A 70,567-nucleotide genomic window follows, 5' to 3' on the forward strand; every position below is an offset into this window, starting at 1 on the left:
CGAGGAAGTGACGGTCCAGAGGCTGCATTGTCCTGGGCTGTGCCAGGTGATGTGGAGCCCACTGTAGTTCTTACTCAGTGCGTAAATGCCCCGTGGCTGGGTTTACATACCGGTCCCGGGAACCAAGCCCCAGTGACAAGCTGTGGCTCCTCCTCTCACCTTTTTAGGACCTGCATTGTCCCCTCCCTCCTGCATCCTCAGTCTCTCCCCATCACTGGCCACTTCCTTCTGTCCCTAGGCAGGCGCAGGCTGCCTGCTCTGGCTACCATTTTGTTTCTTTCCCGCCTTGCATTGGCTACTTCCCAAACAAAAGGTTTGTAATTCCTGCCTCTATTTCCCCACCACCTTCTCACCTGTAGTCTCTCTTCTGCCCTCTCCTCTCAACTGAACAGCTCTCTTGAAGGCCACCAGGGCTCCCTGCACTGCCAAGAACTGGTGCCATTTCCCTTTTCTTCTCCTGGGTGTCTCAGCAACCATGGCTGGGTTACCATTCCCGCACCCTGCAAACACGCTTAGCCTGTTTTCACACTGCTGTACCCTCCTACTTCTTGACTCTTCTCTCTCCATTCCCTTTTTGATGCTTCATTCTCTTTCTTATATCTTTAATAAAATCCCTTCTTGGGGCTATACTGTTCTCTCTACCCAAAGCACAGTGTATTGATGAGATGCGTGGAGGCCATTGCCAAACTGCCTAGACCCAAATTCTGGCTCTGCCACATACCAGCCAAATGACCCTGGGAAATTAGTTCTCATTTCCATGACTCAGTTTCCTCACATAGAAAGTGGTATAATAATACCTACCGCCTACAGTTTTTGAAACTCTAGACAGTGGCTGCTGTATGATAATTATGAAGCCTTTCTCCTCCAGAGCTCTCCTGTCTACCCCTCTCTATCTCCAGATAAGGCACATTTTAAGTCTTTGTCAGACCATCCCATGAAATTAGTTTCATTTGGAGTGAATTCATGTTCTCATTGCTGATTTTGTTGACTGTCTTTCTTTACATCACGTTTGTCATGTGATTTTAAATGTTGGTTTCAGGCTCACCTACAGTAGGGGGTTTGCTTTCGTTCTGTTTTCTCTCCCCCTCTGTCTGCTACCCTCCCTGGGTAGTAGTTTTGTGGCAAGCCCTCATGCAGTTCCCTAGTCAGAACCGAGTCTCCTAGTGACATTTTGGGAGTTCTTCTTCTGCAAATATATTGGGGGATATTCTAGATCCGGTCACCAGCCATGCGGCTGAATCTTTTTGATTCCTCTTACTTATAATACCAATGGCTTCTTAGAAACCAGGTAATTTTTATAAGTTAGAATAAAAGTTATCAAACCCAGTAGTTTTCAGCTGAAGTCCTGATTCTTCATGCAGAGCCCAGAATATGAGTAGCACAAATACATTTCAGATAGTTTATGTGTATTATACCAGTGGCTTCCTATAAACCAGGGTTTCTCAATCTCATCACTGCTGACATTTGGGGCTGGGTAATCCTTTGTTATACAGAGGGTTGTCCTGTGTGTTGCAGAGTGTTTAGCGGTGTCCCTGGCCTCTATCCACTGGATGTTCGTATCACTCCCCCTTCCAGCTGAAACAACCAAAAATGTCTTCAACCATTGCCACATGATCCGTGGGCAACCCCGATCCACCAGCAGACATCTAGTATCATAAAGCCATGCCCCACACAGGGGTCAGCATTCCCTTTTACAGCTTCTGTGTCTGAAAGGTATGCAGGAGCCCAACCAGCCTGTGGTCTCAGCCCTACTCACTGCTTTGTGCTTTTCTTCTAATTTTGGGCAATAGAGATGTTTGCCTTTTGGGGAGTGTAGGGGGAAACCCTAGTTATATCTTTTTGTTGTTCCTTTGTTTCATTTGGTCCCTCATGGCTATGAAATTGGAGCAGAGGGTGTAAATTCATGCACAGATACACTGCTTCATCTGGATCAGAATGCCCTCTCCTTATCATCCTTCAAGAATGGTGTCCTCCTTCCAATCATGACAGGCTTTCCAGCTTTGGAATATTTATAGCACTTACTGTCAATAATAGTCACTTTACATGTTCTGCTTTCAGCCACTCAGAAGGGTTGTCAAAGTCTAGGACTGGTATTTGACTTGCTGGCTTATCTCTTGCAGCTCCAATTTGATGTTGGCTTCTCTGAGGTTTCTTTGCCTATTCAGTAGTGGCTAAGAGGGCAGGTGGAACATAGTAGGTGTTTGGGAAACATAGAGCCATGAATCTCTTATTGGTTGGTACAAAGACCTCTGAGGCTCAGGTTCAAAAGTTCTAGCTACTGTCTTGCAGCTTTGAATCATTGAAGTAGGTTCTCTGTAGTACAAAGGCTATTTGACCATGCAACCCACAAAATCAGAGATATTACACTTGGTCATTCTTGGAGGTAAGGTAACCCTGGGTCCTGATTGCCTGGGGACAGTCGCAGTTTACTCCTGTCTTCCAGATGAAATTGATAATGTCCTGTTTCACTCCCCCAAAGTGCCTTGGTTTAGCTGATAAAATACGCTGTAACCCCACTTTGAGGCCACTAAGTATACTCTCCTTACTTTATAAGTGTGGACAGTGAACAAATTATATTTTCCCTTTACTTACAATGTTTCCCCACATTCCCTTGGGGAAAAGAAGCTAGTGAAATGTTTTATTGCCACTCTATGCTTGTTCATGGATTTGGATGAACTGGCATTTACTGAATAGCAATGACTGCTGTACACTTTGCAGGTAGGTGCTCAATACATGTGAACCAAACATACATCATCTGAAATGCCTTTACGCTGCTTGTATTCCGTGCTCTGCATGAAGCATCTGGACTTCAGCTGATCACTACTGTGTTTGACGATGCTTGTGCTAACTTATTACAATTACCTGGGCAAGCCTATCTTTCACCTACAGTGTGGTCTGCACCCCAGAGCCCTCATCCACGCACATCTGATCACTGGGACTGACTTGCTGTGTCTGTTGGCCAGAAGCCAGCCTTAAGTGATTTCATTTGTGGAACCGATCAGTTCAATGCGGACAACACATACACTAAATCTTTGCCTCTTGATGGCAACACATCCTGAGTCCCCACAACTTCCACAGGCTGCCCTTCCACCTAGTTAATTTGTAGGGAGGAAAGAGGAAACTGCCAGACTGGAAGTCACAGTTTGTCCCCTGCCTCCAGGCAGCCCTGCACCTAAACACGTGTATTCTAAACAAACAAAAAACAAATTTCCAGCCCTTCAAGAGAGTTGATTTGAAAATTCCAGGCTCCCGTGGTTCCCCAGAGGCGCTGCCAACCTAAAACCAAAATGATCCCTGTTGTCTGAAATGAAGAAGGAGGGCCCTCCGAGGGGAAGCTGCTGTTCGACTTTGGCGGAGAAAACAGCTGAGGATGGGTTGACTTCTCGGCTGCTTCTTTTGGGCCTTCATGTGCTGCCTCCTGTCTGACGCAATATCATCGTGTTTCCTTCTCTGCTTTCTTCTGGGAGACGGAAAACAGTTCCCCACCTTTTCCCTGGTGTCCCCCACTCAGGACCTGGAGTTCCTGCCCAGTACCATGGTGGCGGGGCACTCTCCCAGTCCTGCAGGCCTGTCATGGCCCACCCAGATGGCTGGAACACGGTGGGACTTGCTGGTGCTCAGAGGGCTCCTCTGCAAGCCCCCAGGCTGTGTTTAACAGTCTTGACAAGTGTACCCTTGGGCAGAGGGCCAGGAACAATCCGTGTAACCCCACTAAGCTAATTATCCTCTCTGCAGATGGCCTCCCGCACTAATCCTCTTGGGTTTGCCATAATCCAGCTCCCTCTGGGGAGAGTGGCCAGGGTGGCAGGTCTCTGTGCAAATGGACCATCTGTTGGAGCTCAGGAGGCTGGGCTCCTGCCCAAGGGACTGGGGCCTCAGGCTCTCAGGCCAAGGAGAGTGGCCCCGAGGACTGTCCGGAGGAGGGTGGCCAGCCCTGCAGCCCAGGGGGGCTGAGCCAGTGGCAGGGAAGGAGGCGGTGTCCACATTGGCCTGACTTTCCTCCGAAGGAGTCCCCCTGAGGCTTAGGGGCTCGGGGGAGCTGAGCCATGCCCTTGCTCTCCCTGGAGGACGGTGAGTCAGCAGCTGCCTGTGTCCCACGGGGTCAGCCAGCCACCCGAGGGGCAGAGCGCCTTGGCTCTGGGAAGTCGCAGCAAGTGGGGAGGCGTTTCAGCCTGAGAGCCTGGGAGGGATGTCTTGAACAGGATGCTTGTGGTGACGCAAGATCGGGTCTCTTCTGCAAGGCCTGCTGGGCTGTTTGGGAGCAGATCATGTTTAAACACGGCGCAGTGGAGTTTCAGGTTTCTGCTTGTTGATTTACAGGATGTTAGTATCACAGCCTGTCTGGTTCTCCCACCTGGACCTGGAGGGTGAGCAATGCAGTCGCCGGAGCCAGAGAGGGAGAAATCCCTCCCGAGGAGTTCTTGGGGCTCTTGGAGAGGAGGGAGAGGTGGGCCACTGCCCCTTGACTCCTGCAGGGTGGGGTCGGCTGGGGTGGGAGCAGATTCTGGGGAGAGGTCCAGTTTGCTTCTTAGAGGACCCAGACTTCAAGAATCTCTGAAGATCCAGGGCAAAAAAGAGAGAGTGGCAAGGAAGGGGCGTGGAAGGTTCCTATAAATGAGGTCACTGAATTTTCTCTACCCAGCGTCAAGGCTGGCATCCTGGGCCCATTTCTGCAGAAGAGACTGGACCCGGACAGATGAAGTCATGGAAGGGCCACAAAATCAAACCAGGGTCTGCTCTTTTTATGGTAATAACATACCCCCAGCGGCCGGGCAAGTGCCAGTCTCCTGTCCCAGTTTTCTGGTGGAGAAACTGAGGCTTAGGGGAGATCGGTGGTTCCAAGGGCAAGTGAACAGAGATCCATGGCCCAGACTGGGTTCCTCAGACCAGGTCCAGCGCGGCTGCGGCTAACTGTCCCTGTGCCTCAGCTCTGTACTTCCCCATGGGGCATGCCTCACAGCCAACTCATCCCCCTGCCCCAGGCTCCCTCCCCAGCTGCTACACAGTGAAAGCTTGGAGGAGGTCGCGGGAAGGCACCAGGACTCTTTCCCTGGGGGAGATGCACAGCCCAGAAACGCATCTCAGACGGTGAGAACACACCTTCGAGTTGGGCACTCCACACCATTCCTTATGTACCCTCTCGGTTATATAAACATCTTCCAGAAATCCTCTTACAAATTATAGTGACCTCAGACAGGCCTGTTGCTCTCTTCTAACAGGAGGGGACGAGAAGAGCTGGTTGCCATTTTTTGCACCTCTGTGCTTAATGTGTGTGTGTGGGTGGGTGGATGTGCACGTAAGTGTGCATGTGTGTACAGGTATGTGTATCCACATGTGATGCGGGTATGGGTGTGTGTACATGAATGTGCATGTGTATATGGGTGTGCGTGCATGTGATACGTGTGGGGGCTGTTTGTGTGTGTGTGTGTGCACATGAGTGTGCATGTGTGCACAGGTGTGTGTGTGCCCACGTGATGTGTGTGTGTGCATGTGATGCATGTGTGGGGGTGTGTGTGTGTGTGTGTGCACATGAGTGTGCATGTGTGCACAGGTGTGTGTGTGCCCATGTGATGTGTGTGTGTGCATGTGATGCATGTGTTGGTGTGTGTGTGTACGTGTGTGTGTGTGTGTTGGAGGGAGACACCTGGTGTTTTGGAGGGATGCCTGGACCTGCAGTCACAAAGCACAGACCCCCTGTGGCTGGCGATGGACTTCTCTGCTCCTTTGCTTCTGGGTTTTGGTCTCTTAGGTGGAAATCAAGGGGGTTGGACTAAACAAGCCTCCGGTTCTTTCCAGCTCAATGGCCTGTGCTTGCAGCGTTCAACAGCTTTCTCAGCTCCAAGTTAAATAACCCGTCCCTGTAACCTTTCCCTGTAAAACACATTTTCCAATCCTTTAATCATCTTGGTTACTTTCCTCTGAACTCCCTCCAAGAGACCTGTGTCACTGAATAAGTATGTCATATAAATTAGTCAGTAAATCAATCTGTCAACAATAGCTCTTGAGCAACCACTCTGTGGCTTGCTGAAGGTGCTGGGCTGATACAATCCAACCACACAGGAACAAAAAGAGTTTTCACCCTGCCTCAGACCAGGAGTTCATTTGTCCAACAGTGGCCTGAGGCACTGGGCACTCCCTGGGATGTCGTCGATCCCCAAAGACCGGAGCCCTCCTCCAACGTTAATGTGTGAAAATACTTTAGGTAACATTAGCTGGACACCTGCTCTATTCAGCGCTCTGCTAGGCACTGTGCTAGTTACAGAAGTGAGCATGATGACCTCCAGGAAGGGCAGGTATGCGTGGAGGATGGGAGGAGATAGGGAACCAGCGGGGGACGTGGGCTGAACGTGGAGAGCCGGCCACCCTCAGGCTGCAGATGCAATCTTGGTGTTCAGATGTGGGCTGCTTTGAAGGCTTTTGTTTTTTCTTTTTTTTCTTCAATACAGAAGGATTAATTCTAAAATGAGGTAGTCAGAAACATTTAGAATTTGGAGAAAATCAGACTTTCGTTCAAAGAGTGATTTCACCACTCACTGGCTACGTGAACCTTGGGCGACTCATTGAAGCTTTCCAAATCCCAGATTCTTTAAGATACTGTGGGGCTGGTTATACCCAGCAGGAAGGAATATTTGAGTTAGATGACATCTCATTCGTCAAGTGTGTGGTGCATAGCAGGAGATCTACATGTATAATCCGCTTTCTCTCCACCACTCATGATGGATCAGTTTCTGAAGAGGCCCCCAACCCTTGTGGATGGATATCTATATTGTCAGCCGGACTGTTAGTTGGGGCTCTAAGTTCTAAGTTCTATGAGTCCACTCTGTGACGTGTATCATATTACAGTCCCTGCTTTTTTTTTTTTTTTTTTTTTTTTTGAGACAGAGTCTTACTCTGTCGCCCAAGCTGGAGTGCAGTGGCGTGATCTCGGCTGACTGCAACTTCCGCCTCCCGGGTTCACGCCATTCTCCTGCCTCAGCCTCCCTAGTAGCTGGGACTACAGGTGCCTGCCACCCCGCCCCGCTAATTTTTTTGTATTTTTAGTAGAGACGGGGTTTCACCGTGTTAGCCAGGATGGTCTCCATCTTCTGACCTCGTGATCCGCCCGCCTCGGCCTCCCAAAGTGCTGGGATTACAGGCCTGAGCCACCACGCCAGGCCAGTCACTGCTTCTTGATCCTAAAATAATTTCCTTCAACCCTGAAGGATAGTCTTTTATTTATAGTGGAGTCATGTGTAGCTTCATGATGGGAACGCATTGTGAGAACTGTGTTGTTAGACACCTGTGTGATTGTGCAAACATCATAGAGTGTACTTGCACAGAACTAGATGGTGTTGTCTATTACACACTCAGGCCCTACACTGTAGCCTATTGCTCCAAGACTGCAAACCTGTACCGCATGGTACTATACTGAGTACGACAGGCAATTGCAGCACGATGTGAAATATTTGTGTTTCTAAACATGGAAAAGAGACAGTACAGATACAGTACAAAAGATTGAAAATATGGCACAGCTGTATAGGCAGCACCATGATTATCTCATGCGGCACTGTCATTGATGAGGTCTGTCATTGACAGAAATGACATTGTGTGGTGCGTGACTGTGTACTGTATGCCTCGAGATTTTACAGTAGTGGAACAATAGCTCTGAGCATAACTTTTTTTTTTTTTCTTTTTTTGAGACGGAGTCTCGCTTTGTTGCCAGGCTGGAGTGCAGAGGTGCGATCTTGGCTCACCAAAACCTCCGCTTCCCGCGTTTAAGGGATTCTCCTGCCTCAGCCTCCTGTAGCTGGGACTACAGGCACGTGTCACCATGCCCAGCTAATTTTTGTATTTTTAGTAGAGATGGGGTTTCACCGTGTTGGCCAGGATGGTCCCAATCTCTTGACCTTGTGATCTGCCCACCTCAGCCTCCCAAAGTGCTGGGATTACGGACGTTAGACACCACGCCCAGCCTGAGCATAGCTTTTATTTCTGTGGTTGGGTTCCACACTATTTTTTAGTTTAGCATAAATTTGCTGTGCTAGAAAGAGCACTTGGTCCTTGACCAAGGCCCCAGATTCACCTGGCAAGGTCATTTTAGACAAATCACAGAAAGCACTGCAGCGTTCCTCAAATGTGAGTGTGAGCAGAATCACCTGGAGATTTTGGTAAAACAGAGTGCTGGGCTCCACCCCCAGGTAATTTGCATTTCTAAGAAGTTCCCAGTCCAGGCTGAGGCTGACGGCCCAAGACCTACACTGTGAGAACCTCTAGTATGGAAAGAACAGCCCTGGAGTTTAGCGGAGCTTGGCAGAGTCAGTTGCCCCTTCTGAGCCTGCTTCCTGATTTATCAACCTTTACCTTACAGACTAGACCTCAAGGTGATAATTAGACAAATTATACCAGAGCACTTTGCAAACCATAAAACACTATAGCTATTAGTGGCTTAATGTTCCCCATTAGCTTTCACTTGCTCACCTATAAAATGGGGATAGTAATGGCAATTTTTATAAACATTAAGTAAGATGATCTACATAAAAGCACTTTGTAAAGTGTAAAGAACTACGGAGTCAGCCGGGCGTGGTGGCTCATGTCTGTAATCCCAGCACTTTGGGAGGCCGAGGCAGGTGGATCACCTGAGGTCAGGAGTTCGAGAACAGCCTGGCCAACATGGCGAAACCCTGTCTCCACTAAAAATACAAAAAAAATTAGCCAGTTCTGGTGGCACGCACCTGTAGTCCCAGCTACTTGAGAGGCTGAGGCAGGAGAAGAATCACTTGAACCCTGGGCAGCAGAGGTTGGCAGTGAGCTGAGATCATGCCACTACACTCCAGTCTGGATGACAGAGCGAGACACCCTCTCAATTTAAAAAAAAAAAAAAAAGAACCACAGGGGCTTGCTCTTATGACTGCTCTAAGCCTCAGTTTCTGCATCCCCAATGTGACAGAAGGGCCACTGGGTCCACTGGTGTGCCAGCCTTGGTCACGTGACAGCTCATTATCATAGATGTGGATAACGCAAGTTTGCATTTAACACCCTGGCTGACGCCGCTTTGTGTCTCTTTGGCCCCTTTGGTCAAAGCTGTATTTTGGGAGACTATTACCAGCTAGGATGCTTCTGCCTGTGGGAAACAAAATTCCCAGCTAAAAGTGGCTTGAAGAATGTGGGGTTTGTTGTCCTAACAAGAAGTCCAGAGGCAGGGAAATTTGGGGTTGATTAACTCTCTGGCTTCATGAGTAGAGACTCTGGGGTTCTCTTGGCCTGCTCCTCATGATCACGTGGGGGCTGCAGCAGCACCCAGCATTCCACACACACATGACAATCCCCAGAAGCAGGAAGAGATGAATTTCAAATTCATGTCTCTCTTGATGGATGAAAGCACTTTCTCAGAATCCTCTCATTGGCCAGGGTTGGATCACGTGCCCTACAATGAGGGGAATGGAACTGCTTGATTGACTTAGGCCAGCTCATGTTCAACCCCTGTGGCTGAGAGGGGCCCACCAACTGCAGGCCACCCAAACAGACTTGTGACAGCAAGAAAGAGGTGGTGTGGGAGTGGCTGAAGGGGAGGCAGCCAACAGTATCAGCCGCATCTACTATCTGTTTCTTCCAGGAGAATCACGGGCATCAGGAAATTGCTTGCACATCTGTAATCCCATGTGTTGTCCTGGAGCCCGAAGCACAGCCAGAAAGGGGTCCCAGCAGAATTTCCAGCTAATTTTTTAATATTTTTAGTAGAGATGGGGTTCGCCATGTTGGCCAGGCTGGTCTCAAACTCCTGCTTTCAAGTGATCCGCCTGCCTTGGCCTCCCAAAGTGCTGGAATTATAGGCATGAGCCACCGCACCTGGCCAGAAGCTTCTTAAATAGGTATTTGTGAGCCTTCCCAAGAGAACACTGAGCTCTCTGGGAGCCAGGGACAGCAACCCACCATCGAGCAGCCTCCTGTCCTGGCTGGGGCAGGCTGTGGTCTAGCAGGTCACAGTGAGACCACAGCCAGCGGGACTCAGCTGGCCACAGTATTTCTCAGGCAAAGTCCTTGATCCTGAGGATTCACAGATGAAGGTTGAAGCCTTGCTATCGTGTGCTGTGTTTCCTTCTAAACTGAACATAGTCCTAGTCCCTAGAGTAGGCTCCCGACACTTGCCCGAGTGCTTCAGAAAGAAACTCTGATGGCCGTGAGTACAAGCCTTTGGTCAGCAAGAGGAAGAGGAGAATGAAGAAGGACTTGAGAGTAGAATCGGTTTTGCTGGAAGAAAGTCATGTCTGTGGGTTGTTTGAATCTCACGCTTCCTCCTCTGTGAGAGCTTTGCGAATCCACTGGAGCGGTGAATCCAGGAATTTTCTAAGGAAGGGAAAACCCCTACAAGGTTTTTTATTAAACAGAGAAGGCTCCTGTCTGGGCTCAGGCGTGGCCCTGAAGCTCTGTATGAAAGTGGGGCTGGGCGGGGAGGGCCTACACCCTCACTGCGCTGGCCCCTCCTGCCTGAGCAGTGGATGTCTTTGGCCCTGAAGCTTCCTCGCAGCTCCTGTGAAGCATCATGGGAAACCGTGAGGATGAGACCATCAGGGGCTTCTCTAGTGATGGTATGCGCAGGATAGAGGAGGATAAATGCTGGGAATGGGGAACATTGTGTTAATTCCCCTGGGTGTGTGGTGTCTGCCAATCTAAGTGATTTCCCAGCCACAGTGATTATTCTAAGTTCCCTGTCAGGGTCTTAAGCCCATATAAGAGTCAGAGAATGGCAACGCCAAATGGATCTCATTGCCTCTCGGCTGGAAGCTCCCATTTTACTGGCAAAGACGTGGGGGCCACTTCGAAGGAGACAGAGAACCTAGGGCCTTGGATGGCATATTCCCAGACCTGCCCCACTGTTCCTCGTCATGTTTATTTTAAAAGCTTGGAAACGCATAGCGGATCTGTGCTGGAACGCACGCTGCAACTGCTGGGTTTCAGAGCTGTGGGTCTCAAGCCCACTTGTGTGTGAGACTTGCCTAGGACACTTTATAAACAGAGCAGCTCTAAGGGGGCACTGGGAATGTAAACTGAAAAACAATAGCAGCCATTAGAATAGGTACTATTAAAAAAAACAAAAACAAAAACAGAAAATTGGCCAGGCATGGTGGCTCACACCTGTAATCCCAGCACTTTGGGAGGCCAAGGCGGGTGGATCACCTGAGTTCAGGAGTTCGAGACCTGCCTGGCCAACATAGTGAAATCCCATCTCTACTAAAAATATAAAAATTAGCAGGGCATGGTGGCACATGCCTATAGTCCCAGCTACTCGGGAAGCTGAGGCAGGAGAATCGCTTGAACCCAGGAGGTGGAGGTTGCAGTGAGCCGAGATGGCACCACTGCACTCCAGCCGGGACAATGGAGGGAGACTCTGTCTAAAAAAAAAAAAAAAAGAAAGAAAGAAAAAAACCAGAAAATAACAAATGCTGGCGAGGATGTGGAGAATCTGGATTCCTTGTGCACCATGGTGGGAATATAAAATGATGCGGCTTCTGTGAATAGCAGAATGGAGGTTACTCCAAAAAATTAAACATACAATTGTCATAGGATCCAGCAATTGCTCTTCTAGGTATATGCCCAGAAGAATTGAAAACAGGGTCTTGAAAAGCTGTTTGTACATCTTGTTCATGGCAGCATTATTCACAGTAGCCAAAAGGTAGAGATAATGCATGGACCCACCAATAAGTGAACAGATAAACAAAACCACTGGCATATACATGAGGTCGAATATTATTCGCCCTAAAAAGGAAGGAAATGCTGACTCACGCTGCAACACGTTAAAACGTTGGAGACATGATGCTAAGTGAAATAAGCCAGTCACAAAAGGATAAATACCGCACGATTCTGCTTTTGTGAAGTTCCTAGAGGCGTCAGATTTACAGAGGCAGAAGGCAAAATGGTGGTTGCCAGGGGCTGGGGAGAGGAGAAATGAGGATCGAGTGTGCAAAGGATCCAGGGCTTCAGCCCGGGGTGATGGGAGGAGTTTTGGAGATGGATGGGGGTGATGGTTGCATAACAATAAATGTGCTTAATGCCACTGGCCTGTACACTTAAAAATGGCTGAGAGGGTCAATGTTGTTATGTGTACTTTACCACAATTAAAAAAGTAAAAACCCGAACAGTAGCAACGACAACCGTAGCAGGCTCAGCTGTCACAGATATGTTCCCTGGGAAGAAGGTTAGAGGGCAGACATTCATTAGGATTTGTACTTGGTTGCCTTGTAACCACTCTCCATTGTAGGGAGGCCCCGGAGCAGGCTGGATGGGGGAGAAGCTGGGCTGCCGTGGCGCCTCAGTGGAAATGCAGCCACTTTTACAGGGAGTTCTGAAGGCGGGACAGCTCTTTCCTGCTGCCCCAGCCTGGGGGCCGGATGAGGATGCATGGCCTTTACAGCCCCTCGTGGATCTCTGTTGGTCATGCACTGCCTTGCCAGGGGTTCGGCCTCGGGCGAGGCTTTCTTCCGCTGGAGTGACCCCCTAAGGAAGCTGACAACTGAAGGGGGGAGGTTGGCATTTGAGAAAAGGGACTGCAAGTACCTAAGAGCTGGGGACACACAATAGGCCTTTAATACCCATCTTTGTTTAATCTTCACTGTGATCTTCATGGCCTCTCCGCGGAAAGCAGTATTATCCTTGTTTTGTAAGGAGGGCGTGGAGAAGATAAGTCAGTGGCCTAAAGTCACGTAGCTAGTAGGTGGCTGAACTGGTTTACAGCTGTCCTCAGTGCTTGTGTGCCACCCGTGGGTGTGGGCAAGAGAGGCCCTGCCTAGGCCCTGGACCTCAGAGGGGCTGGCTGGGTCCCCTCCGTTCACACCACTTCCTAGGGGACAGGGAGTCCAGAGGGCCAAGTGGACGTGTTATCCTCTGCCCCATCTGGAGCCCACACTGGGGACCTGGAATTCCCTGGGTGTTTCTAGGGCCTGCGTCACCTCTTCTCTGGCTCCATCCTCTCATGGGCTTTGATAATGGGCAAAATCCTAAATGCCCATTAGCATTTAAGATGCCTAAATGGCTCCTAAATGAAAGTCGAGGTCTTAGGAGAGCATACAAGGCTTCCAGCAATTCAGAAAACCAGCCCTGGTGTCTGCTTCTGGGGTGAAACCCCAGCTCCCTCCCTAGTGCTGCATCAGTCTAGGTAGTTTAAACCTCTGAGCCTCCATGTCCTCCACCATAAAATGGAGATAGAATAGCATGTCCCTCAGGAGTGTGTGGTGACAAAGTTGGCATGGGAATGCAAGGTCCTCGGCACAGCGGGCTCTTTTGGCAGCCTCGTGGGCGATGCCCGCAGGACCCTGTTGCCCTTCCCATTGCAGCCTGGTTCTTGTGCGTTCCCAGCTTAGACTTTAAGCTTGGAAGTGCTGGGGCGGCGTCTATCCTTTTCTCTTGGTGACCAGCGGGAGGCTCAGTCTGCCCCTGCGGAGGGAAGGAATGGAGAGGGCAGGGCTGCTCGCAGGGGGTTGAAGGGATGAGGCGTTCTGTAGGGGGAGGGTGGCCCAGACAAAAGGGAGGAAGAGAAAGGTCAGGTGCCATGCTTGTCATGCCCCGTGGGGCCTGGTGCAGGGATCAGAGGTCCCTGGTGGCCGACAGGTGAGCGTGTCCTTCTGACTGGCCTAATTGACTCTGGAGGGCTGGACTCACTTGCACTGGTGCTGTCACTTGCAGGTGTCCGTGTGTTTGGTTGAGGACCTGGAGGCCCAGGGAAGCCCAATGCTTGCAGCCTCGTGACTCCTTCTCTTCCCAGAGGCCTTTGCTCCTGGCAGGACATGCCCATGGCAGCGATTCCGCAGCCTGACTGTGCTTCCGAGTCACCGGGGTGCTTGCTAACAGACTTCCCATCCTCCCTCCAAGGGCTGGACTCTGCTCTACAAAGTGATATTGGACATCTGTGATGTGGAAAACAGCCCCTGGTGATTAGGATCTATTTGGTGTTGAAGGCTGACGTTTGGAAACCACTAATTTAGAAGGGAGTCATAAAAATTAATTTAAATTTTTACCTTTTCCTTTTGTGTCCCTCATTCTTTCCAAAATTTGAGGCATTATAGACATTTTTGTGTGTTTGTTTGCTTGTTTTTGATACAGGGTCTCACTCTGTAGCCATGCTGTAGTGCAGTGGGGCGATCATAGTTCACTGAAGCCTCAACCTCCTGGGTTCAGGTGATCCTCCTACTTCAGCCTCCCCAGTAGCTGGGACTACAGGTGTGCACCAGCACGCCCAGCTAATGTTTTTATCTTTTGTAGAGATGGGATCTGGCTATGTTGCTTGGACTGGTCTTGGACTCCTGGCCTCAAGTGACCCTCCTGCCTTAGCCTCCCAAAGTGCTGAAATAACAGGCATGAGCCACCAGGCCCAGTCCTACATTACGGAAACTTAAGAGGTCAGTGAGTGGGGTCACTGAAGTGTCAAACAATGTTAAAATAAGTGATCATTAGTGCTAAAAATCGGTCAAACTGGTTGTTAGTGTTGTATAAAGTAAATTATGTGGCTGAATTCTTCACCATTATTGGTAATAACAGCCCTTGTACTTGTGCAGAGTTGTAAAATACGATTCTCATCCCTGGCTGTACATTAGAATCCCATAGGAAGCATCAGAAAGATATTAGAAAGGAGTTGAATAGGCCTCTCTGTGGGGTGAGCCCTGGCTTCATACCTGGGGTGGCTGGTGTGGGAGCTGTGGGTGTGGCTTCAGGGCTCCTCCTGGTGCCAGCTTCACAGCATCACCAGCCTGTGAGAGGGGTAGGGTTTTTGTTCTGGTTTTGTTGATGGAAAAGGATTAAAAAGCTGAGGTCCAGGGAGGTGAAATAATTAGCCAAAACTAGAGAGGGGAACGACTGGTGCCTGGGTCTCTGTCCAGCATCACCTTGACCCATCAATTCTCAGCCATCACAATTCTCTGCACAGCCAAGGGCTGGGGGATTTACACCCATGTGGCCTCGTGTGACCCTCCAATGGTCAGGGCCAGGCATGAATAGATGAGCCCAGCCCAGAAGCTCAGCTGGGGCTGCTGTGTCCTGGAAGGCTTCCTGTAGGGTCATAGAATTTCAGGATGGGCAGATTCTCTAGGGACTGCCTTGTCTAGCCTCCTCATTTTTTTTTTTTTTTGGAGAAGAAAGTCTGGAGGTGTGATGTGACATCCCTGAGTCCTTACTGCTCAATGAGACCAGCATGTTGGTCACTCAGTCCCAGTCCTGAGGGAGTAACCCTGTGATACCAGTTGCCCTGTCCCCGAACGGAGCTTGGGGCCTGGTTGGTTAAGATAGCAGGGAGCAGAGCGCAAGCTTATGAAAGAGGTAGAATTGAGCCGAATGCTCCTGGAACCCAACATAGCCTTCTTCACCTCCCAAACCACTCCCTGGCAATATAATCCTTGCTGACAGGCGCGGGAAGGTTCTATTTCTCCTCTGACCGCGTCCCAACCTCCTTCCACCAACCTGGCTGTGTCTGCCTGCTTGATAGAGACTGTAGCCAGTTTTGTTGCCCTGGTCTTGCAGATCAGTTTCTGGTAACACCCTGGTTGCTTCCATTCTCTGAATTTCCATGGTGCTATCAACATGTTCCTGGAACTGGATGCTCTGCCCTGCACCACCACCTGCCCAGGTGAGAGGCAGCCAGCGAGGCCCCAGGCAAGGCTGCAGTGTTTTTCCAGCGCCCACATTAGGTTGTTGGCGGCACCAGGATCTTCTCTTTCCTGGTGCAGGGATTGGCTTTCATCTCCCAGGCAGGAAAGACCACATTCCAGCTTTTCCCAGACTCTTTGCTACTTGGCAAAAGAGTCAGATGGAAAGACAGCTTTTTTTTTTTTTTTTTCTTTTCCAGTACATTACCTTAAATGCTTTTCTCTCGTTTCTGAGAAGCTGAGAGTGTATCTCTCATCCCTGATCCCTGAATCTTGAGGTAGTTTACAGCAGATTGGCCATCCCATGGCAGATGTTGGATTAGGAGAGGTCCCAGGAGGGGAAGAACTAACATTGAGACCGACGGTGTACCAGGCACATCTCAGCCTGCAGTCAGAATCAGAGAGACCCCATTCTGATACTAAAACAATCTTTTTTTTCTAGGCAAGGTCTCACTCTCTCACCCACGCTGGAGTGTGGTAGTGTGATCATGACTCACCACAGCCTTGACCTTCCTGGCTGAAACCATCCTCCCACCACAGCCTCCCGAGTAGCTGGGACTCCAGGTGCATGCCACCACACCCACCTAACTATTGTGTTTTTTGTAGAGGCAGGGTCTTGCCATGTTTGCCCAGGCTGGTCTCAAACTCCTGGAATCAAGCAGTCCTCCTGCCTTGGCCTCCCAATGTGCCGGGATTATAGGCGTGAGCCACCATGCCCTGCCTGAAAAAATTTTTTAACCCAAATCTTTACTGAAACCTTCCTAAGAGGCCCCAAGGAGATAATTCCATAGCAAAACATCCACAGCTAGTCTTCATCTATCTTCTCCCTCCAAAATTTTTCAAAACACTTAAAATCTTCTTATGATCTTAGCTGGTACTACTCATTGTTCTCTCCTCTCTTCCTTCACTTTCAACTTCCTAATCGTTATTATTTTTTAAGTTTCTCCAGAGCTTTCTAATGTGAAAAAGTCCACACACTCTCTACTCTTTTGATTCTGCAAACTTACTTATTACCCTTAACCACAACCAAAACCCAGGAAAACAAATTTCCTTTGCTCTGTGGGGAGTGGGAATGGTCAGGGGGAAATGAGGCAGAGAGCAATGTGATGAATTATATGGTGCACCAATTAGGATTAGATTTGATTGTATTTAATGGAAAATAAAATTTGAGTGACTTAAACGAGAAATTCAGAGGCAGTCCAGCGCTGCTGTGATGTCTCTGTGATCACTGGCATCTGAGTGCCTTTTGTCTTTTGTCTTTAGTGCTAGGTTTCACTGTGGTCACAAAATGGCATCTGTAGCCCCAGCCATTGCATACGTGTTCCAGGCATCCGGAAGAAGCAAGGAGAAAGGGGGGAAGGGTTTTAGCAACCTTTCAAGAGGTTTCCTAGAAGCTCTTCCAAATGACTTCCAGTTGAAAGTTATTGACCATCCTCACCTGGAAAGGAATTTGGGACAGTAGTTTTATTAACTGTATCTATTGCAGTCCCCCAAAATAGGAATTCAGTGAGTAAGAAAAAAAGGAGAGTAGATATTAACAGTCTTTACCATACTTCTCTGTCACTCTTTGGACTTTTTAAAAACTTCTCTGAAAAAAATTAAACCTTTCATTTTGAAATAATTAATTATAGATTTATATGCAGGTGTAGGAAATAATACAGAGGGATCACCTGTAGTCTTCACCCAGTTTCCCCCACTGGTAACATCTTGTAAAACTATAGTACAATATCACCACCAAGACATTGACATTGATCTGGTCAAGAGACAGGGCACGTCCATCAGTCACCACAGGGATGCCTCCTGCTGCCTGTTATAGCCATACCCACTTCCCTCCCAGCTCCATTCCTCCTTAACCCTGGCAACTGTTAATGTATTCTCCATTTCTACAATGTTGTCATTTTGAGAATGTTATGTAAATTCAATCACAGTGTAGGTAAACATTTGGGTCCAATTTTTTGTGTGTATCAATAGTTCATTCCTTTTCAATGCTGAATGGTAGCATTCCATGATATGAATGTATCAGTTTGATTAAGTCTTCATTCTTTGAAGTACATTGGAGTATTTCCAGTGTTTGGCATAAAAGCTGCTATGAATACTTTTGTACAAGTTTTTGTGTGAACTTAAGTTTTCATTTATCTAGGATAAATGTCCAAGAGTGCAAGTGCTCGATCATATGGTCCATTTTACATTATGATAACGTTGAAAATATGCAAAAAGGTTAAAAGCTATTTCTTTAACCTATAGGTGCCATCATCTAAAAATAGCACTGTAAAAATTCTGGAGTGTTTTCTCCTCACATCTTTTTAAAATGTGTATTTCGTTTTTGTTCTCATGTTTGTGTGTGCATTTGTGTGGATAGGCAAAGGTATGCTGCTGTGACAAATGACCCCCAAATCTCAGTGGCTTATTCCAACACATTTATGTCTCATTGATACAAGGTCATTGTCAGTCCAGACAACCCCCAGGGGTCGCTCTCTTGTAGATGGTGACTCCAGGATCCAAGCTCCTCTAGGATTTGGGCTCTGCTATTTTGACTGCAGCAACATGGTAGTGACACATGTCATGTCTGTTCATATTTCATTGGCAAGAACTTCTTGTATGACTCCATCTAACTGCGAGGGACAAGAAAACATGCAAAGAACGTGGAAGAACATGGCCCAGGGTGGGATGAGCCGTGGCACTGCATCTGCCATGCAATGTATGAAAAATGTATTTTATTTTATGGGTTAGTGTTATTTAGTCAGGCATGGTGACATATGCCTGTAGTCCCAGGTACTTGGGAGGCTGAGGCAAGAGGATTGCTTGAACCTAGGAGTTTGCAACCTGCCTAGGCAACACAGAAAAACCTCCTCTCTACAAAAAATACGAAAATTAGCCAGGCATGGTGGCGTGCAGCTATCGTCCCAGTTACTCAGCAGGCTGAGGTGAGAGGATCGCTTGAGCCTGGGAGGTCCAGGCTGCAGTGAGCTGTGTTTACACCATTGTACTCCAGCCTGGGTGACAGACCCTGTCTCAAAGACCCTGTCTCAAAAAAATATATAGCACAATCTTTGAATATTATAGCACAAACTATTATGACACAATCTCTTTCCTACATCTTATAGATAATTATTATTATTATTATTATTTTGAGATGGAGTCTCGCTCATGTCACTGCTGGAGTGCAGTGGCATGATCTTGGCTCACAGCAATCTCCACCTCCTGGATTCAAGTGATTCTCCTGCTTCAGCCTCCCGAGTAACTGAGATTACAGGCACCTACCACCATGCCCAGCTAATTTTTGTATTTTTAGTAGAGACCACCATGTTGGCCAGGCTAGTCTTAAACTCTTGGCCTCAAGTGATCCACCTGCCTCGGCCTCCCAAAGTGCTGGGATTATAAGCATGAGCCATCATGCCTGGCCACAAAGTATTAAGAAACAAAATTAGAATGATTTTCAGCATATAAAATAATCTTGATCTTTTCTTTGAAAATTTCTGTTACCTGCCTGGGAAATTCACTTATGTAAAATGGTTCATTCACCAACTATGTGAGGTAGACAAGAACTCACTGTCAGAATAGCATCATTGCTAAGACAAAGAAACAAACGAAGTCATTTGGATCATGCAGCTTTACCCCTTGGGCCAGTGTAAGGCCATTATCAGTCTCACCCTTAAATCCTCCAGCCTGTTTTCATGTTTTCTTTCCCATGATGGGCGTCATCCTGAGATAGCTTTGTTTTTTAGTTTTGTTTTTAAAACAAACTAGAACTAAAAGGCAAACAAACAAAACACCTGACCATTTAGAACCCTGTAAATACAATAAATAAATTGCATATGTTGTATTAAAATGTATCTAATAAATAAATAAATACACCCCATGTAACATTCTACCAACACCATCCCCTAAAAAGAGGAAAATAATGGAGGAACTTTGTCCTTTCTTCTGGAAATACTTTTCATTTCATCTTTTTCAAGTTAAACGGCATTCATCTTTCAAATTTGTTATGTGGGGATTCCTTGAAATAAAGGTAGTCTATGTACAGTTCAGTCAAGCTTTCCCTGAGGTCATGAAACAGAAAGGCTCACGATAAGATTCTTCAGTAACATGGTTTATTCAACAAATTTAAACTGGCCAGGCACAGGGGCTCACACCTGTAATCCCAGTGCTCTGGGAGGCTGAGGCAAGAGGGCTGCTTAGCGTCAGGCGTTCAAGATCAACCTAGGCAACATAATGAGACCTCCATCTCTACAAAAAGTACAAAAATTAGCCGGGTATGGGGGTGCATGCCTGGAGTCCCAGCTACTCAGGAGGCTGAGACAGAGGGATCGCTTGAGCCCAGGAGTTTGAGGCTACAACAAGCTATTATTGTGTCACTGCACTCCAGTCTGAGCAAGACCCTGTCTCTAAATAAATAAATAAATTCAAACAATCAGCAAGAAGCAAAGGAAAAGAGGCAGGACAGGTTAACACATGGAGGATAAGCCACGTGGGCAGATTCCTTGGTTGTACACTGCTCGTTTGTCCTATCTCTTTCTCTCTCTGATGCATGAGCCTTTCCCACTGTTGACGGGGTTTTGAGGAGCAGAATTGAGGGCAAGCAAAGGTCTCCACAGAGGCAATGCTTGCTTTTTTCCTTCCCCCTTTTTTTTTTTTTTTTTTTGAGACAGAGTCTTGCCCTGTCATCTAGGCTGGAGTGCAGGGTACGATCTTGGTTTACTGCAACCCCTGCCTCCCAGGTTCAAATGATTCCCCTGCCTCAGCCTCCCAAGTAGCTGAGATTACAGGCATGCACCACCATGCCCAGCTAATTTTTTATTTTTTAGTAGAGCCGGGGTTTCGCTGTGTTGGCCAGGCTGGTCTCGAACTCCTGGCCTCAAGCGATCTGCTGGCTTCAGCCTCCCAAAGTGCTGGGATTAGAGGTGTGAGCCACCGCGCCTGGCCCATGCTTGCTTGCTTGCTCTTTCAGGGAGTGGAGGCAGGAACATGGGTCCCACTGCCCAGCTGCAGCTTCTCAATGATCCACTGGGCAGCAAAGGGGTTTTATCTGTGTCCCTCCGTCTGGAGAGCCCCCTTGTTTGTCCTCAGCCCTAGTCCCAACTATTCCAACCCTCAAACAGTTCAAGTATAAATTTGTATCTAATTTTGTGGGAAAAAAAATAATCAAGGGAATTATTGCAATTCTTCCTTTGATTTTTTTTTTCCCCACATGAAACTCTCAGATTCCTCCTTGAGTCCCCAGCATTCAGGGGAAGTTTCTATTTCTTGCTTCCGTTTGTACTTCTAGCATCAAGCTACCCAAACTCTTTTCCTCCACCAGACCTCGGTGGGAATCACACGTGCCTGTGGATATGTGGAAATGTGTTTGAATGTTTGTTTCATTTGCATGGGCAAGCTTACCTGATATTTTTGTGTTCACGTGTGTAATCGATGTAAGCCCTACCTGAAACTAACAAAATACTGTGTTAAGCCTGACAAAGTGTAAACAAAGCAGGTATTTCCCAGTTGTTCCCGCCATGAACTGAGGGCGCGCTTCCCAGGATCAGCGGCTGTGCCTCGTAAGCTGCTCTGGCCTCGCAGGCCACCAGCTTCTGGGGTGGGTACCATCGCCTGTTCTTGTTGCAAAAGGGACCCAGCCCTGAGGCTGCAGGCAGGAGGGTGGGGCTGACCCAAGAACTAGCTCCTTATCAGGAGGATACAGAGTCCTGAAAATCCCCCCCACCCCTGGAGTTTGTTTCCTTTCAGATCTCTGAGCATCTTTTGATCTTGAAGCTAATCCATTTTTCCTCTCTCTCTTCCTACTTCCCCCCTCTTTCCCCTCCTGTCTCAACCAACCTAGGGAAATAAACTCCTATGCAGGAGATAAGTTACCACAAATAACAGCTACATTAACTCTTTCTTTGCAGGAAAACTCAGCTGAGCTATAATTAGCTAGAGTGTCCAGTACATATCAAGTAGATCAAGTGACTATAAATGGGGAGGTTTCTTAAAAATTTTTATATATTTTATTTTATTTTTTTTAGAGATGGGGTCTCACTGTGTTGCCCAGGCTACATTTGAACTGCTGGGCTCAAGCGATCCTCCCACTTCAGCCTCCAGAGTAGCTGGGACTTCAGGCACACACCACTGTGGCCAGCTTTGATTTTTTATTGCTATGTTTATTCCTTCATTTAATGCCAAAAAAGGCTTAGAGGAGTTTTCTGGCCCCTACATTGACATCACACACAGGAGGTCCTCATTAAGTCTTTTTGCCTAATTGGCTTAATTGTGGTGCCTTTGGTAACTACTGGAGGAAATCCCGTGCTCTGCTCTGGGGCGAGAGGACCTGGCCACTCTGTGCTTTCCGTGGCCAAGCCTGGCAGGTTGGGGACTGTGAAGGGGATGCCCCTGACGACATGGGGAGGGGCAGCCTTGCTGTGAGCGTTGAGTTTGAGTCCGAGAACCTAATCAGGAAGGCTCAGCTCTCTCCTTGCTTGCTCTATGGCCTTGAGCGACCCTCGCAATCTTTTTCTCTAAATCTCGCCTGTCTCTCTCCCTCACGAGTCTACTGCAAGGCCCACCTGGGAGCGTGAGTGAGGATGCTTTGTACACCTCCGAGGGGCCCCACATAGGGCCCTGCTGTCATGGCCTCAGGGCAAGGAAGGTTGCCATGCCGGGGAGTTGTGTCAGGGAGCCAGGGAGCTGTGTGGACAGACTGGCCACAGTCCTGGTCGCTCCAGCTCCATCCAGGTGCCCAGCTTCCCGGGGCATCTAAGCCTAGCAACCCCAGGGATAGCCAGGAGGGAGTTGGTTCTGACCTGCTGCGGGGCGGGGGAGGGGTCAGGCCCGGCTGGGAGTTACCTAATCCCAGCGAAGAGCATGTCTAATTGCTTGACCGCTGCCCTCCTGCAGCTGGATTAGCAGCTGTGGCTTGGGGGAATAGGCTTGTTTATCATGCCCGAGACAAAGGGAGGAAGCTGAGAGCAGTTAAAACAACAGCTCTTCCTGTTGCCCCCACGCCTTTCATCCAAGGAGGCCGTTGTGAAGGAGAGTCCTCTTGGTGGTCAGGCCGGGGCCTGGGATGTCATTCCAGGGGGAAGGGAAGAAGGCGGGACCTCAACTGCGCAGGCGAGGCTCTGCCAATCCCACTACTGCCCCACAGGGCAGATGCGATGTCTCCATTTTACAGACGATGGTGACCAGGCTCAGAGATTGATTCATTCCTCCAAGGCTTCACAGCTGCCAAAGGCTAGCCCTGGGATGCTGAGGGGTCTGGCTGCCTGCAGACGGGCTCCTCTTCCCTTTGCCTCATGTTGACACCTTCGTGCCGGACAAAGCAAGAGTCATCAGCCCCAGATGCCCCCAGCACCCTTCTTTAAGGCCAAGATATTTGGTGTCCTAGAACTCTTGTTATAGACTCAGAAAGTCTGAGCAACGGCAAGGCCCATAAGCATTGTTGAGTCCAATTGCACTGCAAATGTCATTTGACAGATGAGGAAACTGAAGTCCAGAGAGGTGAAGCAACTCATCTACACCAAAATAGCATTTTAGTATCTTGCAGAAGGCAGGTGGTCAGCAGAGCTGTTGAATGATGGAATCCGTGGCAGGGAGCCAGACTCGCGTCCCCACCCCAGCTCCCTGTGCTCTCAGGCCTGTGCCAGCCTCTTCAATGGGGATGGTTTTGTCCGCAGGTTGATGCTACAGCCTGACCTGGGGGATCTTCCAGTGTCTGCTGGCTCCAAGCATCCCACCTGGTGGCCTTCTGCTGATCCTGAGTCCCCACTCTCTACGCTCTGTAAGTAACTAATATTTATCTTGGATTAGTTCCAAATCTACTGCAAAGTTGCAAGAATGGTACAAAAAGCTCCCACATCCGCCACCCTCTCCAAAAACACTCGCTGCTCTTACCACTTACTTTCCTAGCTATCAATAGCGCTGTGCCAGGAGGGAAGGAAAGAAAAGAGCAGAGAAGATGGAGGCTCTGGGCACTGTGTAGATCAAAGACTCCTCCCTTTCTCAATTCCACAGTCCCCTGGAGAGTAACAGAGTAAAGAAGTTACCTGGTCTTCTTTCGTGACCATGCCCAGGCTCAGTAGGTATTCAATAGGGATTTGTAGAGTGGAGGAATGGATTGATCTCATACAACCTGGATTGCATTGGCTACATTCTGTCAGGACACCTGAGAGCAGAAAGTGCATGAGGCGTTGGATCTCTGGGGTGCGCTGGGAGTAACCCGGCATGGTAGGGTGAAGAAGACCAGGGATTAGCCTGAGGGGAGGGCATTTCTGGATGCCCAGAAGGGTCCCCTCTTAGAGAAGGTGACAGAATTATAGGCTGCTCAGGCTAAGGGGACAGTTGAAGGGCACCTGAGCCTCCATTTCCTCCCCCACTTTTCAGAGGGGAAAGTCAGGTCCCAGGGAGGTAAAGTGACTTCCTCAAGGACATGCCCTGGCCAATGGCAAAAGCAGATGAAGACTGCGTCACCCGAGTCCCCAGCCTCTGCCTGTTTCCTCCCTGGTTCCATTGCTCTATGCGTTTATGAGGATTAGCCCATGTTAATGTGGCAAAGCTCACACACACTTTCATACAGTCCCAGGTTGCACTGCAGGGAAAGAGTGACTAAGAAGTCCCAGCACTCTCCCAGGGTTGTGGTGGGTGCATTTCTGGGGGAGATGGGCCTCTCATTCCTGAAGAGGATCTTGGGGCGACTGGAGGGGCAATGACTCTTGGTGTCCCTTGAGGAGAGGGAGTCCCGGTTGGGGTTGGGTAGACTCACACTGGGTGGAAGAACCCTAATGCCTGCAGATGGGCTTGCTCTACCTGAAGGTGGACAGGGGTCCCTTGGGCTGGTGGGTTCTGTGTGAGGGCCCCTGCCATGGTAGGAATAGCAGCCACTGCAGCAGCCGTCCCCGAGCCTGTGGACTCATTCCTGGGGATGGTTCCTAATCCAGCAGGAGCCTGGTGATTGGCACTCTTCTGCCAAACCTAGAGCCTTCTGCAGTTCCAGCAAGCAGTGCCTCAACAATGCCAGGAACGCTGGGGGAGGTCCCCAGATGGAAGTGGAAACCCAGTTCTCTCCACACAGCAACACCAGACCTGGTCCTCACTTTCTGCCTGTCAGCTGTTTTGCATTCTTTGTGTTGCTCTTCCCCACTCGCCACATCACAGAAAACTGGTCCATATGCTGGGAGAAGCCTCGCAGATGCCGATGATGATGCAGTTGTCTGGAGGGTGGGGCTCGTCCTAGGGGCCCTGTGTTGCAGCCTCTTGCAGCTCTGCCTGCAAGCATCAGTGCTGCTCCTTCTCGGGTCCCGGGAGAGTGCACATTCAGAACTGTTTGCAGAAGAGGGTGACAGGCACATGGTTGAGTTCATTTAGGAAGTGGATAAGTAAGGTGGTGTCAGAGATGAGCCCGGGGACTCTTTTTTCCTCTGGCAGGTGCTGTGTGACATGAGTACTGTACCATGTTATGCTCCCATCACTTCTCTTCTTACTCAGACAGCTGTGGTGTGGTCCAGCCTGACGCTCTGGGCTCTATCTGCCATGCTGGAGGAGCTGAGGCTGCCTCACGCCTGCAGCTGGGGATCAGGGTGAGTTGGGCCACCTGGTCAGGCCCTTGGGCACCCTTCTCCACAGGCAGAGAGAGAGGGAGGACAGGGTGTTGAGAGTCCTGAAGCCTGGGTTCCCCTCACATTGGTCAATTGGTTTTCTCAGATGAAAAAATTCAGGGAGGCTGAAAAGGGATATAATTCATGCGTCCCTCATGGAACTATGTGGAGATTCTCTACAATAATTGGAATATGCCTTGCCATGAAGCAGTGGTTACTGAAGCTCGTGTAGTCTGCACAAAGGTGTGGAGAATGTTCCAGGGCAACTTGGGTCATGCCCCAGAGGTTTGGAGTCCTCCTGGTGGCTCTGGGTGAATGGCGGACTCAAACGATGACCACAGAACAGCAGTTGTTCTGCCTCCTGTGCGGGACACTGCACTTCTCTGAGTGGGCTTGCGATTTCCTGGGCCTCCCCTGTGCCTGGCACACAGTAGAGCCATGGAGTGTTTGTGGGGCTGAAGGGCACTCCAGGTTGCAGGGATGGGACTTGTGTGCTCACCCAGGGTTTTCTTTGGCTGGAAGCTGATGTGATTTGGGATTTGGGATTATTACATCCCTGTCTGCCCCAGCCCCCAGATCTACCCTTTGTCCTTTGACCTAAGGGTCTGACCTCTCTGGGTGGCCTTGTCAGGGTTCTTGCCCTCTGATTTCGGGTTGGATTTGGTCAATGGGGGCACCAGCGGGAGATCAGAGGGCAGAGGGGGAGAGAGGTCAGCATCTCTGCTTCCCCATCCCTGACCTGGCTGCGGCTTTGCGAGGCCAGCATTCCCTGCTCACGGCCCTGGGGCCGCTGCTATGCAGCTCTAGCTCCCACTGGCCAGCAGCCTCCTCTCATCTGTCCCACCACAGATGCAGTCATCGCTGCTGCCATCTCCTGGAAACGTTGCTGTGCCCTGTTGGATGCAGAGCGTTGGACACTCTACCCATGTCTCTTCCATAAACCCCACGATGCAGACCCTCACTTTCAGAGTGACCCCCAAGGCATTGGTGCTCCTGTGGCCCCAGCAGTGAGTGAGGAAGCACGCATCTCATGTTGCAGGCTCTGCCCAAGGAGAGGAGAGTGGATGTGGATGGCGCTGAAGGATGGGCTGAGCATCCTTAAAGGGGTAGCTCATTCTTGGCTCTGAGTTGTGTCAGAGCCATCAAGGGGTCCTCAAAGGCTTCCAACTCCTCATCTTGACCTCGTCCATCCTATATCAGGTCAACCTCAGACTGGGAATCAGGGGACCCCTGTGTCAGATGAATGTTGATCCGTTTACTCATTCAGTCACTCAACAAACAGTTCCAGAGCACCTACAAGGTGCCGTGCACTGTGCTGCACACTGGGGAGCCGAAGTCAGAGGCCTCATCCTCACCCTTGGTCTAGTGGGAGAAATAAGGGGTGTACACACACGGGGATTCTACAGGCCGTGAGTTGGCAGGAGAATGAGAGGAGCGGAGACAAGGGGCTGCAGGCATTGTAGAGGGAAAGGAAAAAGTCAGGATGAGATGCGGGTCCCTCCCCAGGATTTTAGGTGGAGATAGATATCTGTATATGTCAATACATCAGATTGCATAGCCAGGAGCTGATTGTTACCAACCAGTTAAATGAAAATATGTGAAAGGTGCTTTATAACCACCATCTTAGACATGCTGCCTCCATTTCCAGAGGAGAAAAGGCTGAGGAGGAATGTTCTAGAACGTTCTAGATAGCACCAACCCAACTCTAGGATCACAGCATATTGCCCAGTTATAGCTAAATCTAAGCAGGGACAATGGGGATTTCCCACAATCAGACGTTGGTGCCCCTGGTTGCTTCCCTTTGTTTGTTGGAACCAGGGCAGGACTGCAAAACCACACTCCTGCCTTCACCCGAAGCCTCCTCCGGGCCAGGGTCGCCCCATCTTTGTGCTGTCTGCTTCCTTGACAGGACCTGTCCTCCGGTGGCCCTTGAAGCCTCCCTCCCCCACTGCCCACCATGTGAAGCACGATGACAAAATGGCAAAAACATTCTCAAGGAAATGAGCTGCTCTGTTCCTGGGGCCACCGCGAGTGTCAGAGAAAGCAGGTCTGGGAGTGATTTGCTCACGTCCGTGGCCTGACTCCAAATCCGCCCCGTGCTGGCTTCCCCCTTCCTGTTTTTGAATCCAGACCTTGCCTGGCACTGTCTTCCCCGCCGTGGAGAGCCCCCCAGGACCCATGGCCCTTGGTCTTCGTGTGCCCAGGGTGGGCCGCTTCCCTTCGGCCTCCAACCGGCCCTTGTCCACAGGCTTGGGCGGCGCTGGCAGAGAGAACCCAGCGCTTGCGGTCTGAGAGCTGGCTCCAGCCTTGCTGCGGTTGTCTCGGAAGTGGAGGAGGGGGGACAGGGACAAACTGTGGAACTCTGCCAAGCCTTGGATGTCTCCTTTGTTCAGTGGGATTTCCCGGCCATCTCTCTAGGTAACTGTAGGAACAGTTGAGATAATGTTTATGTGTATATATAATCCCGCTATAAACGGAAAAGAGCTTCACACATGTCATTACGTATTTGAAGAAGTGCTCCCTACCCAGAGTGTGTGTGCATGTGTGTGTGCACGTGTGTGCGTGTGTGCACGTGTGTGCACATGTATGTGCATATGTGTGTGTGTGTGTGTTTGCAGGTGCTGTTGCCATGACAACATTCCCGCCGGGGCCCTCCAAAATATCCTGCTGGTTGATCTTGGGTGATCACTGCTTTCACAACATCATGCCCTGCTCTGAAGCTGACCATGGCTCCCAACTGTGGCGGCGTAAACAAACCTCCTCTCCACAAACCCGGCAAAGCCATTCCCCCAGAGAGCCAGGCGTTCACTCCACTCAGGCAAGACCCCACCTGCAAAGGGGCCGCCCTTAGCCCGACTCTGCCGGTGCACACCTCCCAGCCCCCACAAGCCCAGCTGGGAAGTCTCATCCAAATTCTCCCACTACGATGACTGGTCTCCTATGAATCTCTGTTGTAGACTTAACATCACATGAGTTGGCATGCAGTTGTCATTCCTTCATGTCCAGAGTTTTAGCTCAGTGAAGTTCAACACTAGCTGAGAATCACCTGGAGAGCTTTTTAAAAATGAAAAAATTCACTTATTTGTGCAAGAAGTGAATTTAGAGGTCACTTTGAACCTGAGTCCCAGCAAGAGAGGGCAATTTGCTTATGGTTATCTAGGGACGCAGAGTCCAGGCAGGAGGCTGCCTACGCAGAGGCACAAAGCTCCCTTCTCGGACCCCAGCTCCCCTGCAGGCTGGGGAACAGAAAGTGACCCTCCACGCTCCAGAGTTTGTCTTGACATTTTCTTTCAACCGGTGCTTGACAGCTCTCAAACTTTACGCCCCTTTCTCTTTTCTCACGTGAAAGGCTCAGGCTGGCCGAGAGTGACATCCCTGCTGTCCCTTCCTCCCGGCTCTCTGCGCGTGTAGGGACAGTCCTGGAACTCAGCTCTGCAGTGGGGCGGAGGCAGGACTTGTTAGATGGAGAGGTCAGGTCAACCTCATACGAGGCTAACTCAGTCCGTACCTTTACCTCTGCCCGTCCTCCTACCTGGTGCGTGGATGGGGTGGCAGAGAGAAGAAACGTCAGGGACGGAAGACGGCAAGATTCGGTCTGGTCCCCACTCCACTGCACTCCCAGCTGTGGGTCAAGGGAGGACCATTCAGGCATGGAGATAGATGCTCCGAGGACAGAGGGCCTTTGCCCAGCTAAGCCCCATGACTGAGCTCTAAAGGAGATCCCCCACCAACCTGACTCCCACTCAGGATGGGGCCTCAGCAAGGCATGTTAAAGGCAAAACAGAGTGCAGAAGCCTCTGACCTTTGACTCCCTGAGCCACCCTGATGCCTATGTGGTGGTGACAGGGCCACGCAGGAACAAGGGAGAAGTGGTTTTGGTGAGCACAGAGACTTGGGGACAGACCACTAATGCCAGGCAGAATGGGATCTCAGTCAAACTGCGGGGCCCACAGCAGCGTTCCTGTGACTGTGAGGCATCTTGAGGAGGGAATAAGTGGTAAGGACAGCAGGGTGGAAAGACAGGAGGAGCCGGGGACATGGGTGGCACCATACAGCCCCCATGCCAGCGTGTGAGCGGCCATCTCTAGACTAGTTCTATATGAGAAGAAAATAAACCTCTACCTGGTTTAAGTCATTCGTGGGGAGGGTCTCTGTTGCTGACAATAAAATGCAATTCCTGATTGCATTTGGTTGCACAGTCGCCCAAGCTGCCTTGGGACCACGTCTGTGGTTTAAAGTTGTTTGCTCAGTTGAGCTGAGATCTGCCTCAGAGTCTGAGGAAAGCCTGGCCAATCCTAACTCCCAGTTCCACCAGGACCACCCCAAAGAAATCTAGTCCCTTCCTCCTCTCCAGCTTCTCCCTATTCCTTCCCGTTTACTTTTCATCTTGATGTTCTTTGCTCTATCTGTGACTGTTCGTTGGCTCCCAGGCCCTCTTAGTCACCTTCTCACTTGCTCAGGGCCACGGGTAGCCCCAGGCAGGGCGCATGCCCTGTCCATGCACTTTCCAGACCCTTGGTGGCTACCTCCAGCCCTGGATTTGCTTGTTCCTTGGCTGTTTATATGCTTCCTCCACGCACTTGCTCCATGATCGGGCAAGAGAGCTTTCTACCTGTCCTGTGTTTAATTATCATCCTGTTCTGTGCTTACTGTACTTCTCACTCCATTCTCTTCCCTGCTCAGCTCGCCAAGCATTATTTATTCTTCAAGCATTTGTCCAGCACTTGTGATGTGCCAAGCACAGGGCCAGAGGTGCACCAGACCCACTTCCTGCCTTCAAGGGAGCTCTGATGAGGCTGCACATCTCGCTTGGTGTTGTAAGCCCTGCAAATCCAGGCCATCTCATTAACCTACTTCCCTTGCTGATAAGTGGCCTAGAGACTATTAGCAAGTGTGTGTTTGTGGGGGGTGGACAGGAAGATACTCTAGCACTTGTTTTTGTTTTGTTTCTTGACAGTTTCCAAGGATTCTACTTCCGGTGTCAATATCAGGTTTCTTCCAGTCCGAAGTCTTTTATCCTGAGTTGTCATGGATGTGTCCCTCTTTTATTACCAGACAGAATGGGAACTACCATTGGGAAAATTTTCCCAGTGACTACAGGTTGGACAAGAGTGTCTATATTCAGGAACGTGATTTCTTTTCTTCTTTTGAAGTCACACCATCAGGGCTCCATGGCCAGCCCAAAGCTTCACTGTCACTCTCGCTGTTGTTTCTCCTCTCCTTGCTTTTTTCTCATCACCAAGGATTAGATCACAGGTTCTTAGCCTGGGCTTCCTGGATCTCTGGGGCTGGGATTGGGGGGTGCATCTATGATGAACTGCAGGAGCCCATGCTCTTGCAATTGTGTGCAGTATTTTGTGTTTATGGGAATGTGCTTGTTTTTCAGGAGGGGCATTGCTGTTGTTCATGGTTTTCGCCATCATTTTGAAAGGGAGGGAGGCTACTACCTAGACAATTTTAAGAATGAACGCCTTTGGTAATTTCTCAGGAGGTCTCTCAGATTGGGAGACAGTACAGCCTCATGTGCTAACTTTCCCTACAAACTCCTAGTGTAACCTCAGTGATCCTGTGGTTTAGCCTGTTTATGGCTCAGACAATGGAAGCACAGACAACTCAAGTAGGTCACTCAAAGCCATCAGCTTGTCACTGGCAGAGCCAAGTTGGGCCCATGAACCTGGAGCCCTCCAGAAGCAGCTGGGTTGCTCAACCACTAAAGAGTGAGGACCTTGGTGCTGTCTGTATTCTTTCCTGGATTATAAATTCCAGGAGGCATGAGCCTGCCTCCCCAAGCTGTGCCTCAGTCTCTGTGTCTAAAGTCTGGCACACAGTAGGTGGTCATCATTTGCTGCTGGATTGCTTTGTGTCTGTTCATCAGAAGTACTAACTACCCTTGTGAAGCCCTTTTTCCCTACTTGCTCTGTTACTCTCCATCTGAATGTACTGCCCGGAGCCTGGGGTGCCAGAGAGTTCTGTTGTGTGGAACGGTGTGATGTTTCCCTAAACTCTCACTAGTTTAGGAATTGGCTTAGGGAAGACGTCCTCCACCAAATTACCTTCTTAAAGGGTAATTCCTCCCACTCCCTCCTTTTACTTTTTTTTTTATTACGTTATTTTATATTTTGTATTGTGATAAAATACACATCACATAGAATTGGCCATCTTAACCGTTTGTAAGCATACAGTCCTGTGCCATTGGTGTGCAAACACTACCACCACCCATCCCCAGACTACCACCACCCATCCCCAGAACTCCCCAGGGCAAAACTCTGCGCCTCTGAAACACTGACTCCCCACTCCCACCTCCTCCCAGCCCTGGCGTCCCCCATTCTACTTTCTGTTTCTATGAATTTGACTGCTTTAGGGACCTCATACAAGTGGAATTATACAGCATTTGTCTTTTGCAACTGGCTCATTTCTCTTCACGTAATGTCTTCAAGGTTCATCCATGTGGCAGCATGGGCCAGATTTTCCCACCTTTTTAAGCCTGAGTAGTTCTCCTTTGTTTGTTGGTATCGCATTTTGCTAATCCATTCATCTACAGATGATTGTTTGGGTTGTTTCTACCCTTTGACTACTGTGAATAAAGCTGCAATGAACGTGGGTTTACACATATCCCTTTGAGCCCTGCTTTCAGTTCTTTTGGGGAGATACCCACAAATGGGATTTCTGGATCATGTGGCAATTCCATGGTTCCGTTTTTGAGGACCCGCCATACTGTTTTCTACAGCAACCACATCATTTGACTTTCCCACCAGCCATGTTCCATCTTCTCCCCATCCATGCCAACACCTGTTTTCTGTTTTTTACAGTAGACGTTCTAATGGTGTGAAGCAGCGTTTCACTGTAGTCCCTCCTTTTTTTCACGAGTCATGTTCACCTACCTGCTAGGCCTGACCTGCTCCTGACGCTCTCAGCACCCGGAATCAATCGAAATCTGTGGCTTTCTCGTGGATATGTGAGCAACTTGTGCTTGGCTTTTTGTCATTCTGTATTTCCCGAACTTTAGTATGCATACGCACAGATTTGGGTTTTTTTCCATGTGTTAATATATCTGAAGCCAAGATACATCTTTGCAATGAATGTCTTGTCTTTGTCTTCATTTGTCATAGTTTCTTTTTTTCATTCTTCTTTTCTCATTGGTTTGTAAAATACCAGTGCTCTTATGACCGGTGGCAAGTGCGAGCCACTGGAAGGTGGTGCTGAAAACAGCTGCCTGACCCCATGCGGCCCGTGTGGACCCGTGTGGTGGTGGAGAACCTGCAAAGGACCCAGCTCCCTGCTGCGTGCCTGCAGCTCTTGTTCTCTCTGGGGGCTGCGTGCCCCAAGTGTTTTTCTCTGGGGACATATTCCTATCACGCTCGGCTTCTTTCAGTGACCTGTGTGTGATATTGATCAGCCCTTCAAGCTCTCGTGGCAGCCCTGTCCCCCTTCCTGCTCAGCCCTCTGGGGCCTAGCTTGGGTTCCTGCCACTGGCATTCTTTTCTGCAAAGCCCAGCCTCCCCCATCCTCCCACTATTCACTCTGTTCCTGAATCCACCGCTCCTGCTGCCTGTGCCCGCTGCCAGCCCCTTACCCAGCCTAGCCCACTCCTGCTCCCAGGGCTGCCAAGAAAACGGTTTCCTCCCTGCAGGTCCGCCCTGCCCATTCCTCCACAGGGGCTGTCAACTCTTGGAGCATTTCCTGTGACTTCTATTTTTTCTCCTTTTGCCCCGTAATCTGTTTTTCCTTGCTCCCTCTGCCCCCTCCCACACACAGCTGGAAGGCCTCTGCTTTCCTTCCCTGCTTCCTCCTGAAATCCCCGGCACCGCCCCCTCCTTTCTCATCCCACAGTGCTGCGCCCCCTGCCCACCCCCCACCTGCACTGGCTCTGATAGGTGCAAGTGGGCCCTGGGGTTTGCTGGGGACCTAATCAGCCCCAGGGGTGGATCCCTCGGTCTCTGTGCTCGCCGAGATCACCCACCACAGCTCCCCGCTTCCTGCCAGATCCTCTGCTCCTGCGTGGTCCTGTCGGCAGCCTGGGGTGCCTGGATGGTTCAGAAGTGAAATGTCGGAGCCTCCTCTAAAGCATTCTACCTGCCCACACCTGATGAGGCCCTGCCCTGTGTGGGAGGTGGGTTGCGGGGCGCCTTTATTGCTCAGTCATGAGGCTTGGCTGGGCAGAAGCCCTCCACCTATGGAGCATCTCATACCTCATCTAGATGCTCCCCTCCCACACCCCCACCCGCCGCCCGGGGTTCCCCACTTGACCCCCAGTTGGGCATGGAGTGGAGACCGGGGACCACACCCCACACCCGTCCTCCAGCCTGGCCCGCTCTTCCCTTTGTCCTTCCTCCCAGTATTTCCTCGCACGCTGAAGGCCCAGGTTCCTGGACTCTCACAACAGGTGAGCGGCACTGGAGGAAGAATCTTCTCCCTCTTGGGAGCTTCTGTGACCCTGCAGGAGGCCTGATTCCTGAGATGGTGGAGCGTTGCTTGGTGCAGGTAGGGCGACCTCTCCCCGGGCCTGGCCTGGTACCCACCCAGCATGTTTTGTTAAGAGGTCAGTTCTTCCCCTGCTCCTGCTTGGAGGAGAAACCTCATGATTTTGAAAGGAGGAAACCAGCAAGGGAAAAGTGATATGCGACTTTGCATATCAGCTGATGGTTCACCCTCGGTCCAGCTTCTGAAGGCCGATCTGAAACGTAGGAATGCAGTGATTGTCCCCTGTCATCCACTGGACAAATTGGAGGATCTGACAGGAGCCTCGGCTTCCACCCCCACCCAGGCTTCTTCTTAACTCAGAAACCCAGCTTCAGAGTCACTGAAGGTGAGGTGCTTGCTTTTGTCACTCTCTGGGGCCCACATCTCAGTTGGGCTCTTCCTGCTCTACAAGACAGAAACCCCAACTTAAACCCACTCAGCCAAGGAGAGAACTGTCAGCTCATGGAACTGAAAAGCCCAGTTTTCCAGGCCAGGTTTTGAACACCCCGATGCAGGGATGGCAGGTGTCCAGCACCCAGAATGACCCTGCTCCACCCTGACTCTACAGCAGCCGATCCCAGCTTTTGAGAAGCCTCCGATCTTCTCCTCCCAGCCTTCCATCCCAGCTTGCAAAAAGCCTCTGACCGTCTCCCCCCCAGCCTTCCAACACCACCCAGCTGGCCAGAGAAGGCGACAGGGCCATATCTATTTGCTGTGGTCCTAACTTCTTCCTAGGGCCAGAGAGGCTAATCCCTAAGTTGTTTTTAGGCTTCAGCTCAGGAGTCTCTGCATCACCTCCTCTAGGAGGCCTTCCTGGACCTGCACGGCCATTCCTTTTACTCTGCATTCAGTCACACCCAGTGTATATTGTGGTGTATGTGTGAGTGTGTGTGTATGTACACATATACACATCAGAACATTTATTACTGTGTGTAGGAGCATGTCTGTTTGTCACACTGGAATGTGAAGTTTCTGAAGATCAGTGCCATGTCCTACTCATGTTTGCATCCCAGGATACCATGCAGAGCCTGATACCATAGATGCTCAGAAATCTTTGTTGGATACATGAGAGAGTGAGTCATGAGTGACAATGTATGGAGAATGTGATGGGTATTCTGAGAGTGAGGCCTGGAAGGTGATGCCTCTCCCAAGAAGAAAACCTTCCACGTTTGCAACTTCCTTCCCCGTGGCTGCAAAATAAGGTCATACGGGGCACAAGACAGTGCTGAAGACACAGTGATGCAGGGGTATGGAGGTGCTAAGGACATGGTGATGCCGGGGACATGGAGGTGCTGGGGACATGGTGATGCTGGGGACATGGAGGTGCTGGGGACATAGTGGTGCTGGGGATATACATGGTCATTTTGGTGGCATGGTGATGCTGGGGGACAGGGTGACAATGAGTCATAGCAATGCTGGGGACATGTGATGCCGTGCTGGGGACACAGTGATGCTGGGAACATGGTGACTCTAAGGACATGTGATTCTAGGGACATGTTAATGCTGGGGACATGGAGGTCCTGGGAACATGAAGGTGCTACGGACATGGCTTTGCTGGGGACACGGCAATGCTGGGGACACAATGATTCTGGGGACATGGAAGTGCTGAGGACATTGAGGTACTGGGCACATGGAGGTGCTGGGGACATGGTAATGCTAGAGGACATGGTCATTTTGGGGACATGGAGGTACTGGGGGACACGGTGACACTGAAGACATGGTAATACTGGGCACATGGTAATGCTGGGCCATGGAAGTGCTGATGACATTGTGATGGTGAGAACATGGCGGTGCTGGCACGTAATTGTGGTGCTGGACACATGGCACATGGCGATGCTTGGGACATTTAATGCTGGGAACACAGTGATGCTGAAGACATCATGATGCTGAGGGACATGATGGCACTAGGGACATGAGGGTGCTGGCAACATGGTGCTGCTGGGGATATAGTGATTCTAGGGGAAATGAAGCTGGATGATACAATAATGCTGGGACATGGTGCTGAGAGACACAGTGATACTGGGGACAAGGTGGGCTCACAGTGGCAGGTGCAAATGAAAAGATGTTGGAAGAAGGGCTGTCCCACAGCAGTGTCTGGGGCAAGTGCTCCAGCTCTGTAGGAAGGTGAGCTGAGGGCTGGGAAGAACAGCTTCGAGGGATTAAATGCTGGGTGGGAGGAGGCAGCCCAGCTAATTATAAAGCTTGTGTCAGAGATGAGGTCAGATTAACAGGTCTTTCTCTGCACCACGATTTTGAAAAAGAGAGAAGAGTTCTATCTCTTGGGACAGATGGGGCTACGTGGAGAGGAGGGTGAGAAGGGAAGATGGGGGCCCCAGCTACCCCAGAAATGGGCACAGTGGCCACAGCCAGGGAGGACCGCGGCTGCCCACGGCCTGTACACCAACGGGGGTCCTGGGCTGAGCCACCTGTAAGCTGGGACGACTCCTTGCCTCTGGTAAGTGCTCGGGGCCAACTTCCAACAGGCCTGGCTCTAGGAAGCATCCGCTTGACTCATCTGTGTGCATTTCTCAGCCCGACTCTGTGCAGAACGTGGGGCTGGAGCCCCGGAGAGCACAGACAGGTTCTGCCTCCTGGGCCCTGGTGGAGTTGGCCAGAAAGGACGCAGGCCCGGGGTGGGAACTGTCGGAGAAGCTGCACTGAAGATGGGGGCTCCCCAGGCTTTAGGGGCTGAGTAGAACTCTTCGAAAGAGGAAATCCAGGCCGGGGCTGCAGGGCTGGGGCCACCTTGCAGGAAACCCTTGGAGCCAGGCAGCCTGCGGGGAATGGTGAATTCCCATGTAAGCAAGAAGCAGGAGGTGAGGTGCCCCGAGCAGGCGTGGCCTCCTGCGCTGGGAAGAGCACAGAAAAACACAGAAAGCCTGTGCAGCCCTATGTGAGGCTCCTCTCTGGGGGCCAGTGGGAGCAGGAATGGACTGTGGGAGACTGGCCTGAGCCTCGGACAGCAGCTCTGAGCCCCGCTCTCCGATGATGGCAGCAGTGGCTAGGATATTCACCTGTAGGGTTTATCATGCACCTTGCACAGACTTCAGGAGAATGTGAGAGGCAGCATCATGTTTATATGAAAGCAAACCTCAACACATAATGAAGAAGGCACACAGCTTCAAACAGTGGCACCCCCTTTGGGTTAAGGACACAGAGCTCCAAGTCTCCCTGTCTGCACCCCTGTCCCTGCGTGGCTTGAAACCCATGCCTTCCACTCCAGCCCTCTCACCCAACATCTCACCCCTGGAGACGGGGAGTCCAAGGAGGCGAGAACCCCCAGGGGCCACACAGGGAGACCTCATGAGCAGGGGTATGCTGTCTGAGCCTCCCGAGTCTCCGTCTAGCCTTTGTACCTGTGTGTTTCATGGTCCTCTCTTTATTTGCCCACCTCCTTAGAGACAAACCGCTGAAATACTATTCAAAAAGGTTCAAGGTTGGTGGAAGTGAGCAAGAGAAACAAGAGGAAGGAAAGAAATAAAGATGTATTTCCGGGTGTGGTGGCTCATGCCTGTAATCCCAGCACTTTGGGAGGCCAAGGTGGGTGGATTACCTGAGGTCAGGAGTTTGAGACCAGCCTGGTCGTTATGGCAAAACTCCGTCTCTACAAAAATACAAAAATAGCTGGGTGTGGTGGCGTACACCTGTGATCCCAGCTACTCGGGAGGCTGAGGCACAAAAATCGCTTAAGCCCAGGAGATAGAGGTTGCAGTGAGCTGAGAGTGCACCATTGCACTCCAGCCTGGGCAACAGAGTGAGACTCTGTCTCAAAAACAATTAATACTTGCTCAGTGCCAGGTGCTTTCATGTCTAGACTCATCTAATATCATAACCACTATGCAGTGTGGCTATGGCTGCGTTTTACAGATGGGGGCCACCAAAATCCAGATTGCATCCTTCACCTGGGCCACACAGGAGTAGGTGGTGGAGATGGAGTTTTTTTTGTTTGTTTTGTTTGTTTGTTTGTTTGTTTGTTTGTTTTTTTGAGACAGAGTCTTGCTCTATTGCCCAGGCTAGAGTGCAGTGGCATGATCATGGCTCATTGCAGCCTTAACTTACCAGGCTCCAACCATCCTCCCACCTCAGCCTCCCAAGTAGCTGGGACCGCAGGTGCACACCATCTGGCTAATTTTTGTATTTTTGTAGAGATGGGGTTTTGCCATGTTGCCCAACTGGTCTCGAACTCCTGAGCTCAAGGGATCCACGGGGCTGGAATTTGAACTCAGATCTGTCCCATGCCCAGCTTTTGTCTTTCCTTCTGTTCCATCCAAATAGATTCGCCTGCCTTTCCATAGTGGTGTGGAGCACATTCAGGGTGGGCAGGAAGCACCTTTATAAAGACGGGGAGAGACAGGGAATGTCAGTCCCCCACGCTGCTCTCTGACCCCCCTTCCTCTGACCTGTTACAGCTGCCGGAGCCCCCACACCATGAACAGCACCCCGAGGGATGCCCAGGCCCCGCGCCTCCGTGAGTGCCTCCTGCCCTCTGTGGCTCGCACACCCTCAGTCACCAAGGTCACACCAGCCAAGAAGATCACCTTCCTCAAGCGAGGGGATCCGCAGTTTGCTGGGGTCCGCCTGGCTGTTCACCAGCGCGCCTTTAAGACCTTCAGCGCCCTCATGGACGAGCTCTCCCAGCGCGTGCCTCTCTCCTTTGGGGTGCGCTCCGTCACCACACCCCGGGGCCTGCACAGCCTCAGCGCCCTGGAGCAGCTGGAAGATGGTGGCTGCTACTTCTGCTCTGATAAGAAACCCCCCAAGACCCCCAGTGGGCCAGGCCGGCCACAGGGGAGAAGTCCCACTGCTCAGCAGCTGCGGGATATCCAAGGCCGGCGTGAAGCCCCAGGAACCTCCTCCTCCCGGAAGAGTCTTAAAACCCCCCGGAGGATACTGCTGGTTAAGAACATGGACCCACACCTCCAGCAGACAGTGGTTCTCAGTCACAGGAATACTAGGAACCTGGCCGCCTTTCTCAGCAAAGCCTCAGATCTCCTGCACTTTCCTGTGAAGCAGCTGTACACGACCAGCGGGAAAAAGGTAGGCTGTCGGGGTCTGACAGTTCCTTGAAAAAGTTCTTTAGACCTCAGGTCAAAATATTCACGTGGAAGAGGGAGATTATTCCTTAAAAAGAGGCATTTGATTGCCCTGCTACTAATTAAAGGTGAATAGCATGGAGACACTCAGTCAAGTCAATTAATCAACAAGCAGCTGTAATTCACGTTTTTAGGTACATTTAGAGAGCATGTGGGCATGTGGTAAGTGGCAGGCATTGTGCCTTGCATACTCTTTTTTTTTTGAGACGGAGTTTAACTCTTGTCGCCCAGGCTGGAGGACCATGTCGCAATCTCGGCTCACTGCAACCTCTGCCTTCCGGGTTCCAGTGATTCTCCTGCCTCAGCCTCCAAGTAGCTGGGATTACAGGCATGTCCCACTATGCCCAGCTAATTCTGTAGTTTTAGTAGAGACAGGGTTTCTCCATGTTGGTCAGGCTGGTCTCCAACTCCTAACCTCAGGTGATCCACCCGCTTCGGCCTCCCAGGTGATCCACCCGCTTTGGCCTCCCAAAGTGCTGGGGATTACAGTTGTGAGCCACCGCGCCCAGCAGCCTTGTGTACTCTTATTGTTGTCTTATCCACTAACCTATTATTGTAGGAGTTCAGTGCAGGAAACAAACTACTCAAGATACCTTAAGTAGAAAGTGATTTAATACAGGGCATTGGAGGGCTTCATCTCTGGGAAGCCAGAGAGTGAATTGGAAGCTGGGTCTGCAGGAATGGCTCCCAGCACGTGCAGGAAGCTGCTACCTCTGCTGGAAGCTGCTATGATTATTGAGTTTAAGGACATTTGTGAATGTAATTTTTGCCTTTCCAGGTTCTGCAGAACATGAATTTCCACCAAAGGTGGGCAGAGCAGAGGATGGAGGTTGACTGATCTAATTCACAGTCTCCTCAAGATTCAGTCCTGTTGCTACTCAACATCTGTATGCACCACTCCATCAATACTTCTTAAACATCATATCACTGGGCATGGTGGCTCACGCCTGTAATCCCAGCACTTTGGGAGGCTGAGGCAGGCGGATCACCTGAGGTCAGGAGTTCGAGATCAGCCTGGCCAACATGGCAAAACCGCATATCTACTAAAAATACAAAAATTAGCCAGGTGTGGTGGTGCACACCTGTAATCCCAGCTACTCAAGAGGCTGAGGCAGGAGAATTGCTGGAACCTGGGAGGTAGAGGCTGCAGTGAGCCAAGGGGTGACAGAGCCACACTCCATCTCAAAAAAAAATCATAACATCATTACAAAAACTTCATTATAAACATCAGCTACAGCAACATGCCCTCATGTAGTAATAGAGCTCTCCCTCCAACAATAAAAAACACATTCACCTTCTCCCCACAATCACATTATCACTGGACCCTTCTATTCTGTGATAATCTCACCTTGATATCATCTGTCTCAAGGTCTACTTATGTAGTTCAACACCATCAAAGTACCCTATGTTAAGTAGTATAGGAAATAAAGAGCAAAGAAAAGGGAAATTGATTAATATGTATACCTAGCAGAGTTGTGAAAAAAATTAGACTATCTACTGCAAGGCCATCGTTGGTGTTTAAAGCTTCTTTCCACTCTCCACTCCCTGTTCCTCTGTCTCCCACCAGCACCTCAGCTGATTATGGTTATGTACTTGGCAGAGTGACCAAACCATATTCCTCAGGGGTCTGAGCCTTTGGGGTTCCTCACTACATGGGGCTTCCATGGTCTTCTGTTCATGTTTATCCCTGGACATGACAGCCAATGGGCTGCGTGGGGAATAGATGACTTCCTCCCTGTCCCATTGTGTAACAGTAGCCCTATTTCCCCCTTGGACAATCAGAACCAGCCACCCCATCCAACACAGAACCTCCCCGTTACCTATTGGTTCATTGTCACGAGAAGCCTTGTACGTACCAGGTGACCATCTCAGCTTTCAGCTCCATGGGGCCACTGTTGTGTCTTCCTTTTTTTTTTTTTTTTTTTGAGACAGAGTCTCACTCTTGTCGCCCAGGCCGGAGTGCAGTGGCGCAATCTCGGCTCACTGCCACCTCTGCCTCCTGGATTCAAGCAATTCTCCTGCCTCAGCCTCCTTGGGATTATAGGCATCCACCACTATGCCCAGCTAATTTTTGTAATTTTAGTAGAGATGGAGTTTCACCATGCTGGCCAGGCTGGTCTCGAACTCCTGACCTCAGGTGATCCACCCGCCTCGGCCTCCCAAAGTGCTGAGACTACAGGCATGAGCCACCGTGCCCAGCCCACTGTTGTGTCTTCTAAGGGGGAACATTCTCCCTTGGGTCCTGAGACCTCCAAACCCACGCCAAAACCCATGCAGCTTACTTCTATCCAAAGAACTAATTTTGTAGCAAAAGAAGTGAGACAGTGGACTAACACCCATGGAATTCACTGTATAGCTTGCAGAGACTGAAACTGCTGGGATGGAAAGCAAAATGTTTGCAGTGAGGTCACAGGTGTAGTAGACTAAGACACAGGTGTGCTAGTCGCCAGAGAAACAGCACTATGTATCAGTTGCCAGTTCAGAGCACATATCACATTCTGTAAGACGACACCCCAACATCATAAAGTGATGTCTTCCAGCTGCTGTCCAAACTGGATCTTCCGTAGAATATTCCATTGTTCTATAAGTTAGAGCTACTTTGCATGATGGGGTACATGGCCACACAGTGAGTTTCATGGGTGTTAGTCCATCTTCTCACATCTTTGCTATAAAATCAGTCTTTTGGGTGGAAATAATCTTCATGGGTTTTGGCAAGGATGAGCAAGGCGTTCAGTGAGTCCACGGAGGGTGGAGAAGGATGATGGCCAGGTACAAAATCTACCTGTGAAGCAGGATTACAGTTGGCACAGATTGCTGAATGCCACCAAATCAGAGGGGTTCTTTCCACCAGGGGTCTGGCTGTATCCCTCAAGGTCTGATACGAATCATTGGTCTCTGCTTTTAGCAGATCAGGCCCCGAGCAGAGGTGGCAGCCAAGTTTGCTTGAATGGAGTGGAGTGTCTGCTGCTAGTTGATGCTTCTGTGCCACTTTGTTCAGGAACTGCCTGAGCATGCCCTGGGGTGGCTGAAGGAAGAGGATGATTGACTCTACAGAGCTGGTCAATGTATCCTCAGGATTTTCACTTTTTGGTAAACAACCACATGGGACACCAATGTTCTTACCCTCTAGGCCAGTTCTTAACGATCCATTCACAGGTCCTTCTCTGGACTTCCTGTCACCCATCCTCCAGTCCCCTTCCTTTCAAGCCCCTTGATTGTCAGATTTAACTGCTAACCATTGCCCATAAATTGCTCTAGAACCTCTTGCCGTTGCTTCTTCTGAGTAGTCACCAATCACACTGTCTCCTGGGTTTCCCTTCCCCACTGCCCTTCATGGCCAAACCGGATCTGTCATGCAGCAGTCAACTCTTGGTCATGTCAACATACTCTCTGCAACCGTCTGAAAGCCAGAATTGAATCTTTTCTTCTTCAGTTAGCTGGGAGGGGGAATTTCCCAGGAAGTCATAGGTGTGTGCTGAGGAGAGATGGGAATGCAGCAGGAGGAGATGAGCTGGGGTGTGAGCCACCTGCTCGAGCCACTTAACTGAGGCCTCAGTCAAGCTTCTTGAGCCTGACCTAGTCCACGTCATCTCCACCTGGTGATCAGGGACCACTTCTGCACACCACCCCTGCTTTGTGGCTTGATGGAACAGCTAACACCCAGTTCAGTTGTCTTTCAGCCACCAGCAGAAGCAGTTCTGCGTTTGAGTTTTGACAAGAGAAAAGAGACTCTTTGACAGCAGTTGCAGAAGCCCCCAAGTCCTCTGGTCGTCCTTGAACCAGGGCTTAGACCTTGAGCTTGACATTTTTCAAAAGTCAGAAGCAGCCAGCCCACTCCATAGCCCTTGCAGCTCTTACTCTCATTGTAAGAGGCTATCCCGGCAGCCAGTGGAGGGTCAAAGTCCTGTTCTCAGGAAGCACTACTTTCTACTATCAGAGGGACCACCTAAGAACTATTTTGTCACGGTGTGCCATGCGCTACGAGTGTCCCATTGTCACCAGTTTATCACCACCTTCAACCAGATGAGAACACGAATCCCAGATTGCTATCCTTGAAGGTTCATTGCCTGCAGCCACCTCTGATGTGATACACTGTATCATCCATGCTTCAGTACAGGAAACAGAATCCTTTCTCAGCATCTTTTTTTTTTTTTTTTTTTTTTTTTTTTTTTGAGATGGAGTCTCCCTTTGTCACCCAGGCTGGAGTGTAGTGGCGTGATCTTGGCTTACTGCAACCTCTGCCCCCTGGGTTCAAGCAATTCTCCTGCCTCAGTCTCCCCGAGTAGCTGGGACTACAGGCACCTGCCAACATGCCCAGCTAATGTTTTGTCTTTTTTTTTTTTTTTGTATTTTTAGTAGAGATGAGGTTTCACCATGTTGGCCACGCTGGTCTTGAACTCTTGACCTCAGGTGATCTGCCCACCTTGGCAGCCCAAAGTGTTGGGATTACAGGCGTGAGCCACTGTGCCCAGCCCTCTCTTGGCATCTTAAGCAGGAAGGAATTACACTCAGAGGGTTTGATGCCTAGAGATTCAGTGAAAGGCTGGAGGAGCACAGGCTGGGTTCCTGGAAAAGATTCCCAGAATGTCACAGACCGACCTGTCCGGGATGTCTAGGAAATGAGGAAAGTGGGCTTGGGGGGTTGCCTCTGGAATGACTGAGCTCTGAATTACCCCACCATTGCTGGGATCCCAAATGGGAAGATGTTGGGTACTAGAACAACGAGGGCGTCTTTTGATATCTCAGCGGCACACACCTCTCTGCATCTTTGACTTCCTTTTGCTTGTGGCAAGAGTCAGGAACAAAAGGAAGATGGCCCCTGCTTCACTGCCGTGTTCATGCCCTGTGCAAGTGCATCAGTTCGTGGGACTTGTTTCGCATTTAGATCCTAAGCTGCGAGCAAGTTCAGGAAATGGGCTGGCAGCTTTCTAAACTGCAGTACTGGGCTAGGTGCGGTGGCGCACACCTGTAATCCCAGCACTTTGGGAGGCTGAGGCAGGTGGATCACTTGAAGTCAGGAGTTCCAGACCAGCCTGGCCAACATGGGGAAACCCCGTCTCTACTAAAAATTCAAAATTAGCCGGGCATGGTGGTGTGTGCCTGCAGTCCCAGCTACTGGGAAGACTGAGGCAGGAAAATCGCTTGAACCCGGGAGGTGGAGGTTGAACCCGAGAGGTGGAGGTTGCGCCACTGCACTACAGCCTGGGTGACACAGCGAGGCTCCATCTCAAAAAACAAACAAGCATACAAAAAAAAAAAAAAACACCATCGAAACCAAAACAAAGAAAGAAACCTGTGCAGTGCTGGAACGCACACCAGAAAGACAGTGGGATAGAAGCAGCTGGTCTGGGGCATAGCGTGCACCACACAAACTCATGAGGTAGCTGATATTACTATTATTAATTTATTAATTACTATTACTAATATTTGATTCAGGGTCTGGTTCTGTTGCCCAGGTGTGAGTGCAGTGGCACAATCTCAGCTCATTGCAGCCTCAACCTCCTGGGCTCAAGTGAGCCTCCCATCTCAGCCTTCCAAGCAGCTGGGACTACAGGCACATGCCACTAAGCCTGGCTAATTTTATTGGGTTTTTTTGTTCATTTTTTTGTTTTGTTTTGTTTTTGAGATGGAGTTTCACTCTGTCACCCAGGGTGGAGTGCAGCGGTGTGATCTCGGCTCACTGCATCCTCTGCCTCCTGGGTTGAAGCACTTCTCTGCCTCCGCCTCCTGAGTAGCTGGGATTACAGGCACCCACCACCATGCCCGGCTAATTTTTTTTTTTTTTGGCCTTTTTAGTAGAGATGGGGTTTCACCATGATGCCCAGGCTAATCTCAAACTCCTGGGCTCAAGGGATCTACCCGTCTCGGCCTCCCAAAGTGTTGAGATTACAGGCGTGAGCCACTGCATCTGGTAGCTGATATTATTATCCCCTTGGGACAGATAAGAAAAGTGAGGCACAGAGGTTAAGTAATTTGCCCCTAGTGGCATGGCTGGCCAATGATAGAGCCAACATTAATGCTTGGAAAATGAAAAAGAACAAGCTCTGTGCTTTAAAGATGGAAATACTTCCCCAAGCATTCCTAATTACGATGTAATGCAAGGATGATTTTGAGTTAGTGTGCATTACCGTGGACTAGCATGTGCCACATAAACAGACAAATGACACGAGGTCCCCACCTTCAGTTAGCTGTAGTTTAGTGGGTGCGGTGATGGGGAGAGAGCTGGTATAACATGAGTGAACTGGAGAAAAAGACTTCGAATATTTTCACCTAGACTTATTGCAGAGCTGTGAGAGTTTCTGTAAATATAATGACCTCATTTCTCCCCAGGAAGGACTGCGACATGATTATCAACTTTCAGGTTCCCTCCTGGATAGTCATTCTTGAAAATGCTCCTTTTCCTGTAGATTTTAGACTTCTACCTCTCCCTAGGAATGGGAGCATCATTTAGTCTTCAATTTTTTCTTCTTCCTTGGAGAGTTTGATTCCCTAGAAGCATGGCTACATCCATGAATTGATAGACTTGGGTCATGTTTGAAATTTTTGATGGACTAGGAATCTAAATCAAAGAAGAAATGGACCTCGTCATTTAAAACAAACTTCTAATTACCTAGGCTGAAAGAGCTGGTGCACAACAAACTTCTATGACATTTTTTGGGGAAGAGAATGTAATATTCCCTCTTTTTTTTCATTTTTTTGTTAATGAGCATATCCTTGTAATTTTAGAGAATGCAAAAGAACATGCTCTGTGCTTTAAAGATGGAGTACATTCCCCAGCATTGCTAATTACAATGTAATCCTATCAGTAGTGCAAACCCTCAGATCTGCAGGCGTCTCTGGGTCCAGGAACCTGTTTCCTGGAATGGAATCCTGCCCTGAGCCTGCCCTGAGCCCAGGAGTGGGCAGGGGACATTCTGATGGGTCTGGGGAGGGTCAGGAGCCCAGAGACCATTGCGGGAGTCTGGAAGGGAAGGGGTCCCTGTAGGAAGAGTGGTGCCTGGCCCCTGTCGCCTCCACTTGGGCAGAGGCAGGGACAGAGGCAACGGACTCAGATTGTACCAGAAAACACAGGTCGGGCAGCACAGAGGCTCCTCCATTTGGGAAAAGGGTGAGAGTGAATCGGGCCCCGCTGTGGGAGCTGGAGGGCGTGCTGCTCCAGTTGCTTCAGGGAATACATATTCTGGAGGGTGGACGTGTGGGCAGAAATGCAGCCTACAGAAGTCTTTTGCAGCAGGGGCATCCAGAGTGCCCTTTGATCACAGGCCTCACACGTGGTGGAAGGAGGGGTGTAGGTAGAGCAGGAGATCATGGTGGTGGGACCTCAGCCTCCAGCTAGTGATGGAGGTGTTATGGGGAGTGGATAAGATCCCTCCTTGGACCAGGAGTCTGGAGTGAGATGTGTAGAAATCAGGACAGGGCTGGTGAGACTGGATTCTTCCTCCCCCAGGCCTCAGGGTAGAGGGGTTTCTGCAGCCCAGGCCTCCTGACCCCGCCCGCCCCTCCCTCAGGTGGACTCGATGCAGGCTCTGCTGCACAGCCCTTCTGTGCTGGTGTGTGCCGGGCATGAGGCCTTCAGACCCCCAGCCATGGAAAATGCCAGGAGAAGTGAAGCTGAAACTTTATCTGGGCTGACTTCAAGAAACAAAAACAGTGAGTTGGTTTTTGGGTTTCCCCCATCTGATTTGCACTGGATGGTGGTTCAGTAGGGTTGAGTGGATACCCTTCCAGGTAATCCAGGAAACTTCCCTTTGGCCCCAAATCTCGGGTATCCCAGTAATTTTGGGATGTCTCTTGCCTCTTCCTCCTTCTCAGTACTGTCAACCTGACTTGGGTTGAACATTTGACCAAGATAGGAGAGGACAGTGTTTGGTATATAAAAGGAACAGAGGTTGGGCACGGTGGCTCATGTCTGTAATTCCAGCAGTTTGGGGGGCCAAAGCGAGAGGATTGCTTGAGTTCAGGAGTTGGACACCAGCCTGGGCAACATAATGAGACACTGTCTCTAAAAAAATACAAAAAAATAAGCCAGGCATAATGGCACATGCCTATAGCTCCAGCTACTTGGGAGGCTGAGGTGGGAGGATCACTCGAGCCCAGGAGGTTGAGGCTGCAATGAGCTGTGATCACACCACTTCACTGCAGCCTGGGTGACACAGCAAGATCATGTCTCAAAATAAATAAATAAATACATGGAACAGGGTTAAGTTATCTTGAACTTGAAGTTTCTAGAATCTAAAATAAATTTTATTAAGAACCACAGGTGCAGAGGCTCACACCTATATTCCCAGCAATTTGAGAGGCCAGGACAGAAGGATCACTTGAGCCCAGGAGTTCAAGACAAGCCTAGACAACAGAGCAAGACCCTGCCTCTAGCACAAACATAAATAAGTAAATGAACAAATTACCCAGGCATGGTAGCACATGCCTGTGGTCCCAGCTACTCAGGAGGCTGAGGCGGCAGGATGATTTGAGCCCAGGAGTTTGGGACTTCAGTAAGTCACAATCGTGCCACTGCTCTCCAGCTTGGGCAACAGAGACCCTGTCTCAAAAAAGAAACAACTACAGTGGCCATGACATCATGTCAGCAATGGGCCCTGTGTGTGGCGCTGTATCCTTTCAGGGTCACGATGATCTCAGACAACAGTGGTGGCCGGCACGGAGGTCAAAAGGACTAAAACTAACCATGACCACGGATCATCCATCCATCCATCCATCCATCCAACCAACCATATATCCAACCAAAGAGCCACAGTCTGGACTATGTTATTTTCTAAAACCACACACTTATTTTTAAAAGCACAATTAACAAATGCAGTCTGACAATGGAAAAATTTGGTGAGTAAACAAAGTACTATCCTTTGTGAAAAGCTCAGAAACACCAACAAGGACAGGCTCGGTGATCACTGTAGGCCAGGCACTGGAGGCACAAGGACAGTTTACTCTGGGCCCTTCCCTGGAGGAGTCCCCAGTCGCATTTGGTCCCTGTGGAGGGGCAGGACTGAGTAAAGTCATCTTCTGCCCAGATGTGCACCTGGGGTCTGTTCTTTTGCTGGTCATCAGCTCAGCCTCTGTCTGCTAGCCCTGCCCTCTTGCCACATGTTGGCTCAGGAGATGGAATTTGAAAGCACTTAGGGGCTTCATTCATTCATTCTTTCTTTTTTTTCCTTTTTCTTTCTTCTTTTTTTTTTTTTTTTTCTGAGACGGAGTCTTGCTCTGTCACCCAGGCTGGAGTGCAGTGATGTGAACTAGGTTCACTGCAACCTCCCCCTTTGGGGTTCAAGTGATTTTCATGCCTCAGCCTCCCGAGTAGCTGGGATTACAGTCACCCACCACCACGCCCAGCTAATTTTTTGTGTTTTTAGTAGAGACAGGGTTTCCCCACATTGCCTAGGCTGGTCTTGAACTCCTGACCTCAGGTGATCCGCCTGCCTTGGCCTCCCAAAGTGCTGGAATTACAGGCGTGAGCCACCGCGCCTGACTCATTTTTTCTTAGAGCCACTCCTTTGCATCCCCAGCGGCCCTTTCTTCTTCTCTTTTTCATGGCTGGGGTGCAGGCTTGACTAGCAGGACCTGATATCTCCAGCCCAGGTCCTTCCCTGAAGTCATTTATCAACCCAGGAGCTTGATGAGGGTGAAAAATCACCACTAATAATCACAGAGCATATAACAGTTTACAATCAGGGTCATATGCAGCAGTTTATTGATTTCACCTGCTGTGCTGGGTGTGGGTACGAGGAGGGCCAAGAGCAAGCTCTCGGCACTGCCACTCTGCCTGCAAAGTCTGCCATCTCTTGAGAGCCTACTGTGTGTTAGCAACTATAGAGGAAGTTTTATATGCATAGCCATGCATCAATACGAACTCAACCAATCAATATTATTATGCTTATTTTATGATTCAGAAAACAGGCTCTGCCAAAAACTATGCAGCTAGTAAGTGGCAGAGTTGAGATTGAATTCAGACTCAAGTTCTCCTTGCTAGACGATGCCAGTTCACAGACTGGTAGCTCTGTGGACTGTCATTCTAGAATAGCTCTGCCCTTATCATGCTTTTTTTTTTCTTTTCTTTTTGTAATGGTCTTGCTCTGTCATCCAGGCTGAAGTGCAGTGGCACAGAGCTCACTGCAGCCTCGAACTCTGGGACTCAGGGGATTCTCTTGCCTCAGCCTTCCGAGTAGCCAGGAAGCTGGGACTGTAAGGCCATACTATTGTGCTCAGCTAATTATTTTTTAATTATTTTTTTTTTTTTTGTAGAGATGGTGTCTCACTAAGTTGCCCAGGCTGGTCTTGAAACCCCGAGCTCAAGCAGTCCTCCCGCCTCGGCCTCCCAAAGTGCTTGGATTACAGGCCTGAGCCACCGTGCCCAGTTGTTACCGTGCATTTTGGAGGCAGTGGTGGTGTTCAGGTCGTGGGAGGCTCATGACTATTTTATTCCTTTACCCTGATGCTGTCCCCATGGCTCACAATCTTTTCCTCTTTTCTTTTCCTCTTCACTGCGTGCCAGGGAGCTGGGGGCCAAAGACTAAGCCGAGTGTGATCCATTCGCGGTCCCGGCCAGGCAGCAGGCCGCAGCTGCCAGAGAGGCCTGTTCCTAGCAACCCCCCGGTGGGCCCTGCTCCTGACAGGCACCCTCAGGACACGCCAGCGCAGCCGGGCCCGCTGGTGGCCGGCGATGACATGAAGAAGAAGGTCCGCATGAATGAGGACGGCAGCCTGTCCGTGGAGATGAAAGTCCGCTTCCATCTGGTCGGCGAGGACACACTCCTGTGGTCCCGGAGGATGGGCAGGGCCAGCGCCCTCACGGCAGCCAGCGGGGAAGACCCCATTCTGGGGGAGGTGGACCCCCTCTGCTGTGTGTGGGAGGGCTACCCTTGGGGCTTCTCGGACCCTGGGGTGTGGGGACCCCGGCCCTGCAGGGTGGGATGTGGGGAAGCCTTTGGCCGAGGCGGGCAGCCAGGGCCCAAGTATGAAATCTGGACGAATCCCCTGCATGCCTCCCAGGGAGAGAGAGTGGCGACTCGGAAGAGGTGGGGGCTGGCCCAGCACGTCTGCTGCAGTGGCCTGTGGGGCCACAGGGCTGCCGGGAGGCAGAGATGCAGCCTGGACAGTGCCAGCCCAGCCTCCAGCACCGGCCACCCCGAGGGCTCAGAGCCAGACTCCTGCTGCCCCAGGACCCCGGAAGACAGGGTGGACAGCGGCAGCCCCTCTGCCCAGAGAGGGGCTGAGCGGGAAGCTGGAGGGAGCCTGGGTGAGGACCCCAGCCTATGCACAGATGGAGCCGGGCTGGGCAGCCTAGAGCAAGGCGGCCGCCTGACACCCAGGGCCCAGAGTGAGGAGGGGGCTTCTTCCGACTCGTTGGCCAGCACCGGGTCTCACGAGGGATCCAGCGAATGGGGCGGGCAGCCCCGGGGCTGCCCAGGCAAGGCAAGGGCTGAGACCTCTCAGCAGGAGGCCACCAAGGGAGGCAACCCTGGTTCTCCAGCTCCAAGTCTTTCATCTTTAAGGAGTGAGGACCTGCAGGCAGAGATGCAAGGACGGGGCACCGAGCAGGCCAGGGGGGCATCTGTGAAGAGGGAGCCTCTGGTTCCTGGCCTTTCTGGCTCCTGGGACTCGGAAGGAGCCTCTTCTACCCCTTCCACCTCCGCTTCATCCCAGCAGGAGCGGAGAAGGCACAGAAGCCGGGCCAGTGCAACGTCCTCACCCAGCAGCCCTGGCCTTGGCCGAGTGGCCCCGAGAGGCCATCCCAGGCAGTGTCACTACTGCAAGGACACCCACAGCCCGCTGGACTCCTCTGTAACCAAGCAAGTGCCGAGGCCTCCTGAGCGGCGAAGGGCCTGCCGGGATGGCTCAGTGCCACGATCTTCTGGAAGCTCATTGAGCACCAGGACACAGGCCTCTGGGAACCTGAGACCTCCCTCCTTGGGATCTCTTCCTTCCCAGGACCTTCTGGGAATCAGCAGTGCCACTGTCACTCCTGCAGGACACTCAGATTGTGCTTCTGGGATCTCCCCCTGCAATGCTCCCTCTGTCGGGTGGGTAGGGGACACGGGGTCCAGGACATGCTCGCCGGACCCCACACCACCCCACACATCTGACTCCTGCTCAAAATCTGGGGCTGCCAGCCTGGAGGAACAGGCCAGGGACACCCCCCAACCCTCCTCGCCCTTGATTCTGCAGGTTGGACGGCCTGAGCAAGGGGCGGCGGGCCCCCACCAAAGCTGCTGCCACTCACAGGCTGGGACGCAGCCGGCCAAAGAGGCCCAGCGGGGACCCTCCCCTGAGGCCCGCTGGCTGTGTGGCAGGTACTGTCCCACCCCGCCCAGGGGGCGGCCCTGCCCCCAGAGGCGCTCTTCCAGCTGTGGGAGCACCGGTAGCAGCCACCGAAGTGCTGCCCGGAGGCCAGGTGGGAGCCAGCAGAAGGAGGGTACGCACCAGGCAGGCCCCACACCATCCCTGGGGCCCGGTTCAGGGGCATTGAGGAGAAGCAGTGCCAGCCAGGATGTGGGATCTGGGAGGCTGTCCCAGGAGGAGACCTCGAGGAGTTGGGGAGGCCCACAGGGGCAGGAGGAGGCCAGCGGTGTGTCACCCAGCTCTCTGCCCCGCTCGTCTCCAGAGGCTGTGGTCCGCGAATGGCTGGACCACATTCCAGAGGAGCCCGTACTCATGACATATGAGATGGTGGACGACACCACAGGTGCAGCAGGGGGTGGCCTGAGAGGCCCCGAGGTGGACCCTGGGGATGACCATTCTCTGGAAGGCCTGGGGGAGCCAGCTCTGGCCAGACAACGGCCCCTGGAAGGGGACCCCAGCCAGGACCTGGAGCCAGAGGGAGCCCTCCCGGGGAGTAGTGATGCTGGTCCCCAATCAGGAGAGGGTGTTCCCCAAGGGGCAGCTCCAGAGGGAGTTTCCGAGGCCCCCGCAGAGGCCGGAGCGGACAGAGAGGACCCAGCCAGCTGCGGGGTGAGCCTGCGGGCACTTCCTGGTCGGGTGTCTGCCTCCACGCAGATCATGAGGGCGCTGATGGGCTCCAAGCAGGGCCGGCCCAGCAGCATGCCCGAAGTGTCTAGGCCCGTGGCCAGGAGACTCAGCCACTCAGCCGGGGCCCTCATTACTTGTCTGGCCAGTCTTCAGTTCTTTGATGAAGACCTTGGGTCTCCTGCCAGCAAAGTGAGGTTCAAAGACTCCCCTCGGTACCAGGAGCTGCTCAACATCTCAAAGGACCTGTGGCCAGGATGTGACCTTGGGGAAGACCAGTTAGACTCAGGCCTTTGGGAGCTCACATGGAGCCAGGCTCTGCCGGACCTTGGGTCCCAAGCCGTGACGGAGAACTTCACACCCACGTCCTCCTCTGGTGTGGATATCAGCAGTGGCTCCGGAGGCTCAGGGGAGAGCAGCGTACCCTGTGCCATGGACAGCACCCTGGTCCCTGGGGGGACAGAGCTGTCCCTGAAAACCTCCAACCAGAGGCCTGATTCCAGAACTTCTGAGAACCCAGGGGATCTGGAAAACCAACAGCAGTGTTGTTCCCCAGCCTTCTTGAACTCCCGAGCTTGTGCTTGTGCCACCAATGAGGATGAAGCAGAAAGAGACGGTGAGGAGCAGAGGGCGAGCTTGAACCTGGAGCAGTTAGCTGAAAACACAATGCAAGAAGAGGTGCAATTAGAGGAAAGTAAAGAAGAAACAGAGGGAGGAGGGCTGCAAGAAGAGGGGCTGCAGTTAGAGGAAACTAACGGAACAGAAGAAGGGCTGCAAGAAGAGGGGGTGCAGTTAGAGGAAACTAACGGAACAGAAGAAGGGCTGCAAGAAGAGGGGGTGCAGTTAGAGGAAACTAAAACAGAAGAAGGGCTGCAAGAAGAGGGGGTGCAGTTAGAGGAAACTAAAACAGAAGGAAGGCTGCAAGAAGAGGGGGTGCAGCTAGAGGAAACTAACAGAACAGAAGGAGAAGGACAGCAAGAAGAAGAGGCACAGTTAGAGGAAATCAAAGAAGAAACAGGAGGAGAAGGGCTGCAAGAAGAGGGGGTGCAGTTAGAAGAAACTAACGGAACAAAAGGAGAAGGACAGCAAGAAGAAGAGGCTCAGTTAGAGGAAATTAAAGAAGAAACAGGAGGAGAAGGGCTGCAAGAAGAGGGTGTGCAGTTAGAAGGGACTAAAGGAACAGAAGGAGAAGGGCATCAAGAAGAGGGGGCGCAGTTAGAGGAAATTAAAGAAGAAACAGAAGGAGAAGGACCACAAGAAGAGGGGTTGCAGTTAGAGGGGACTAAAGGAACAGAAGGAGAAGGGCATCAAGAAGAGGGGGCGCAGTCAGAGGAAACTAAAGGAACAGAAGGACGACAGCAAGAAGAAGAGGCGCAGTTAGAGGAAATTAAAGAAGAAACAGGAGGAGAAGGGCTGCAAGAAGAGGGGGCGCAGTTAGAGGAAGTTAAAGAAGGACCAGAAGGAGGACTGCAAGAAGAGGCTCTTGAAGAGGGTCTCAAAGAGGAAGGGCTTCCAGAAGAAGGAAGTGTCGGCCGGCAGGAATTGTCAGACGCCGGCTCTCCGGATGGGGAAGGCTCCTGGGAAGATGACCCAATCCAGGAGGAGGAAGCGGGAAGAGCCTCTGCAGAGCCGTGCCCCCCAGAGGGCACAGAGGAACCCACAGAACCCGCTAGTCATCTCAGCGAGACGGACCCAAGTGCCAGCGAGAGTCAAAGTGGCTCCCAGCTTGAGCCTGGCTTGGAAAAGCCGCCCGGAGCCGCCATGATGGGCCAGGAGCACACGCAGGCCCAACCCCCGCTGGGGGCTGCAGAGAGGAGCTCTTCGGTGGCCTGCAGAGCGGCTCTGGACTGCGACCCCATCTGGGTGTCCGTGTTGCTGAAGAAGATGGAGAAGGCCTTCCTGGCCCACCTTTCCGGCGCAGTGGCTGAGCTCCGAGCGCGCTGGGGCCTCCAGGACAGTGACCTGCTGGACCAGATGGCGGCCGAGCTGCAGCAGGATGTGGCCCAGCGCCTCCAGGACAGCACCGAGAGAGAGCTCCAGAAGCTCCAGGGCCGGGCGGGGCGGATGGTGCTGGGGCCTCCCAGGGAGGCCCTCACTGGGGAGCTGCTCCTGCAGACCCAGCAGCGCAGACACCGTCTCCGGGGCCTGCGCAACCTCTCGGCCTTCTCTGAGCGGACCCTGGGCCTGGGGCCCTTCTCCTTCACCCTGGAGGACGAGCCAGCCCTCAGCACAGCCCTGGGGAGCCAGCTGGGCGAGGAGGGGGAGGGCGAGGAGTTCTGTCCCTGCGAGGCCTGCGTGAGGAAGAAAGTGAGCCCTGCGTCCCCCAAGGCCACAATGGGGGCAACCAGAGGTCCCATCAAAGAGGCCTTTGACCTGCAGCAGATTCTGCAGAGGAAGAGGGAAGAACACACCGGTGGGGAGGCAGCAGAGGTGGCCCCTGGCGAGACCTGCACAGACCCCACTAGCACCAGGACTGTCCAGGGAGCGGAGGGAGGGCCAGGGCTGGGGCTGGGCCACGGGCCTGGAGTGGACCAGGGTGAGGATGGTGAGGGAAGCCAGAGACTCGACAGAGACAAAGATCCCAAACTCGGGGAGGCAGAGGGAGATACAATGGCTCAGGAGAGAGAAGGGAAAATCCACAACAGCAAAACCAGTGTGGGCAGCGAGCTGGGGGAAGCCGAGCAGGAGGGAGAGGGCATAAGTGAAAGGGGAGAAACTGGGGGCCAGGGCTCTGGGCATGAGGACAACTTGCAGGGTGAAGCTGTGGCAGGAGGTGACCAAGATCCAGGACAGAGTGATGGGGCGGAAGGCATAGAGGCCCTGGAGGCTGAAGGGGAGGCCCAGCCAGAGTCCAAAGGTATAGAGGCCGAGGAGGCAGAAGAGGAGGCCCTGGAGGCTGAAGGGGAGGCCCAGCCAGAGTCAGAAGGTGTAGAGGCCCCGGAGGTTGAAGGGGAGATGCAGGAAGCAGAAGGGGAGGCCCAGCCAGAGTCAGAAAGTGTAGAGGCTCAGGAGGCCCAGCCAGAGTCAGAAGGTGTAGAGGCCCCAGAGGCAGAAGGGGAGGCCCAGGAGGCAGAAGGGGAGGCCCAGCCAGAGTCAGAAGGTGTAGAGGCGCCGGAGGCAGAAAAGGAGGCCCAGCCAGAGACAGAAAGTGTAGAGGCCCCAGAGACTGAAGGGGAGGCAGAGGAGGCAGAAGGGGAGGCCCCCCCAGAGTCAGAAGATGCAGAGGCCCAAGAGGCAGGAGAGGAGGCCCAGGAGGCAGAAGGGGAGGACCAGCCAGAGTCAGAAGTTGTACAGGCCCCAGAGATTGAAGGGGAGATGCAGGAGGCAGAAGGGGAGGCCCAGCCAGAGTCAGAAGGTGTAGAGGCCCCGGAGGCTGAAGGGGAGGCCCAGGAGGCTGAAGGGGAGGCCCAGCCAGAGTCAGAAGGTGTAGAGGCCCCGGAGGCAGAAGGGGAGGCCCAGGAGGCTGAAGGGGAGGCCCAGCCAGAGTCAGAAGTTGTAGGGGCCCCAGAGGTTGAAGGGGAGATGCAGGAGGCAGAAGGGGAGGCCCAGACAGAGTCAGAAGGTGTAGAGGCCCAGGAGGCTGAAGGGGAGGCCCAGCCAGAGTCAGAAGGTATAGAGGCCCAGCCAGAGTCAGAAGGTGTCGAGGCCCCGGAGGCTGAAGGGGAGGCCCAGCCAAAGACAGAAGGTGTAGAGGCCCCAGAGGCAGAAGGGGAGGCCCCAGAGGCAGAAGAGAAGGGCCAACCAGAGTCAGAAGGTGTAGAGGCCCTGGAGGCTGATGAGGAGGCCCAGCCAGAGTCAGAAGGTGTAGAGGCCCTGGAGGCTGATGAGGAGGCCCAGCCAGAGTCAGAAGGTGTAGAGGCCCTGGAGGCTGAAGGGGAGGCCCAGCCAGAGTCGGAAGGAGAAACTCAAGGTGAGAAAAAGGGGAGCCCTCAGGTCAGTCTAGGAGATGGCCAGTCTGTGGGGGCTTCTGAAAGCAACAGCCCAGTCCCCGAGGACAGGCCCACTCCACCCCCTTCCCCAGGTGGAGACACTCCTCACCAAAAGCCAGCCTCCCAGACAGGCCCTTCCTCCTCCAGAGCATCCTCTCAGGGCGACAGCTGGCGGAAAGACTCAGAAGACGGCCATGTATGTGGAGACACAAGGAGCCCTGACGCCAAGTCCGTGGGGGCCCCTCATGCAGAGAGGAAGGCCACCAGGATGTATCCAGAAAGTTCCACTTCTGAGCAAGAAGAGGCCCCTTCAGACACAAGGTCTCCAGAGCAGGGGGCCAGTGAAGGCTGTGACCCTCAAGAGGACCAGACACTCGGAAATCCTGCCCCCACCAAGGCAGTGGGCAGGGCAGACGGCTTTGGCCAAGATGACTTAGATTTCTAGACAAGATCAAGCTGCAAAATGCTCATGAGCTTGGGAGCTCTGTTTTTATTCATATTTTTCCTACAAAACTGAGCAACGCTCAGTCCACTGGAGATGTCCACAGCACATGGACGAAGACCAAGGACGTGCCAAGGACACAGCCTATGCCATGCTCTCCCGGGATTCTAAGTCCAGAAGCTTCAGAGAACTCTGTGGCCCGTCCCACACGCAGTGTGAAGAAACGGGGTCTGCGGATCTGCCTGGTTATCAGAGGCCAGCCCTGTTCCCATTCATTTGTCTTCAGAGCCCGAAAGATGGAACTGATTGGAAAGGCTCCAGTTTTGCTTTTGTTTGTGGGTTTGTTTTCTGCTAGCAAGTGTTTCTCTCCGTCTTTTCCCTATTGATCTCCTGTTACTTTTCTCCTTGGCCTCTGTTGGCACTCACCTCATTTGACTTTGAGATACTGTTTTTCTAGTCTTGAATGTATTTGGTGACTCTGCAGAAATACTTGGGCAAAGCAGATAACTTCAGAGTCATTGGATAAAGTTTGTTCTCAGCCCCAAAGTCCAAGTTGCTTTTCCTCAATTCATACTTTTTGTAATGAAAAAATGGAAAATGCAAAAAAGCAGGTAGTAAGAAATAATCCCATCACTCAGAGACTTCTGTTAGCAATTGGATGTATTTCCTTCTCCTCCTTTTCTAACCATTTTACAGTTGAGATGATTCTTTATATATATATATATATATATATATATACACACACATATATATATATATTTACACACGTTTTAAAAACTTAAAAAAGAATTTCCTCTATCTCTATTTATCATCATAAACCTATATTTTAACCCCTGAATAATGTGCCGTTAATGAGTATATTGAATACTTTCTCATTTTCCTATTTTTAACCTTTTACATGGTTTCCCTTCTTTTGTTCTTAACACTTTTTTTTTTTGTTCTTGAACTTTTGATTAATTCCTTAGGATAGACTCCCAGGCATGGAATTACTGGGCCAGAGGATATCAACATTTTTAAGGCTTTTGATATCCTGCAGCCAAATTGTTTTTTCTAAAGATCTGTACTCATGATGACAGTATGATCAGTGTTTGGTATTGTCATCAAAATTGAAAAACCATTTGGAAATTTTATTGGCAAAAAAATAGTACCTTATTGTAATGCGGTACTATCTTAGATATATATTTGATAACAAATGAAATTAAAATTTTTTCTAGGGTTTTAAAAAACTATTTGAATGTACATGATGTGTGCATGCTTTTGACCCATTTTTCTACTGAGATCCTAGCTTTTTTTTCTTTTAATGAATTGATTTGCCTGTGTCCTTTATAATTTTTTAAAATTCTGTTTCTCATTTGTAAGATTTTTTAAATGGCCTCTCTGCACACCCTGCAAAAGCAGGGCTTAGACTGAGCCCCATGCAGGTAAGAGAGCTCCTGGACGGGGTAGAATGTCTTTGACTGGTTCTCACTGGCTTTCCTGCATATACCAGAGCATTTGGTGGCATCCAAATGTATTAAAATGGAGTCTGTGCTACAATGGCAGGTACTGCCCACTGGTTATCTAAATGTATCCAGACAAAGCAAAGGTTGGGTATCTGCTGTCTCTACATGTCTGCAGTCTTCTATCTACAAGTGGAGATGTTATTTAAACATTTTGACATGTGCCAGGCGTGGTGGCTCACGCCTGTAATCCCAGCACTTTGGGAGGCCAAGGCGGGCAGATCACCTGAAGTCAGAAGCTCGAGACCAGCCTGGCCAACATGGTGAAACCCCATCTCTACTAAAAATACAAAAATTAGCAGGGTGTGGTGGTGCGTGCCTGTAATCCCAGCTACTCAGGAGGCTGAGGCAGGAGAATCACTTGAACCCAGGAGGCGGAGGTTGCAGTGAGCCCAGACTGTGCCACTGTACTCCAGCCTGGGTGACAGAGCGAGACTCTGTCTCAAAAAAATAAAATAAAATAAAAGACATGTTTTAAAAATGTTCTGCAAAGGTGATTCCTTAAGATGTTGACAATAAAAGCATAATTTTATATATATGTAAACTGTGATATATTTGGGGGGTAGTGTTTCTTCATATTGGATGAAGGGCTGGTGAAGAATTACACTCACAAGTTACATGTCAATCAGAACTGGCATCTTAGCCAGAAGCCCCCAGTGGAACAGATTGCACTGTGAGCTTGTTCTGGAAATGGTGACATGCAGGGGTGTGCAGCACTTGTCACTACTGGCTGGCATGAAGCATCCACTGGGCACCTCTTCTGTGATTTGAAGTCCCCATTCATTCTCTGAGCGATGTTCCAACCCCTTTGTTTCCCTCCCTCTGCCCCCCACCTCCGAATGCCAGTGACAGCCAGCCCTGCCACCTACTGACCTGACACCTCATTAAAATGGCACTGTCCATCTCTAGTTAAGAGCATGCAATGAAAAGAGCATGGGACCTGGAGCTGAAGGACCTGGGCTCAAGTCCCAGTGATCCCAACTCAGTTTCAGCATCTGCAAAATGGGCTAAATGATGTTTTCCTCATTGTAGTGTTGCGAAATAGATAATATGAAACTTTATTACACACACGTTGGGGATGGATCCATATTTTAATTATAACTGCTAAGTATTCAATACCTACAATGCGTCAGGTACCGTACTAGACTCTTGATATAAATGATCATTTGTGAGATTTAAACTGCTCAACACGTCTGTGAAATAGGCAAGTAGGTATCCCATTTCACAAATGGAGAAACCGAGGCTTAGAAGAGACGCAGACTTGCCCAAACTCACACAGCTAGTTAGGAACAAAGCCAGGATTTAAACTCAGATATTTCAGACTCCAAAGTCCACATCTTCCATTATATCATATTTTTTCTTTGTTTTGATTTAGATCCTGTAAATAAACACCTTAGCTAAAGGTAGCCAACACCTTGTTGAATGACTTTACTGCAACGTAGTGACAATTTAGGGGGGTAAATTAAATGGGATTTTTGGTTCAACTGATTACATTCTGCCTCTAGCAATGTTCTACTTCTGTACAGATATCCGCAGCCAGAGAGAACCTGGGTTTATAAAGCCGATCATTAAACTGAAAAGTTATCTGCATTAAAATGAAAAGTTATCTGCCCATGGGATTCTCCTTTAAGTTTACAAACAGACCCGCTTTAAACCACCCCTGCCCAGGATGTCTGCGCTTTATATTTAAAAAATGTACTGTTAATGGACAACACTGTGTTTCATTCTGACTTGGAGATAAAGAATTTCAGGGCCAATGGCTGAGAGGATTTTTGTGCCTTCTCTACGGCAATCTTCTAGCATCTCTTAAAACACTGGCATTCCTATAGCCTCAGCCTGCCCCGAATCAAAACCCATGTCATGTGTCACTCAAATGCTGACAAAGCAACCATAGTATCAGCATAACGCAGAAGCTTCTGGCCAGGGGAGTTCCTCCTTGAAGGGTAAGGGGAAGGAACCAAGCCCTTCTCTCCTGTCTGTTGTCCAGTTGGTGGGGATCAGAGAAAAGGATCACCATTTAGGGGTTGAGAACCAAAGACCCGTGTCCAGCCCCACACCTGGAGATGCTAACTTTATCAGTCTGGGGCAGAGCTCCAGCGCAGTGCTCTTGGAGGGGTTTGATGTTCAGTGGAGGTGGCTGATGGCTGATTCAGTCCAAAATCTCACAGCTGTATGAGTGGCTGAGCCCAGACTAGATTCCAGGCCTTTTCCCATCTCTCACTCAATATCCCCCCATCCCAGAACTAGGAAAGGCCCTGCAGAGAAACACAGGCAGGCAGCAAAGCCACTCCCTTGTCATTCAGACCAGTTGTCCCCTCACCCACATGCCCCCATTCCTCTCCATTCAAACTGCCTGCGTCGTAGGGGTCTCCACGTGAGGGCAGGCTGTCTCCAGAAGGGCCTGTCTAGCCTGGCCAGGGGAGAAGGGGACCCATCCTTAATCTTAGGAAGCCTTCAACATAAGTGTATGCCTGGAATGGGGAGGTTTCTGAGGTTTCCAAAGATCTCACAGGCCCGTGGGTTTTTTCCTTCACTGAAATGAACATGAAAACCACCTATGGAGCTTTAAGATGAACAGTTCCACTTAGGAAATTCTGATCCAGTGTGTCTGAGGCCTAGGAACCTGCATTTCACCAAGCACCCAGAGGAAAGCCGGCGCAAAACCCCGCCTGCCTGCATTCTGCAGCCGGGCCACCCTCCCACCAGCATATGTGGTCCTCGGAGAGGCTGAGCACCTCTCACCAGTCCCGGCCCAACAAACACACACACGGACACACACACGCACACACACGCACACACAGACGGCGGCTGCTTCCTTGCTCTCATTATGTAGTCTCCCCAAGGGACAGTGGGGGTCAGCCAGAGTCAACCTCCCGCTCTGTCTCCCTCTCCGGAGAGGCAATTAGGGTGGATACGGAGCCATCTCCCTCCTCTGACCCTCCTGCCCCCATGTCCACAGGCACAGCTGGCAGCCCAGGCCCCGTCTATGGAGACGGGACTCAGCCTGCACAGACACACACCTGGGCTGCAAAGGCACCAAGGCTCGCTCCCTCTCACTAACCAAGTACCCCGGGCAGAGTGGCCCTGGCTTGTTCCGTGACTTCCACTGGAGCCAGCGGGGCCTGGCCCCCTGGGGTCATTGGCCTGGGGTCTGAACTGAGCCTCCAGATCCAGGCGGTGGGCGGCAGCCTCATGGTGCTCCTCCAGGGATCAGGGATCTCCACCCTCCCACTGGTTCAACCCTCACCCTGAGAGGCTGACAGAGCCCACCTGTGCCCTCCTGCGTCCCACATTTTGAGACCTAGTTGGGGTGAGCATGGCCCCAGGCACTCAGATTGTGGGTGAGGCCCTGCAGCTCTGTGGCTGAAGAGCGTACTCCCCCTGGCCCTGCCGGCCTCCTCCATCACCTCTTTCTCTCCTCCCCTCTCCACTCACCGCCCCCACCACCCACTGGGCCCCGAATCACTGCTGGCTATGATCATACTTTCCAAAGGCTGGGATGTTCTCAGTCATCATCTCCCTAGATGGTGGTGGCCAGCACTCCTAAGACACTGACCCCAGCTCAGTGACCATCTCCAGGTTCTCTCTAGCCCAGCTCTGACACCTCAAAGGGGGAACATCGGTGTCTCCCCAATCTCCATCCACCGCCCACCTCTGCCTTCAGTCCCCCGGGTGAGCCCATCCGTGCTCTGCGGTTCCTGCTCCTGGTTTTGGGCAGAGGACTCCCAAGCCCATGGCTCAGGCCCAGGATCTCTCCAAGCGCCCTTCACCACATTGCCTGGGAGTCACACACGCAGAGCAGAAGGCACCTTCCGTCCTTGTCCTCATCCTGCTCTTGTCCCCATGGCCAGACCCGGCCCCCAGCCATCCCAGGCTTATCCACTTCCACCCCCAGCTCCCAGCCCTGAATCTACCAAAGCTGCCCCAGGCCCAGCAGTTCCTGCCTTCCCAACCCCTCCACCTGCCTCCTTAGGGTGTCCCCACATCTAGACTTGCCCCCACTCTGTCCTCACCACTTGCCACCACTTGCCTCTGGAAAAGAGAAACCTCACCATGCTGCCTCTGCCTGCAACTGCCCAAGGGGCTCTCACCACCCCAGCCAGGGCCAGGCGCTCAGCCTGGGTTCTGCTTACTCCATTTCCCTACCTCCCTTCCTCCCCTCCTCCTCCTTCTCTCTCCTCCCGCCCGTCCCCGATCCTAGCCCTCTGTCTCCTCCCTCTTCACCCATCTTCCTCTTACCCCAGCCTAGCAGCTCCCCGTGTGCAGGAAGCCCCCGCTCCAACATGAGAGACCTGGGCCTGCAGGGCGTTTGCTCTATGGAGTACTCCATGCCCTCCCTGGGCACAGCACCCCCGGGCTCACATGGGCCCGGACTAAAGGGCCTTTGCCCTGTGGAGCACCCAGCACCTTCCTGGGCTCAGAGTGTGCCCATAGGCCCACACCACTGCCTTGGAGGTCAGGGCTGCCCACAGTCCCTGCTGCTGCCGGCCTGCTGACCTGCACATCACAGACACCTACCAAAAGCCTTATTGTTAATGACTTGGAAAAAAATGTGTTTTTACTAAGATATTTGGCTGAAGCTCAGGGATGAGGAGGAGGTTTCCTCCTGACTCCCTTTCCCAGGAGGGTGGCTCAGGCGCATCCTGCCCAGGCCCTGTCCTGGAGGCAGCATCGGGGAGGCAGAGGGCAGGCTCTGGGGTGCGCCGAGGGGTTCCAGCCTTGCTGCACCAGGAGCTGCCGTTCACTTAACTGCCTACATCTGGAAAGGAGGAAATTAATTGTCCCCGCCTCACTGAGCTGTTGAGATGGCCCTGAGACAAGGCTTCTAAGCCATCAGCTGCCCCTGGTCACCATGGAAGCTCCTTGTCGGCAAATGTCATCACTCTGTCCCTTTTCTTTTCTTTCTTTTTGAGACAGAGTCTCGCTCTGTCACCCAGGCTGGAGTGCAGTGGCAAGATCTCAGCTCACTGCAGCCTCCACCTCATGGGTTCAAGCAATTCTCCTACCTCAGCCTCCAGAGTAGCTGAGGTTACAGGTATGCACCACAACACCAGGCTAATTTTTGTATTTTTAGTAGAGACGGGGTTTCACCGTGTTGGCCAGGATGGTCTCAGACTCCTGATATTAGGTGATCTGCCTGCCTCGGCCTCCCGAAGTGCTGGGATTATGGGGTGAGTCACCGTGCCCGGCCACTCTGTCCTTTTTATCTAGCAGAGTTGGGTATGTCAGTCCAAGAAAAGCAACTTGGGGCATTTTTATTTGGGGACAGGGGAGCTTCCCCTAAGACCAACGCTGATATGCTCCAGTGAGAGGGGAGCAGGATGTGGGTGGACGCTGTGGACGCTGCAGGCAGCAGAGCCCTCCCAGTGGGCGGTCCAGAAAGCAGTGGGACAGTGACACTTGGCCCAAGCTTGTGGCACGAGCTTTGATGTGGAAGATAAAGGTGGGGGACATTCCAGATGGAGGTGGCCACAGGAGCGTGGAAACAGAGAGGCCAAGCATGGACTCGGATGGTGAACAGGGAATAGTCAGGGGCATAGGTCAAGGTATGTGAACAGAGAGTGTGTGGATGTGTGCGGGGCCCCACTGCTGAGGCCCTCGGGACCTCCGGAGCCCAGGACAGCCCTGTCCTTGGGGCAGAGGTATAGAAGCAGCCCTGGGATCATCTGGGGCCTGACTGAGGTCTGCACTCCGGGAGCTGGACCGCTGCCTTTTCCCCTGGGCTTGGGTCCTCGCCTGGGGAACTCAGCTGTGCCTGGGAATTCCTTCATGGGGGCTTTGCCTTGTTCTTGAAGATGCAATCTCCTCCCTCTGCCCGGTATAACTTCCCTTCCCTCATTGCACTCCTAATATGTATACCCCAAAGGCTCTTGTGTACAGAGTCACTTTTAATCCTGACCACATCCCTGCAAGGTTGTGTTGGATGAAGATACAGGTTCAGAAGAAACTCCTCCAAGGACATTCAGCAGGTAGATGCCGAAGGCAGGATTTGAACCAAAACCCCACTCCCTCCAAGCAGGGGCTCCCTTTTCCACGCAGCCTGCCCTAACCCCTTGGGCCAAGAATCCTGTGGCCTGCACCCCCTGAGCTGGGCTTCACCCCCATCATCTCTCCTCAAAGCCCCATCTTCCCCGCTGCTGTGGCTGAGCCTTGCTGGGCCGCACTCTGGGCCACATTGAAGCCCTGCCCTTGGTCTGCGGGACAGAACCTCCCACGTTCTCCCAGGTTGTGTCTGAACCCCACCCCAGGACCCGACCTGACACCCTCCACTGGCCTGTCTTTTCTAAGGAACAGGGATTCTGTGGTTTTCCAATCATGGGCAGCCAGTGTCAAGTGTTTTTGCTCGTCCCAGGGACTCGGGGCGCCGGAGCTGTTTTACCTGCAGGGGCCGGAGTAGCAAACATCGTGCAGTACATGGGCATGTCCTGCACAAGGACAAATAGCCTTGTCCCCGATGCCCCAGTGACGGCTCCAGTCTACAGCTGAAAAGACTAACGTTCAGGGCCACGGTGCCTGCCCCAGAGCCCACGGCCAGGAGGGGATGAGCATCCCCCTCCTGATTCCTCACTCTTCCCACTGTGTCCCAGAAGGAGCAAGACGCCCACACTCCAGCCTGGCTCGGCAGCACCCTGTCTCCAGGCAAAGCCACGGACTGGGTGACTTCCCAAAGCTCCACCAAACACAGCAATTCCAAGAAAGGGCAAAGCCAGGGACAGGCACCCACGGGGTTAAGCAGTGGAAAGGTGGGAAGGGCGAGAGCTGGAAAATGACTCATCTCCCTGGAAGAAGCTGGGCCCCACATTCTATCTGCCCCAGCACCGTGAGATTGTACCTGGCTTGTGAGAGACACGTCCCGACAGGACAGGCCGCTTCCCAAAGTGTTGGGGACCCAGAGGCACAGACAGTGCTTTACAGCTCTTTTGTTCTGCCATCGAGTAGCAATGGGCCTTTTCTCGTTTTCCACCTCAGCTTCCAAGCACACCTGAGCTCCCCAAATGCACATCGGAATTAAACCTGCAAAACGTTCTGAATTTAAGAGATGAAGGTGAGGAGAGAAAACTGTAGGATAAACTGAGCCCATTCCCTTCTGGGTCAAGGACTCTTCACCGCTACTGTGAAGCTCGATGGTGCCCACTGTATCCTGGTCTGAGCAGCTATTCTGGGTCAGGCCATGTGGCGGCAGAGCTGAAAGCACTGAAAGCACTGCCCCTCATGTCCCTGCTTCTGTGCGCACCTGCTGTGTGCGCCACCTCTTACTCCTCGGAGGTCCGTTGGTCACAGGCGCTGCCCTCCTGACAGATAAGTGACAGAATAGAACAGCGGTCCTGCTCCATGCACCCAGGGGTCACAGTGACAGCACCGAACCCAGAGGGTGGCTGAGGAAATGGAGAGATGCAGAGAAGTGGCCTGGACAGCAAGTGCCATGTGAGGTCCTAGGTGGGGGGCGGTAGCAGTAAGAGGCTTCTCCGGGAGGCAGGGCTTGGGCTAGGATGGCCAGTGGTCACGAGCTGGGGCCAGGAGGGTGAGGGGACCTTAGGATGGGGTGACCCCAATCACGAAAAACCACAGACAGGTTACACGGCATGCACTTGTGTGCATGTGTGCACACGTGCATATGTGTTATGTGCATGCATTGGGGGGGCAGAAGGGTCTGTGGGTAGTGGGTGTGGGGAAGAGAGGCAGCTGAGAGTGACAGAAATGCTGCCCAGTTGAGGAGAGGACTCCGATGTCCCCCAGGCTGGAGACCTGAGAGGCACCCGTTTGGAAGGTGTGAGTATGTTGTTAGAATGGCCGACGTTGGGAGGAGGAAGCGTGGGACCTCCTCAGGGTCTATCAGAAAAATAATGTGGAGCTTTGGTCAATGAGGGGCAGGCCTACGAGGTCCTGCCTGTGGCCTTGGTGAGGACGGGGCTTCAGCCAGCCCAGCTGCCAGCTCGAGGCCTGTCCCTGGGTTGGAGGCCATGCAGCCACCAGGTCCTCCAAACACAGACCCAGAAAGGAGTGGCTGAGAGTCTGACAGAGATGAAGGTCACTGTCGGTTGGGCTTGTTTCTTGTAGGGGACGTGGCTGTGTGTGTCAGAGAGAGCCCAGGACTATCGGGATGCCCGGGTTCCTGAGGGAGGGTGTTCAGGCCAGCACGAGGGGTCTGGCTTTCTCTCTTCCAGATGCTTCTGCCTGAGGCCACACACTTCTCCAGTCAGAATGGCCTTCCTTACTATACCTGGCTTCTCATGCCAGCCCTGTCCCCAACCAGCACAATGACCCAGGATGCTTATGTCTCTGGAGGCTCAGCCACCCCTTCCCAGCTCTGGGAGCCAAGGATTCGAGAGGCCCATGCTGTGGTTAGCAGCCACTGTACCCAGAAACCCTTGGTGTCTAAGGCTGTGACAGTCAGCCACTGGAGCCCCGTCTCTGTTTCCCGATTCTCCATGCCGTAGAAGCACAGGACTTTGGCACCAGGAGGGCCACACGCCTGCTGCATCTTAGCTCTGCCATGCTGTCTCTCCGTGTCACTGCGGCTTGTGTAGTGCAGCGCTCTCATTTGAGAGATAACAACATAGAGGCCCAGAGAGGTTGTGCCCCTGCCTAAGGTCATACAGCAAGTCAATGCCAAGTTAGGCCTAGGAACTGGGTTCTCTGGTTTGCAGGCTCTATGGGCCTGAGAGCATAAGCCTTAGATCGCCACCTCCCTGCGCAGGGGTGGGCACAGGGCAGGGGCAGGGAGGGCAGCGTTCCGGCCTAATTAAGACGCTGTCTAGGAGTGGGGGACATGAGCGGCCCTGCTCGGAGATTAGTGCCTCTCCATAGATCATAGGCATGCCAAGGACATAATAAATAATCTGCCCAAAGGTTTTAAAGGTAAAAATCAGCAAACCATTAATAACGTCCCCAGCACCATACATCACCCTGAAATCTTCCCATTACGCCGCTCCCTGAGCCATGCGCGTTTTCTTCGCTGTCCTTTTTGTGGGAGGAGGGGGGTGGGGGGTGGGGTGAGGGAATTACAGTTTATTTTATTCTTTTTAAAAAACATTTTGCTTTAAATTCTGGGATACCTGAGCAGAGCGTGCAGGTTTGTTACATAAGTATACATGTGCCGTGGTGGTTTGCCGCACCTGTCAACCGAGGGTTTAAGCCCCACACTCATTAGATACTTGTGCTAATGCTCTCCCTCCCCTTGCCCCCAACTCCCCGACAGGCCCCGGTGTGTGATGTTCCCTCCCTGTGCCTTTTTTCCCTCCCCTTTCTAGTGTGTTCCTCCGGAGCCTGGAAGCGCCTTCTGTGCAGCCTGCTGAGCCCAGACAGGGACGCAAAGCCTTTCAGGGTTTACATCCCATTTACACTCAGGCGTGGTGGCAGCCGCTGGGTGAGACAGGGGAGCTGCTCACTCGCTCTCTCGGCACTCTAGGCTCTGCTTCCACATTTCCTTCCAGGGAACAGGATGGAGTCTCCAGCACCTCCTGCACCCCAGCTCTAAGCAGGCACAGTTCTGCCGCCTCTCAGAAACAGAAGAAGTTTAATTAATTAATGCAACAGGGCCCCGTAAATAACAGCAGTGCTGATTGTGTATTTTCCATCCCTGGCTTGCCTGCCCTCAGTCAGGAGCCCCAAGACAGGAGCATCAAGGCAGCCAGCAGGCACTGGGGTCCTGGTTCCCCACATCTGGGTGTCTGGATGCATTTATTTAGCATTTGCAGGTGACCTGTGGTGTGCAGCAAACGAAGAGCTGGGGAAGGAGTGAGGAAAATCAAGGAGGGAGCAGCTAGAACAGTGACCCAGGCTGAGCCAGTCCCCTCCTGGCAGGTAGCACTATGTGTGGGGGACTTGCCCTGCGATGCAGGGTGGCGTGGGGGTGTGGCAGTGCAGGAGCAGAACCAGGGCCTGCACCGGGGTCTCCTCTCCAGCACAGGGGGTGAGACTTTGACCGAGTCACACCCTTTTGGCCTGAACCTCCTCAGCGGCACAGCAGGTGACTTATTAGACGATTCTGTGCAGTTCTTTGCAGGTCCTGGGCCTCGCTCCTTGGTTAATTCCTTGAAGGAGACATGGGTTGAGAAGTTCCTAACACTGCCGCAGTGAAAGTGGTCTCTGTGATGAAGAATCGAGGCTGAAGACAGAATTCTGTACTCGCCAATTATTGGCTTCTAGGAAGACCCCCTAGGGGACCGTTGTAGGGGGACCCTCCTGGCCACTTGGGGAGGGGGGTTCTGGTGTCAGCTCTTTTGTAATAAGCTAGATGACCTTGAACCTTGAACCAGCTCCTTCACTCTTCTGGGCCTGTTTCCTCACCTATGACATTGCTGAAGTCCTTTTCCGCTCTGAAACACAGGGCCGAGTCACCCCTAAATTTCCACGACACCCCCTGGCGTAGAGCCAAAGCCATGTGCTGGACTCGCGTAGTCCTGGTTTAGAGCCTGGGCTCCAGCAGCCTCAGCCTTTTGCTTCTTTTTGTTTTTTTGAGACAGGGTCTCACTCTGTCACCTAGACTGGAGTTCAGTGGCACAATCACAGCTCACTGCAGCCTCTACCTCCCAGGCTCAGATGATCCTCCCACTTTAGCCTCCTGAGTATCTGGGACTAGAGGTGTGCATCACCACTCCCGGCTAATTTTTTGTTTTTTTCTTTTTTTGGGTAGAGATGCAGTCTCGCCATGTTGCTCAGGGTGGTCTTGAACCTCTGGGCTCAGGGAATCTGCCCTCCTCGGCCTCCCAAAGTTCTGGCATGACAAGTATGAGCCACTGACACCCAGCCCCTGCCTCAGGTTTTTTCAACCATGGCTAAGACATGACGTTCTCCACGACTCAGAGCTCCATTGCCCTCCCCTCCCCAGCCCCACAGATAGATCAGAGGAACCCAGCAGATGACACCTCACGGGTGAGTTGCCCTGTACATTTTACAAAGCCCAGCTGGGTTTCCTCTGTCCCTCAACGTGGCCCATGAAGAGCCAAGGCCAGGCTTGCTAGACCCATTGGACAGATGAGAAAACTGATGCAGAAAGATCAATGGGAGACTTGGAGAGCTCCTCCGGGGAAGGGTCTCTTGTGGGGAGAATCTGGAGACTGGCAGAGCACGAGAGTCAGCAGAGACGGGGGGTGCGGGCTTCTCTCTCCCCTGGCAGGCGCCCCTGAAAGCCCACATCCTCCTGAGGCTGGTGGAACTTCCAGAACCAGATCATCCAGCCAGCCATTGTCCTGCCTCCATCTAGCCCGGGGTCCCCAGTAGCACATCTGTAGGTCCTGAAGGTGCAGCGGGTGGACCCCGTCACGCCTTCTTCCGCGCCTGCAGTTTGCCCCTCTCCCACTCTCTGCTCACTAAGGGCATGACTCAGGGCAAGTTGGCAATGTCTCTGCGCCTCAGTTTCCACATTGGCCTCCCACCTACCTCTGTGGTTGTGGGAATTCAGATGGTACAGACACATCATCATGAATAGCTAATCAGTTAGTTATTGTGACAGGCTGACATTGGCTTCAACGGTTTTGAAAGCTGCTGCTGCTCAGCCAGGAACAAGAAAGCACATTCACACTGGGCTGGGGGTGCAATAAATGGGGAAAGGCTCCTTGAAGAAAGAGGAAAAGCTGGGGTGGGGGAGACTCCAGGGCAGGGAACAGAAGTGTCCACAGTGCAGAGGCTTGGAAGATGGCCAGGGTCCAGCTTGGCCGGAGCCCAGGTGTGGGGGGAGAGGGAAGCATTTTGGCTCATGCCTGGCTCCTGGAAGCCAGGCCTCACTCCCTGCCCAGACACTAATTCTGATGATGTAAAGCACTTTGCCACCCGGCTGTCCTGAGATTCTCTGGCTTCACCACACCCCCACTGTCAACCAGCTCCCTGTCACTGTGACAGGCCCTCGGTCCCTCTCAGGCCCTGATGGATGGCCCCCATGCTGGGTGTCATACATCTCCGTCTTCCCTAGAAGCTGTGACACAAGTAATTGGTGTCACCACTGTTGATTGCATGCCAAGTGCTGACAAAACAGACCGTAATAGGAGCTCTGGAGCAACGGCCTTGATTGTGTTGGGGAGGGGCCTGCTGGGACCTGGCCCAGTGTGGTCCCCGGGGTACCTGAGGGAGAGGCAGTGGCCCATTGGACCAGGGCAGCAAATGCAAAGGTCTCCTGGTCCCCACCCGGAGAAAGTGCTAGAATCCCACTGAGCTGCGCAGCTCCGTGCTGGGGACCCATGACTGGCCCCGGGGCAGCACCTGGCATAGAACATGCACCTGACCAACCCGGGCAGAGGCCTATGGGCCCCCTAGGGGTGAAGTCGGAGGCCTCAAGAGCTGCCCTCCCTGGCTCCTGCCAGCTGAGCCTGCTGTTCCCCTTCACAGCTGATGCTTTGAGGTGACTGCAGGTGTCCACCGGGGGAGGTTCTGGGGACTGGGGTCGGCGGGTGAAGACAGGTGACCCACCACATGACAAGGTGCACTCTCATCAGGCCAGACCTTGGCCTCCCGCCCTCCAGGGTGGAGACGGCTGGATGGCCTCTCAGACGCCTTGCTTTTCACAAGCGGGAGGCAGCTCCACCCAGCGCACAGGGCTCAGCAGGGAGGTCTGCAAGGACCGGGAGCGCGCATGGCCAGAGGAACGGCTCCAGCTCTGACTACCTGACATCCAGCCAGGGCCCACTGAGGAACGGGCAGGCTGAGGACTGCGGGGACCTCTCTAGACGCAGGCAGTCTGCCCCGACCTGAAGCCACACAGCAGAGGGCTGGACACGTGGATGGTAGACAGCGGCCTCTGTCTCTTCCTGACCGGCCGTCCCTGTGCTACCCCTGCCCTATCATCGAGAGAAGCCCCCAGAGTCAGCCCTGGGAGGCACAGGCTGTGGTCGCAGTGAGACCCCGGGGCAGGTGTTCCCGGGTTTACACCATGTCCTCTGCAGGAGGACCTTGCATGAGAAGTTCCTTTGGTTTAATATCAGAAAAGAACACCTGGACTTCCTCCTCCCGGACAGCCGTGACGGGCTGTGGTTTTCTTTCCTGCTATGTTAGCAGCTGACCTG

At 51.8% G+C, this 70,567-nt stretch overlaps 1 protein-coding gene across 1 annotated transcript; it reads left to right on the plus strand.

Moving 5' to 3' along the window:
* The first annotated feature begins 3,852 nt into the window (after positions 1-3,852).
* Positions 3,853-56,616, plus strand: RP1L1 (RP1 like 1). Its single transcript, XM_025394729.1, has 6 exons — positions 3,853-4,071; positions 38,044-38,671; positions 46,236-46,377; positions 49,229-52,469; positions 52,617-52,686; positions 53,071-56,616. The coding sequence occupies exons 2-6, from the start codon at positions 38,063-38,065 to the stop codon at positions 56,071-56,073; spliced, it is 7,065 nt and encodes a 2,354-aa protein (XP_025250514.1). The 5' UTR covers positions 3,853-4,071; positions 38,044-38,062; the 3' UTR covers positions 56,074-56,616.
* The last annotated feature ends 13,951 nt before the right edge of the window (positions 56,617-70,567 follow it).

The sequence above is a fragment of the Theropithecus gelada genome, chromosome 8 (genome assembly GCF_003255815.1).
Source record: "Theropithecus gelada isolate Dixy chromosome 8, Tgel_1.0, whole genome shotgun sequence".
Classification (NCBI taxonomy): Eukaryota; Metazoa; Chordata; class Mammalia; order Primates; family Cercopithecidae; genus Theropithecus; species Theropithecus gelada.

What these genes read in the sequence shown, in the direction of transcription:
- RP1L1 (XM_025394729.1), top strand. Translation starts at nt 38,063, where the DNA reads ATGAACAGCACCCCGAGGGATGCCCAGGCCCCGCGCCTCCGTGAGTGC. An exon ending in ACACGACCAGCGGGAAAAAG is followed by an intron (nt 38,672 to 46,235) that starts GTAGGCTGTCGG and finishes CCCCTCCCTCAG; the next exon opens with GTGGACTCGATGCAGGCTCT. An exon ending in GACTTCAAGAAACAAAAACA is followed by an intron (nt 46,378 to 49,228) that starts GTGAGTTGGTTT and finishes ACTGCGTGCCAG; the next exon opens with GGAGCTGGGGGCCAAAGACT.